This window comes from Octopus sinensis, unplaced genomic scaffold, assembly GCF_006345805.1.
Source record: "Octopus sinensis unplaced genomic scaffold, ASM634580v1 Contig18749, whole genome shotgun sequence".
Taxonomy (NCBI): Eukaryota; Metazoa; Mollusca; class Cephalopoda; order Octopoda; family Octopodidae; genus Octopus; species Octopus sinensis.
Genome location: NW_021835996.1, coordinates 449,143 through 519,584, shown reverse-complemented (window position 1 = coordinate 519,584; position 70,442 = coordinate 449,143). Strand labels below are relative to the sequence as shown.

The 70,442-nt window shown below is 34.7% G+C and overlaps 3 protein-coding genes across 3 annotated transcripts; 2 read left to right on the top strand and 1 right to left on the bottom strand.

Moving 5' to 3' along the window:
* Positions 1–32,783: 32,783 nt before the first annotated feature.
* Positions 32,784–33,916, bottom strand: LOC115231692 (T-complex protein 1 subunit zeta-2-like). Its single transcript, XM_029801662.1, has 2 exons — positions 33,590–33,916; positions 32,784–33,212 (listed from the first exon to the last, which is right to left on the bottom strand). The coding sequence occupies exons 1-2, from the start codon at positions 33,914–33,916 to the stop codon at positions 32,784–32,786; spliced, it is 756 nt and encodes a 251-aa protein (XP_029657522.1).
* Positions 33,917–51,311: 17,395 nt separating this feature from the next.
* LOC115231691 (coiled-coil domain-containing protein 25 homolog) lies at positions 51,312–55,026 on the top strand. Its single transcript, XM_029801661.1, has 3 exons — positions 51,312–51,370; positions 51,763–51,805; positions 54,595–55,026. The coding sequence occupies exons 1-3, from the start codon at positions 51,312–51,314 to the stop codon at positions 55,024–55,026; spliced, it is 534 nt and encodes a 177-aa protein (XP_029657521.1).
* An 863-nt stretch (positions 55,027–55,889) lies between these two features.
* Positions 55,890–57,312, top strand: LOC115231689 (1,4-alpha-glucan-branching enzyme-like). The gene is made up of 3 exons (XM_029801660.1): positions 55,890–56,143; positions 56,181–57,070; positions 57,101–57,312. The coding sequence occupies exons 1-3, from the start codon at positions 55,890–55,892 to the stop codon at positions 57,310–57,312; spliced, it is 1,356 nt and encodes a 451-aa protein (XP_029657520.1).
* Positions 57,313–70,442: the final 13,130 nt, after the last annotated feature.

The following is a 70,442-nucleotide window of genomic DNA, read 5'->3' as shown; positions in this document are numbered from 1 at the left end:
TGTTATGCAATTTAGATTATGTAATGAATACGTAAGATATTATGCAATATGAGAAGGTCCTAGATTTAGCATATTAGGATTATGTAATGAATGAGTAGAATATTGGGGTACTTGAGATTATGTCATGAATTTCGTAATATATTATGCAAATTAAGACATCCCGTGAAGTGAGTTTATGGAGGTACTTGAGATTATGTAATGAATTACGTAATATATTATTCAATTTGGGTAGGTCGCTAGATGTTAGGATATAGGGGTACTTGAGATTATGTAATAAATTACGTAATATATTATTCATTTTAGGGAAATCCCCAGATGTGATTAAATAGAGATACCTGAGATGATGTAATGAATTACGTGATATATTATGCATTATGGAGACGTCTCTAGATCTGAGAATATCGGGGTACTTGAGATTATGTAATAAATTGCGTAAAATATTATGCAATTTAGATTATGTAATGAATTACGTAAGATATTCTGCAATATGGAAGGTCCCTAGATTTTAGCAATTGGTGGGGTACTTGAGATTATGTAATGAATGGTAGAATATTGATGGAGGTACTTGAGATTATGTCATGAATTTCGTAATATATTATGCAAATTAAGACATCCGTGATGTGGAATTTATGGAGGTACTTGAGATTATGTAATGAATTACGTAATATATATTCAATTTGGGTAGGTCGCTAGATGTGAGTATATAGGGGTACTTGAGATTATATAATGAATTACCTAATATATTATGCAATTTTGGGACATCCCTAGATGTGATTATATGGACATACTTGAGATGATGTAATGAATTACGTAATATATATGCAATTTAAGGACATCCCTAAATGTAATTAAATGGACATAGTTGAGATGATGTAATGAATTACGTAATATATTATGCATTATTGAGAGGTCTCTAGATGTAAGGATATGGGGGTACTTGAGATTATGTAATAAATTACATAATATATTATGCAATTTTGGGACATCCCTAGATGTGATTATATGGACATACTTGAGATGATGTAATGAATTACGTTATATATTATGCAATATGGAGAGGTATCTAGATGGAGCATATGGGGCTATTTGAGATATGTAATAAATACGTAATATATTATGCAATTTGGGGAGGTCGCTAGATGTAAGCATATGGAGTTACATGAAGATTATGTAATGAATTACCTAATATAATATGCCATTTGATGAGGTCCATATATGTGAGGAAATGAAAGTACTTGAGATTATGTAATAAATTACGTAAAATGTTATGCAATTAGATTATGTAATGAATTACGTAAAGATATGCAATATGAGAAGGTCCCTAGATTTAGCATATTAGGATGAGTAATTAATGAGTAGAATACTGGGTACTTGAGATTATGTCATGAATTTCGTAATATATTATGCAATTAAGACATTCCGTGAAGTGAGTTTATGGAGGGGGTACTTGAGATGATGTAATGAATTACGTAATATATTATGCAATATGAGAGGTATCTATATGTGAGCATATGGGGGGTACTTGAGAATTGTAATAAATTACGTAATATATTATGCAATTTTGGGGAGGGTCGTAGATGTAAGCATATGGAGGTACTTGAGATTATGTAATGAATTACGTAATATATTATGCAATATGGAGGAGGTATCTAGATGTGATGAGCATATGGAGCTATTTGAGATTATGTAAAAATACGTAATATATATGCAATTTGGGGAGGTCGCTAGATGTAAGCATATGGAGTTACATGAGATTATGTAATGAATTACCTATATAATATGCAATTTGATGATGAGGTCCATATATGTGAGGAAATGAAGGTACTTGAGATTATGTAATAAATTACGTAAAATGTATGCAATTAGATTATGTAATGAATTACGTAAGATATTATGCAATATGAGAAGGTCCCTAGATTTTAGCATATTAGGATTATGTAATGAATGAGTAGAATATTGGGGTACTTGAGATATGTCATGAATTTCGTAATATATTATGCAAATTAAGACATCCCGTGAAGTGAGTTTATGGAGGTACTTGAGATTATGTAATGAATTACGTAATATATTATTCAATTGGGTAGGTCGCTAGATGTTAGGATATAGGGGTACTTGAGATTATGTAATAAATTACGTAATATATTATTCATTTTAGGGAAATCCCCAGATGTGATTAAATAGAGATACCTGAGATGATGTAATGAATTACGTGATATATTATGCATTATGGAGACGTCTCTAGATCTGAGAATATCGGGGTACTTGAGATTATGTAATAAATTGCGTAAAATATTATGCAATTTAGATTATGTAATGAATTACGTAAGATATTCTGCAATATGGAAGGTCCCTAGATTTTAGCATATTGGGGTACTTGAGATTATGTAATGAATGAGTAGAATATTGAGGTACTTGAGATTATGTCATGAATTTCGTAATATATTATGCAAATTAAGACATCCCGTGATGTGAATTTATGGAGGTACTTGAGATTATGTAATGAATTACGTAATATATTATTCAATTTGGGTAGGTCGCTAGATGTGAGTATATAGGGGTACTTGAGATTATATAATGAATTACCTAATATATTATGCAATTTTGGGACATCCCTAGATGTGATTATATGGACATACTTGAGATGATGTAATGAATTACGTAATATATTATGCAATTTAAGGACATCCCTAAATGTAATTAAATGGACATAGTTGAGATGATGTAATGAATTACGTAATATATTATGCATTATTGAGAGGTCTCTAGATGTAAGGATATGGGGGTACTTGAGATTATGTAATAAATTACATAATATATTATGCAATTTTGGGACATCCCTAGATGTGATTATATGGACATACTTGAGATGATGTAATGAATTACGTAATATATTATGCAATATGGAGAGGTATCTAGATGTGAGCATATGGGGCTATTTGAGATTATGTAATAAATTACGTAATATATTATGCAATTTGGGGAGGTCGCTAGATGTAAGCATATGGAGTTACATGAGATTATGTAATGAATTACCTAATATAATATGCAATTTGATGAGGTCCATATATGTGAGGAAATGAAGGTACTTGAGATTATGTAATAAATTACGTAAAATGTTATGCAATTTAGATTATGTAATGAATTACGTAAGATATTATGCAATATGAGAAGGTCCCTAGATTTTAGCATATTAGGATTATGTAATGAATGAGTAGAATATTGGGGTACTTGAGATTATGTCATGAATTTCGTAATATATTATGCAAATTAAGACATCCCGTGAAGTGAGTTTATGGAGGTACTTGAGATGATGTAATGAATTACGTAATATATTATGCAATATGGAGAGGTATCTAGATGTGAGCATATGGGGGTACTTGAGATTATGTAATAAATTACGTAATATATTATGCAATTTATATTATGTAATGAATTACGTAAGATATTATGCAATATGAGAATGTCCTTAGATTTTAGCATATTGGGGTACTTGAGATTATGTAATGAATGAGTAGAATATTGAGGTACTTGAGATTATGTCATGAATTTCGTAATATATTATGCAAATTAAGACATCCCGTGATGTGAGTTTATGGAGGTACTTGATATTATGTAATGAATTACGAAATATATTATTCAATTTGGGTAGGTCGCTAGATGTGAGTATATAAAGGTACTTGAGATTATATAATGAATTACCTAATATATTATGCAATTTTGGGACATCCCTATATGTGATTATATGGACATACTTGAGATGATGTAATGAATTACGTGATATATTATGCATTGTGGAGACGTCTCTAGATCTGAGAATATCGGGGTACTTGAGATTATGTAATAAATTGCGTAAAATATTATGCAATTTAGATTATGTAATGTCATGAATTACGTAAGATATTCTGCAATATGGAAGGTCCCTAGATTTTAGCATATTGGGGTACTTGAGATTATGTAATGAATGAGTAGAATATTGAGGTACTTGAGATTATGTCATGAATTTCGTAATATATTATGCAAATTAAGACATCCCGTGATGTGAATTTATGGAGGTACTTGAGATTATGTAATGAATTACGTAATATATTATTCAATTTGGGTAGGTCGCTAGATGTGAGTATATAGGGGTACTTGAGATTATATAATGAATTACCTAATATATTATGCAATTTTGGGACATCCCTAGATGTGATTATATGGACATACTTGAGATGATGTAATGAATTACGTAAATATTATGCAATTAAGGACATCCCTAAATGTAATTAAATGGACATAGTTGAGATGATGTAATGAATTACGTAATATATTATGCATTATTGAGAGGTCTCTAGATGTAAGGATATGGGGGTACTTGAGATTATGTAATAAATTACATAATATAGATGCAATTTTGGGACATCCCTAGATGTGATTATATGGACATACTTGAGATGATGTAATGAATTACGTTATATATATGCAATATGGAGAGGTATCTAGATGTGAGCATATGGGGCTATTTGAGATTATGTAATAAATTACGTAATTATTATGCAATTTGGGGAGGTCGCTAGATGTAAGCATATGGAGTTACATGAGATTATGTAATGAATTACCTAATATAATATGCCATTTGATGAGGTCCATATATGTGAGGAAATGAAAGTACTTGAGATTATGTAATAAATTACGTAAAATGTTATGCAATTAGATTATGTAATGAATTACGTAAGATATTATGCAATATGAGAAGGTCCCTAGATTTTAGCATATTAGGATTATGTAATGAATGAGTAGAATATTGGGGTACTTGAGATTATGTCATGAATTTCGTAATATATTATGCAAATTAAGACATCCCGTGAAGTGAGTTTATGGAGGTACTTGAGATGATGTAATGAATTACGTAATATATTATGCAATATGGAGAGGTATCTATATGTGAGCATATGGGGGTACTTGAGATTATGTAATAAATTACGTAATATATTATGCAATTTGGGGAGGTCGCTAGATGTAAGCATATGGAGGTACTTGAGATTATGTAATGAATTACGTAATATATTATGCAATATGGAGAGGTATCTAGATGTGAGCATATGGAGCTATTTGAGATTATGTAATAAATTACGTAATATATTATGCAATTTGGGGAGGTCGCTAGATGTAAGCATATGGAGTTACATGAGATTATGTAATGAATTACCTAATATAATATGCAATTTGATGAGGTCCATATATGTGAGGAAATGAAGGTACTTGAGATTATGTAATAAATTACGTAAAATGTTATGCAATTTAGATTATGTAATGAATTACGTAAGATATTATGCAATATGAGAAGGTCCCTAGATTTTAGCATATTAGGATTATGTAATGAATGAGTAGAATATTGGGGTACTTGAGATTATGTCATGAATTTCGTAATATATTATGCAAATTAAGACATCCCGTGAAGTGAGTTTAGAGGTACTTGAGATGATGTAATGAATTACGTAATATATTATGCAATATGGAGAGGTATCTAGATGTGAGCATATGGGGGTGGTACTTGAGATTATGTAATAATTACGTAATATATTATGCAATTTGGGGAGGTCGCTAGATGTAAGCATATGGAGGTACTTGAGATATGTAATGAATTACGTAATATATTATGCAATAGGAGAGGTATCTAGATGTGAGCATATGGAGCTATTTGAGATTATGTATAAATTACGTAATATATTATGCAATTTGGGGAGGTCCATATATGGGAGGAAATAAAGGTACTTGAGATTATGTAATAAATTACGTAAAATGTTATGCAATTTATATTATGTAATGAATTACGTAAGATATTATGCAATATGGAGAGGTATCTATATGTGAGCATATGGAGCCATTTGAGATTATGTAATAAATTACGTAATATATTATGCAATTTGGGGAGGTCCATATATGGGAGGAAATAAAGGTACTTGAGATTATGTAATAAATTACGTAAAATGTTATGCAATTTATATTATGTAATGAATTACGTAAGATATTATGCAATATGAGAATTTCTTAGATTTAGCATATTGGGGTTACTTGAGCATATGTCATGAATTTCGTAATATATTATGGAAATTAAGACATCCCGTGATGTGAGTTTATGGAGGTACTTGAGATTATGTAATGAATTACGTAATATATTATTCAATTTGGGAGGTCGCTAGATGTGAGTATTTAAAGGTACTTGAGATTATATAATGAATTACGTAATATATTATGCAATTTAGGGACATCCTTATATGTGATTATATGTACATACTTGAGATTATGTTATAAATTACGTAATATATTATGCAATATGGAGAGGTCTCTAGATGTGAGGATATGGGGGTACTTGAGATTATGTAATAAATTAGGTAATATATTATGCAATTTGGGGAGGTCGCTAGAAGTGATTATATGGACATACTTGAGATGATGTAATGAATTACGTAATATATTATGCAATATGGAGAGGTATCTAGATGTGAGCATATGGGGGTACTTGAGATTATGTAATAAATTAGGTAATATATTATGCAATTTGGGGAGGTCGCTAGATGTAACCATATGGAGGTACTTGAGATTATGTAATAAATTACGTTATATATTATTCAATTTGGGATGTCGCAAGATTAAAGGTACTTGAGATTATAAAATGAAATACCTAATATATTATGCAATTTAAGGACATCCCTAAATGTGATTAAATGGACATAGTTGAGATGATGTAATGAATTACGTAATATATTATGCATTATTGAAAGGTCTCTAGATGTAAGGATATGGGGTACTTGAGATTATGTAATAAATTACATAATATATTATGCAATTGGGACAACCCTAGATGTGATTATATGGACATACTTGAGATGATGTAATGAATTACGTAATATATTATGCATATGGAGAGGTATCTAGATGTGAGCATATGGGGCTATTTGAGATTATGTAATAAATTACGTAATATATTATGCAATTTGGGGAGGTCGCTAGATGTAAGCATATGGAGTTACATGAGATTATGTAATGAATTACCTAATATAATATGCAATTTGATGAGGTCCCTATATGTGAGGAAATGAAGGTACTGAGATTATGTAATAATTACGTAAAATGTTATGCAATTTAGATTATGTAATGAATTACGTAAGATATTATGCAATATGAGAAGGTCCCTAGATTTTAGCATATTAGGATTATGTAATGAATGAGTAGAATATTGGGGTGGGACTTGAGATTATGTCATGAATTTCGTAAATATATTATGCAAATTAAGACATTCCCGTGATAGGAGGTTTATGGAGCATGGGGGTACTTGAGATGATGTAATAAATTACGTAATATATTATGCAATATGGAGAGGGTATTTAGATGTGAGCAATATGGGGTAATTGAGATTAGGTAATAAATTACGTAATATATTATGCAATTTGGGGAGGTCCATATATGGGAGGAAATAAAGGTACTTGAGATTATGTAATAAATTACGTAAAATGTTATGCAATTTATATTATGTAATGAATTACGTAAGATATTATGCAATATGAGAATGTCCTTAGATTTTAGCATATTGGGGTACTTGAGATTATGTAATGAATGAGTAGAATATTGAGGTACTTGAGATTATGTCATGAATTTCGTAATATATTATGCAAATTAAGACATCCCGTGATGTGAGTTTATGGAGGTACTTGAGATTATGTAATGAATTACGGAATATATTATTCAATTGGGTAGGTCGCTAGATGTGAGTATATAAAGGTACTTGAGATTATATAATGAATTACCTAATATATTATGCAATTTTGGGAGGTCGCTAGATGTAAGCATATGGAGGTACTTGAGATTATGTAATGAATTACGTAATATATTATGCAATATGGAGAGGTATCTAGATGTGAGCATATGGAGCTATTTGAGATTATGTAATAAATTACGTAATATATTATGCAATTTGGGGAGGTCCATATATGGGAGGAAATAAAGGTACTTGAGATTATGTAATAAATTACGTAAAATGTTATGCAATTTATATTATGTAATGAATTACGTAAGATATTATGCAATATGAGAATGTCCTTAGATTTTAGCATATTGGGGTACTTGAGATTATGTAATGAATGAGTAGAATATTGAGGTACTTGAGATTATGTCATGAATTTCGTAATATATTATGCAAATTAAGACATCCCGTGATGTGAGTTTATGGAGGTACTTGATATTATGTAATGAATTACGAAATATATTATTCAATTTGGGTAGGTCGCTAGATGTGAGTATATAAAGGTACTTGAGATTATATAATGAATTACCTAATATATTATGCAATTTTGGGACATCCCTAGATGTGATTATATGGACATACTTGAGATGATGTAATGAATTACGTAATATATTATGCAATATGGAGAGGTATCTAGATGTGAGCATATGGGGGTACTTGAGATTATGTAATAAATTGCGTAAAATATTATGCAATTTAGATTATGTAATGTCATGAATTACGTAAGATATTCTGCAATATGGAAGGTCCCTAGATTTTAGCATATTGGGGTACTTGAGATTATGTAATGAATGAGTAGAATATTGAGGTACTTGAGATTATGTCATGAATTTCGTAATATATTATGCAAATTAAGACATCCCGTGATGTGAATTTATGGAGGTACTTGAGATTATGTTATGAATTACGTAATATATTATTCAATTGGGTAGGTCGCTAGATGTGAGTATATAGGGGTACTTGAGATTATATAATGAATTACCTAATATATTATGCAATTTTGGACATCCCTAGATGTGATTATATGGACATACTTGAGATGATGTAATGAATTACGTAATATATTATGCAATTTAAGGACATCCCTAAATGTAATTAAATGGACATAGTTGAGATGATGTAATGAATTACGTAATATATTATGCATTATTGAGAGGTCTCTAGAGAGGTCTCTAGAGTAAGGATATGGGGGTACTTGAGATTATGTAATAAATTACATAATATATTATGCAATTTTGGGACATCCCTAGATGTGATTATATGGACATACTTGAGATGATGTAATGAATTACGTTATATATTATGCAATATGGAGAGGTATCTAGATGTGAGCATATGGGGCTATTTGAGATTATGTAATAAATTACGTAATATATTATGCAATTTGGGGAGGTCGCTAGATGTAAGCATATGGAGTTACATGAGATTATGTAATGAATTACCTAATATAATATGCCATTTGATGAGGTCCATATATGTGAGGAAATGAAAGTACTTGAGATTATGTAATAAATTACGTAAAATGTTATGCAATTTAGATTATGTAATGAATTACGTAAGATATTATGCAATATGAGAAGGTCCCTAGATTTTAGCATATTAGGATTATGTAATGAATGAGTAGAATACTGGGGTACTTGAGATTATGTCATGAATTTCGTAATATATTATGCAAATTAAGACATCCCGTGAAGTGAGTTTATGGAGGTACTTGAGATGATGTAATGAATTACGTAATATATTATGCAATATGGAGAGGTATCTATATGTGAGCATATGGGGGTACTTGAGATTATGTAATAAATTACGTAATATATTATGCAATTTGGGGAGGTCGCTAGATGTAAGCATATGGAGGTACTTGAGATTATGTAATGAATTACGTAATATATTATGCAATATGGAGAGGTATCTAGATGTGAGCATATGGAGCTATTTGAGATTATGTAATAAATTACGTAATATATTATGCAATTTGGGGAGGTCGCTAGATGTAAGCATATGGAGTTACATGAGATTATGTAATGAATTACCTAATATAATATGCAATTGATGAGGTCCATATATGTGAGGAAATGAAGGTACTTGAGATTATGTAATAAATTACGTAAAATGTTATGCAATTTAGATTATGTAATGAATTACGTAAGATATTATGCAATATGAGAAGGTCCCTAGATTTTAGCATATTAGGATTATGTAATGAATGAGTAGAATATTGGGGTACTTGAGATTATGTCATGAATTTCGTAATATATTATGCAAATTAAGACATCCCGTGAAGTGAGTTTATGGAGGTACTTGAGATGATGTAATGAATTACGTAATATATTATGCAATATGGAGAGGTATCTAGATGTGAGCATATGGGGGTACTTGAGATTATGTAATAAATTACGTAATATATTATGCAATTTGGGGAGGTCGCTAGATGTAAGCATATGGAGGTACTTGAGATTATGTAATGAATTACGTAATATATTATGCAATATGGAGAGGTATCTAGATGTGAGCATATGGAGCTATTTGAGATTATGTAATAAATTACGTAATATATTATGCAATTTGGGGAGGTCCATATATGGGAGGAAATAAAGGTACTTGAGATTATGTAATAAATTACGTAAAATGTTATGCAATTTATATTATGTAATGAATTACGTAAGATATTATGCAATATGGAGAGGTATCTATATGTGAGCATATGGAGCCATTTGAGATTTGTAATAAATTACGTAATATTAATGCAATTTGGGGAGGTCCATATATGGGAGGAAATAAGGTACTTGAGATTATGTAATAAATTACGTAAAATGTTAGGCAATTTATATTATGTAATGAATTACGTAAGATATTATGCAATATGAGAATTTCCTTAGATTTTAGCATATTGGGGTACTTGAGCATATGTCATGAATTCGTAATATATTATGGAAATTAAGACATCCCGTGATGTGAGTTTATGGAGGTACTTGAGATTATGTAATGAATTACGTAAATATTATTCAATTTGGGAGGTCGCTAGATGTGAGTATTTAAGGTACTTGAGATTATATAATGAATTACGTAATATATTATGCAATTTAGGGACATCCTTATATGTGATTATATGTACTACTTGAGATTATGTTATAAATTACGTAATATATTATGCAATATGGAGAGGTCTCTAGATGTGAGGATATGGGGGTACTTGAGATTATGTAATAAATTAGGTAATATATTATGCAATTTGGGGAGGTCGCTAGAAGTGATTATATGGACATACTTGAGATGATGTAATGAATTACGTAATATATTATGCAATATGGAGAGGTATCTAGATGTGAGCATATGGGGGTACTTGAGATTATGTAATAAATTAGGTAATATATTATGCAATTTGGGGAGGTCGCTAGATGTAACCATATGGAGGTACTTGAGATTATGTAATAAATTACGTTATATATTATTCAATTTGGGAGGTCGCAAGATTAAAGGTACTTGAGATTATAAAATGAAATACCTAATATATTATGCAATTTAAGGACATCCCTAAATGTGATTAAATGGACATAGTTGAGATGATGTAATGAATTACGTAATATATTATGCATTATGAAAGGTCTCTATGTGTAAGGATATGGGGGTACTTGAGATTATGTAATAAATTACATAATATATTATGCAATTTTGGGACAACCTAGATGTGATTATATGGACATACTTGAGATGTGTAATGAATTACGTAATATATTATGCATATGGAGAGGTATCTAGATGTGAGCATATGGGGCTATTTGAGATATGTAATAAATTACGTAATATATTATGCAATTGGGGGAGGTCGCTAGATGTAAGCATATGGAGTTACATGAGATTATGTAATGAATTACTAATATAATATGCAATTTGATGAGGTCCATATATGTGAGGAAATGAAGGTACTTGAGATTATGTAATAAATTACGTAAAATGTTATGCAATTTAGATTATGTAATGAATTACGTAAGATATTATGCAATATGAGAAGGTCCCTAGATTTTAGCATATTAGGATTATGTAATGAATGAGTAGAATATTGGGGGGTACTTGAGATTATGTCATGAATTCGTAATATATTATGCAAATTAAGACATCCGTGAAGTGAGTTTATGGGGGTACTTGAGATTATGTAATAAATTGCGTGATACATTATGCAATTTGGGGAGGTTTCTAGATTTGAGGATATGGGGTACTTGAGATTATGTATGAAATTGCGTAATATATTATGCAATTTGGGGAGGTCCTTGATATGAAGATATGGGGTACTTGAGATTATGTAATAAATTACGTAATATATTATGCAATTTGGAGAGGTATCTAGATGTGAGCATATGGAGCTATTGAGATTATGTAATAAATTACGTAATATATTATGCAATTTGGGGAGGTCCATATATGGGAGGAAATAAAGGTACTTGAGATTATGTAATAAATTACGTAAAATGTTATGCAATTTATATTATGTAATGAATTACGTAAGATATTATGCAATATGAGAATGTCCTTAGATTTTAGCATATTGGGGTACTTGAGATTATGTAATGAATGAGTAGAATATTGAGGTACTTGAGATTATGTCATGAATTTCGTAATATATTATGCAAATTAAGACATCCCGTGATGTGAGTTTATGGAGGTACTTGAGATTATGTAATGAATTACGAAATATATTATTCAATTTGGGTAGGTCGCTAGATGTGAGTATATAAAGGTACTTGAGATTATATAATGAATTACCTAATATATTATGCAATTTTGGGAGGTCGCTAGATGTAAGCATATGGAGGTACTTGAGATTATGTAATGAATTACGTAATATATTATGCAATATGGAGAGGTATCTAGATGTGAGCATATGGAGCTATTTGAGATTATGTAATAAATTACGTATATATTATGCAATTTGGGGAGGTCCATATATGGGAGGAAATAAAGGTACTTGAGATTATGTAATAAATTACGTTAAAATGTTATGCAATTTATATTATGTAATGAATTACGTAAGATATTATGCAATATGAGAATGTCCTTAGATTTTAGCATATTGGGGGTACTTGAGATTATGTAATGAATGAGTAGAATATTGAGGTACTTGAGATTATGTCATGAATTTCGTAATATATTATGCAAATTAAGACATCCCGTGATGTGAGTTTATGGAGGTACTTGATATTATGTAATGAATTACGAAATATATTATTCAATTTGGGTAGGTCGCTAGATGTGAGTATATAAAGGTACTTGAGATTATATAATGAATTACCTAATATATTATGCAATTTGGGACATCCCTATATGTGATTATATGGACATACTTGAGATGATGTAATGAATTACGTGATATATTATGCATTGTGGAGACGTCTCTAGATCTGAGAATATCGGGGTACTTGAGATTATGTAATAAATTGCGTAAAATATTATGCAATTAGATTATGTAATGTCATGAATTACGTAAGATATTCTGCAATATGGAAGGTCCCTAGATTTTAGCATATTGGGGTACTGAGATTATGTAATGAATGAGTAGATAGAATATTGAGGTACTTGAGATTATGTCATGAATTTCGTAATATATTATGCAAATTAAGACATCCCGTGATGTGAATTTATGGAGGTACTTGAGATTATGTAATGAATACGTAATATATTATTCAATTGGGTAGGTCGCTAGATGTGAGTATATAGGGGTATTGAGATTATATAATGAATTACCTAATATATTATGCAATTTTGGGACATCCCTAGATGTGATTATATGGACATACTTGAGATGATGTAATGAATTACGTAATATATTATGCAATTTAAGGACATCCCTAAATGTAATTAAATGGACATAGTTGAGATGATGTAATGAATTACGTAATATATTATGCATTATTGAGAGGTCTCTAGATGTAAGGATATGGGGGTACTTGAGATTATGTAATAAATTACATAATATATTATGCAATTTTGGGACATCCCTAGATGTGATTATATGGACATACTTGAGATGATGTAATGAATTACGTTATATATTATGCAATATGGAGAGGTATCTAGATGTGAGCATATGGGGCTATTTGAGATTATGTAATAAATTACGTAATATATTATGCAATTTGGGGAGGTCGCTAGATGTAAGCATATGGAGTTACATGAGATTATGTAATGAATTACCTAATATAATATGCCATTTGATGAGGTCCATATATGTGAGGAAATGAAAGTACTTGAGATTATGTAATAAATTACGTAAATGTTATGCAATTTAGATTATGTAATGAATTACGTAAGATATTATGCAATATGAGAAGGTCCCTAGATTTAGCATATTAGGATTATGTAATGAATGAGTAGAATACTGGGGTACTTGAGATTATGTCATGAATTTCGTAATATATTATGCAAATTAAGACATCCCGTGAAGTGAGTTTATGAGGTACTTGAGATGATGTAATGAATTACGTAATATATTATGCAATATGGAGAGGTATCTATATGTGAGCATATGGGGGTACTTGAGATTATGTAATAAATTACGTAATATATTATGCAATTTGGGGAGGTCGCTAGATGTAAGCATATGGAGGTACTTGAGATTATGTAATGAATTACGTAATATATTATGCAATATGGAGAGGTATCTAGATGTGAGCATATGGAGCTATTTGAGATTATGTAATAAATTACGTAATATATTATGCAATTTGGGGAGGTCGCTAGATGTAAGCATATGGAGTTACATGAGATTATGTAATGAATTACCTAATATAATATGCAATTTGATGAGGTCCATATATGTGAGGAAATGAAGGTACTTGAGATTATGTAATAAATTACGTAAAATGTTATGCAATTAGATGTAATGAATACGTAAGATATTATGCAATATGAGAAGGTCCCTAGATTTAGCATATTAGGATTATGTAATGAATGAGTAGAATATTGGGGTACTTGAGATTAGTCAATTTCGTAATATATTATGCAATTAAGACATCCCGTGAAGTGAGTTTATGGAGGTACTTGAGATGATGTAATGAATTACGTAATATATTATGCAATATGGAGAGGTATCTAGATGTGAGCATATGGGGGTACTTGAGATTATGTAATAAATTACGTAATATATTATGCAATTTGGGGAGGTCGCTAGATGTAAGCATATGGAGGTACTTGAGATTATGTAATGAATTACGTAATATATTATGCAATATGGAGAGGTATCTAGATGTGAGCATATGGAGCTATTTGAGATTATGTAATAAATTACGTAATATATTATGCAATTTGGGGAGGTCATAATATGGGAGGAAATAAGGTACTTGAGATATGTAATAAATTACGTAAAATGTTATGCAATTTATATTATGTAATGAATTACGTAAGATATTATGCAATATGGAGAGGTATCTATATGTGAGCATATGGAGCCATTTGAGATTATGTAATAAATTACGTAATATATTATGCAATTTGGGGAGGTCCATATATGGGAGGAAATAAAGGTACTTGAGATTATGTAATAAATTACGTAAAATGTTATGCAATTTATATTATGTAATGAATTACGTAAGATATTATGCAATATGAGAATTTCCTTAGATTTTAGCATATTGGGGTACTTGAGCATATGTCATGAATTTCGTAATATATTATGGAAATTAAGACATCCCGTGATGTGAGTTTATGGAGGTACTTGAGATTATGTAATGAATTACGTAATATATTATTCAATTTGGGGAGGTCGCTAGATGTGAGTATTTAAAGGTACTTGAGATTATATAATGAATTACGTAATATATTATGCAATTTAGGGACATCCTTATATGTGATTATATGTACATACTTGAGATTATGTTATAAATTACGTAATATATTATGCAATATGGAGAGGTCTCTAGATGTGAGGATATGGGGGTACTTGAGATTATGTAATAAATTAGGTAATATATTATGCAATTTGGGGAGGTCGCTAGAAGTGATTATATGGACATACTTGAGATGATGTAATGAATTACGTAATATATTATGCAAATGGAGAGGTATCTAGATGTGAGCATATGGGGTACTTGAGATTATGTAATAAATTAGGTAATATATTATGCAATTTGGGGAGGTCGCTAGATGTAACCTATGGAGGTACTGAGATTATGTAATAAATTACGTTATATATTATTCAATTTGGGAGGTCGCAAGATTAAAGGTACTTGAGATTATAAAATGAAATACCTAATATATTATGCAATTTAAGGACATCCCTAAATGTGATTAAATGGACATAGTTGAGATGATGTTGTAATGAATTACGTAATATATTATGCATTATTGAAAGGTCTCTAGATGTAAGGATATGGGGTACTTGAGATTATGTAATAAATTACATAATATATTATGCAATTTTGGGACAACCCTAGATGTGATTATATGGACATACTTGAGATGATGTAATGAATTACGTAATATATTATGCATATGGAGAGGTATCTAGATGTGAGCATATGGGGCTATTGAGATTATGTAATAAATTACGTAAATATTATGCAATTTGGGGAGGTCGCTAGGGTAAGCATATGGAGTTACATGAGATTATGATGAATTACCTAATATAATATGCAATTTGATGAGGTCCATATATGTGAGGAAATGAAGGTACTTGAGATTATGTAATAAATTACGTAAAATGTTATGCAATTTAGATTATGTAATGAATTACGTAAGATATTATGCAATATGAGAAGGTCCCTAGATTTTAGCATATTAGGATTATGTAATGAATGAGTAGAATATTGGGGTACTTGAGATTATGTCATGAATTTCGTAATATATTATGCAAATTAAGACATCCCGTGAAGTGAGTTTATGGAGGTACTTGAGATGATGTAATGAATTACGTAATATATTATGCAATATGGAGAGGTATCTAGATTGAGCATATGGGGGTACTTGAGATTATGTAATAAATTACGTAATATATTATGCAATTTTGGGAGGTCGCTAGATGTAAGCCATATGGAGAGTACTTGAGATTATGTAATGAATTACGTAATATATTATGCAATATGGAGAGGTATCTAGATGTGAGCATATGGAGCTATTTGAGATTATGTAATAAATTACGTAATATATTATGCAATTTGGGGAGAGTCCATATATGGGAGGAAATAAAGGTATGAGATATATGTATAAATTACGTCGTAAATGTATGCAATTTATATTATGTATGAATTACGTAAGATAATTATGCCATATGAGAATGTCCTTAGATTTTAGCATATTGGGGTACTTGAGATTATGTAAGGAATGAGTAGAATATTGAGGTACTTGAGATTTATGTCATGAATTTCGTAAATATTATGCAAATTAGACATCCCTGATGTGAGTTTATGGAGGTACTTTGAGATTATGTAAATGAATTACGAATATATTATTCAATTTGGGTAGGTCGCTAGATGTGAGTTATAAAGGTACTTGAGATATATAATGAATATACCTAATATATATGCAATTGGGACTCCCTAGATGTGATATATGGACATACTTGAGATTATGTAATGAATTACGTGATATATTATGCATTGTGGAGACGTCTCTAGAATCTGAGAATATCGGGGTACTTGAGATTATGTAATGGGCAATGAGTTAGAATATTGGGTACTTGAGATTATGGTCATGAATTCGTAATATATTATGCAAATTAAGACAGCCCCGTGATGTGAATTTATGGAGGTACTTGAGATGATGTAAATGAATTACGTAATATATTATGCATATTGAAGAGGTCTCTAGATGTAAGGATATGGGGTGGTACTTGAGATTATGTAATAAAATTACTAAATATTATGCAATTTTGGGACATCCTAGATGTGATTTATGGACATACTTGAGATTATGTAATAAATTACGTAATATATTATTGCAATTTGGGGAGGTCGCTAGATGTAAGCATATGGAGGTACTTGAGATTATGTAATGAATTACGTAATATATTATGCATATGGAGAGGTATCTAGATGTGAGCATATGGAGCTATTTGAGATTATGTAATAAATTACGTAATATATTATGCAATTTGGGGAGGTCCATATAGGTGAGGGGAAATAAAGGTACTTGAGATTATGTAATAAATTACGTAAAATGTTATGCAATTTAATTATGTAATGAAGTACGTAAGATATTATGCAATATGAGAATGTCCTTAGATTAGCATATTGGGGTACTGAGATTATGTCATGAATTTCGTAATATATTATGCAAATTAAGACATCCGTGATGTGAGTTATCGAAGGTACTTGAGATTATGTAATGAATTACGTAATATATTATTCAATTTGGGGAGCGGTCGCTAGATGTGAGTATTTAAAGGTACTTGAGATTATATAATGAATTACGTAATATATTATGCAATTAAGGGACATCCTTATAGTGTGATTATATGTACATACTTGAGATTATGTTATAAATTACGTAATATATTATGCAATATGGAGAGTCTCTAGATGTGAGGATATGGGGGTACTTGAGATTATGTAATAATTAGGTATATATTATGCAATTTGGGAGGTCGCTAGAAGTGATTATATGGACATACTTGAGATGATGTTATAATTAATTACGTAATATATTATGCAATATGGAGAGTAGCAGGTATCTAGATTGAGCATATGGGGGTACTTGAGATTATGTAATAAATTAGGTAAATATATTATTGCATTTGGGGAGGTCGCTAGATGTAAACCATATGGAGAGGTACTTGAGATTATGTAATAAATTACGTATATATTATTCAATTGGGAGGAGATCGTAGATTAAGGTACTTGAGATTATAAATGAAATACCTAAATATTATGCAATTTTAAGGACATCCCTAAATGTGATTAAATGGACATAGTTGAGATGATGTAATGAATTACGTAATATATTATGCATTATTGAAAGGTCTCTAGATGTAAGGATATGGGGGTACTTGAGATTATGTAATAAATTACATAATATATTATGCAATTTTGGGACAATCCTAGATGTGATTTATGGACATACTTGAGATGATGTAATGAATTACGTAATATATTATGCAATATGGAGAGGTATCTAGATGTGAGCATATGGGGCTATTTGAGATTATAATAATTAATTACGTAATATATTATTCAATTGGGAGGTCGCAAGATAAAGTACTTGAGATTATAAATGAAATACCTAATATATTATGCAATTAAGGACATCCCAAATGTGATTAAATGGACATAGTTGAGATGATGTAATGAATTACGTAATATATTATGCATTATTGAAAGGTCTCTAGATGTAAGGATATGGGGGTACTTGAGATTATGTAATAAATTACATAATATATTATGCAATTTTGGGACAACCCTAGATGTGATTATATGGACATACTTGAGATGATGTAATGAATTACGTATATATTATGCAATATGGAGAGTATCTAGATGTGAGCATATGGGGCTATTTGAGATTATGTAATAAATTACGTAATATATTATGCAATTTGGGGAGGTCGCTAGATGTAAGCATATGGAGTTACATGAGATTATGTAATGAATTACCTAATATAATATGGCAATTTGATGAGGTCCATATATGTGAGGAAATGAAGGTACTTGAGATTATGTAATAAATTACGTAAAATGTTATGCAATTTAGATTATGTAATGAATTACGTAAGATATTATGCAATATGAGAAGGTCCCTAGATTTTAGCATATTAGGATTATGTAATAGATGAGTAGAATATTGGGGTACTTGAGATTATGTCATGAATTCGTAATATATTATGCAAATTAAGACATCCCGAGAAGTGAGTTTATGGAGGTACTTGAGATGATGTAATGAATTACGTAATATATTATGCAATATGGAGAGGTATCTAGATGTGAGCATATGGGGGTACTTGAGATTATGTAATAAATTACGTAATATTATGCAATTTGGGGAGGTCGCTAGATGTAAGCATATGGAGGTACTTGAGATTATGTAATGAATTACGTAATATATTATGCAATATGGAGAGGTTATCTAGATGTGAGCATATGGAGCTATTTGAGATTATGTAATAAATTACGTAATATATTATGCAATTTGGGGAGGTCCATATATGGGAGGAAATAAGGTACTTGAGATTATGTAATAAATTACGTAAAATGTTATGCATTTATTATTTATAATGAATTACGTAAGATATTATGCAATATGAGAATGTCCTTAGATTTAGCATATTGGGGTACTTGAGATTATGTAATGAATGAGTAGAATATTGAGGTACTTGAGATTATGTCATGAATTTCGTAATATATTATGCAAATTAAGACATCCCGTGATGTGAGTTTATGGAGGTACTTGAGATTATGTAATGAATTACGAAATATATTATTCAATTTGGGTAGGTCGCTAGATGTGAGTATATAAAGGTACTTGAGATTATATAATGAATTACCTAATATATTATGCAATTTTGGGACATCCCTAGATGTGATTATATGGACATACTTGAGATGATGTAATGAATTACGTAATATATTATGCATTATGGAGAGGTCTCTAGATGTAAGGATATGGGGGTACTTGAGATTATGTAATAAATTACATAATATATTATGCAATTAGATAATTATGAATGTCATGATTACGTAAGATATTCTGCAATATGGAAGGTCCTAGATTTTAGCATATTGGGGTACTTTAGATTATGTAATGATTATGGTAGAATATTGAGGTACTTGAGATTATGTCATGAATTTCGTAATATATTATGCAAATTAAGACATCCCGTGATGTGAATTTATGGAGGTACTTGAGATGATGTAATGAATTACGTAATATATTATGCATTATTGAGAGGTCTCTAGATGTAAGGATATGGGGGTACTTGAGATTATGTAATAAATTACATAATATATTATGCAATTTTGGGACATCCCTAGATGTGATTATATGGACATACTTGAGATTATGTAATAAATTACGTAATATATTATGCAATTTGGGGAGGTCGCTAGATGTAAGCATATGGAGGTACTTGAGATTATGTAATGAATTACGTAATATATTATGCAATATGGAGAGGTATCTAGATGTGAGCATATGGAGCTATTTGAGATTATGTAATAAATTACGTAATATATTATGCAATTTGGGGAGGTCCATATATGGGAGGAAATAAAGGTACTTGAGATTATGTAATAAATTACGTAAAATGTTATGCAATTTATATTATGTAATGAATTACGTAAGATATTATGCAATATGAGAATGTCCTTAGATTTTAGCATATTGGGGTACTTGAGATTATGTCATGAATTTCGTAATATATTATGCAAATTAAGACATCCCGTGATGTGAGTTTATGGAGGTACTTGAGATTATGTAATGAATTACGTAATATATTATTCAATTTGGGGAGGTCGCTAGATGTGAGTATTTAAAGGTACTTGAGATTATATAATGAATTACGTAATATATTATGCAATTTAGGGACATCCTTATATGTGATTATATGTACATACTTGAGATTATGTTATAAATTACGTAATATATTATGCAATATGGAGAGGTCTCTAGATGTGAGGATATGGGGGTACTTGAGATTATGTAATAAATTAGGTAATATATTATGCAATTTGGGGAGGTCGCTAGAAGTGATTATATGGACATACTTGAGATGATGTAATGAATTACGTAATATATTATGCAATATGGAGAGGTATCTAGATGTGAGCATATGGGGGTACTTGAGATTATGTAATAAATTAGGTAATATATTATGCAATTTGGGGAGGTCGCTAGATGTAACCATATGGAGGTACTTGAGATTATGTAATAAATTACGTTATATATTATTCAATTTGGGAGGTCGCTAGATTAAAGGTACTTGAGATTATAAAATGAAATACCTAATATATTATGCAATTTAAGGACATCCCTAAATGTGATTAAATGGACATAGTTGAGATGATGTAATGAATTACGTAATATATTATGCATTATTGAAAGGTCTCTAGATGTAAGGATATGGGGGTACTTGAGATTATGTAATAAATTACATAATATATTATGCAATTTTGGGACAACCCTAGATGTGATTATATGGACATACTTGAGATGATGTAATGAATTACGTAATATATTATGCATATGGAGAGGTATCTAGATGTGAGCATATGGGGCTATTTGAGATTATGTAATAAATTACGTAATATATTATGCAATTTGGGGAGGTCGCTAGATGTAAGCATATGGAGTTACATGAGATTATGTAATGAATTACCTAATATAATATGCAATTTGATGAGGTCCATATATGTGAGGAAATGAAGGTACTTGAGATTATGTAATAAATTACGTAAAATGTTATGCAATTTAGATTATGTAATGAATTACGTAAGATATTATGCAATATGAGAAGGTCCCTAGATTTTAGCATATTAGGATTATGTAATGAATGAGTAGAATATTGGGGTACTTGAGATTATGTCATGAATTTCGTAATATATTATGCAAATTAAGACATCCCGTGAAGTGAGTTTATGGAGGTACTTGAGATTATGTAATGAATTACGTAATATATTATTCAATTTGGGTAGGTCGCTAGATGTTAGGATATAGGGGTACTTGAGATTATGTAATAAATTACGTAATATATTATTCATTTTAGGGAAATCCCCAGATGTGATAATGGAGAGTACCTGAGATGATGTAATGAATTACGTGATATATTATGCATTGTGGAGACGTCTTAGATGTGAGAATATCGGGGTACTTGAGATTATGTAATAAATTGCGTAAAATATTATGCAATTTATATTATGTAATGAATTACGTAAGATATTATGCAATATGGAAGGTCCCTAGATTTTAATATGGGGTACTTGAGATTATGTAATGAATGAGTAGAATATTGAGGGTACTTGAGATTATGTCATGAATTTCGTAAATATTATGCAAATTAAGACATCCCGTGATGTGAGTTTATGGAGGTACTTGAGATTATGTAATGAATTACGTAATATATTATTCAATTTGGTAGGTCGCTAGATGTGAGTATATAAAGGTACTTGAGATTATATAATGAATTACCTAATATATTATGCAATTTTGGGACATCCCTAGATGTGATTATATGGACATACTTGAGATGATGTAATGAATTACGTAATATATTATGCATATGGAGAGGTATCTAGATGTGAGCATATGGGGGTACTTGAGATTATGTAATAAATTACGTAATATATTATGCAATTTGGGGAGGTCGCTAGATGTAACCATATGGAGGTACTTGAGATTATGTAATGAATTACGTAATATATTATTCAATTTGGGAGGTCGCTAGATTAAAGGTACTTGAGATTATAAAATGAAATACCTAATACAGAGGTTTCCAAATGGGGAGGCGCGCCTCCCTAGGGAGGCGTTGACTCGTGTCAAGGGAGGCGCGAAAAGTATTCAGAAACATTTTTTAGAAAATTATATCTATGTAAAAAACGTGACTATATTCCGATAATAAGAGTTATTAATTTAAAAAATTATATTTTTTCAAAAATTTATTTAATTTATTAGACAATAAATAATTTTAACACATGAATAAATTCTTGAGTGGTTGCAAAAGAAAATTCACGAATAATAAAGATTTTGACGATGGTTCAAAGAATCAAAATGATTGGAATATAATCAATACCACTCCAAAGACAAGAAAATACTTTCCATCTTACTTATTGTTAGGATTCACACGTATATTTGTTGATTCTATGGAAAAACCCCTCTGTTTGCTTTGCCTCAAAACACTTGCAGCAGATGAAAATGATATTTGAAGATGCAAAGTTGTTCAGGGATTGATGACTTATTGTCAAATTTGCCTATTTATTGAATTTTTTGAGTATATTGAATAAATCAATGCAGGGACCACACACTACATTATTCTCTCAAAAGGACAAAATAAAAGCATTTATGAAAAATTGGTATTATGGAAATCAAATATACAAAAAAATATCTATGACATGTTTCCACTTTTAAACACCTTTTGCGCCATAGTGAACATTGAAGCAACAAAGACATATTTGCTGAACATTTGGATTGTTTGTTGAAGCATTTTGCTCACTATTTTAAAGATCTCGACTGTAAAATGTTCGAATGGATACAGAATCCATTTATTGATGAAGAAGATAATCAATTTGCATTGACAACTTTTGAAAAGAAAAATTGATAGAATTGTCATGCGATACATTATGAAACAAAAATTTGAGAGAGAACCGCTAATTTCTTTTTGGTTGAATGTAAGAACGGTATATGAAATTTTGTCGAATAAAGCAATGAAAGTTTTGTTGCCATTTGCTACTTCATATTTATGCGAAACTGGATTTTCTGCACTAGCTGCAATTAAATCTAAATATCGAACTCGTTTAGTAGTGACTAATGAGCTAAGAGTAGCACTCTCTGCGATGACACCAAGATTTGAAAAACTTTGCGCCAAGATGGAAAAAAAATTATCTCATTAACTTTTTGTTTTAAAAAATTGTTTTTGATAAAAATTGTTTTTGATAAATAATAATTGTATTATATTATGGAATATAAAGGGAGGCGCAAGATTGTACTTTTTCTCTAAGGGAGGCGCGTAAAAAAAAGCTTGGAAACCTCTGACCTAATATATTATGCAATTTAAGGACATCCCTAAATGTGATTAAATGGACATAGTTGAGATGATGTAATGAATTACGTAATATATTATGCATTATTGAGAGGTCTCTAGATGTAAGGATATGGGGGAACTTGAGATTATGTAATAAATTACATAATATATTATGCAATTTTGGGACATCCCTAGATGTGATTATATGGACATACTTGAGATGATGTAGTGAATTACGTAATATATTATGCAATATGGAGAGGTATCTAGATGTCAGCATATGAGGGTACTTGAGATTATGTAATAAATTACGTAATATATTATGCAATTTGGGGAGGTCGCTAGATGTAAGCATATGGAGGTACTTGAGATTAGGTAATGAATTACGTAATATATTATTCAATTTTGGAGGTCGCTAGATGTAACCATATGGAGGTACTTGAGATTATGTAGTAAATTACGTAATATATTATTCAATTTGGGAGTTCGCTAGATTAAAGGTACTTGAGATTATAAAATAAAATACCTAATATATTATGCAATTTAAGGACATCCCTAAATGTGATTAAATGGACATACTTGAGATGATGTAATGAATTACGTAATATATTATGCAATATGGAGAGGTCTCTAGATGTGAGGATATGGAGGTACTTGATATTATGTAGTGAATTACTTGAGATTATGTAATAAATAAGTAAACCGCGAGTTATCAGTTAGCCATACGTTGAGCCGATCAAAGATAGCTTGGAGCCATTCAAAGGCCTTCTGGATGTCCTGGTCCTGTGAGGCCAATACGATGTCATCCTCATATGAAAGGACAATATCATTATTCTCGAGGTAAGGCGGACATCTTCAGGAAAAGGGCCGGGAATATTGGGGATCCTTGGGATACTCTGTTTGGTAGAAGTCGTGACGTGGACTTTAGTCCTCTGAGGCACATCCTTCCCCTTCGTCCACTTAGATTCATAGTTTGAGTTTCGGCGAAATATCTTCCTTGATAGGAGCCTTCTCGATTCAGAGTCGAAGCCTTTGTGTAAGTCTATGGAGCGAAGCACGGTCTTTTAGTGCCTCGGTTTGTTTGCAAAACAAAGAAGAATCAATTCCGTCAATGCCTGTTAATATGAAGACATGGCCTTTGCCATCTTGAACCCATGTTGAAACGGTTTTTCGAGTAAAAAACTCTTCTATTTTTCTAAGAACTATCCTTTCCAGGATTTTTGAAATGGAGCATAACAGGTTAACAGGCCTAAAAGATGCCGGGTCGTCTCTTGATTTTCCAAGTTTCAGTATCGGCCTTATCAGAGCCTATTTTCATAGTGACGAAATTACATTACGTTTGTTCGAGTAGTTGAAGATAGCCGTTAGAAATGTGACTCCTTCGACACCGAGATTTTTTTAATAGAATAACCGAAATTTTGTCCGGGCCGTGAGAATACGAAGTTTTTGTGGAGTGCGAAATATCCACCACCTCTTTTAAAGTACGGCTATTTCTTTAGACTTCTGTTTGAGAAAAGTGAATCCGATTTCCTGTGCTCCTTGTGCGCTGTTTTCACGTAGAATTTGATGTGGTTGTTCACGTCTTTTTGATCATATTCTTCAGCCGATTCGGTGGCGTCGCCCTTGGCCACGTGCCGAATACGGTTCACGGCTGTGAGAATCTGATTCCATACTTACTAAGAAAATTAAAAACTCGCTCGATTTATAAAAATAATTTATTTAAAAAGAAAATATCTTTTTTACAAGAACAGGCCAGCACAAATCTCCTCTACAAACTGGGCAATTGCCTAGAAGAGGAATTACTTGTTTGGAATTTATTAGTTGTTTGGCAAGACATAACATGTGAAACTGAGATGAGCAATGATTGCACGCTATTCCACACAAAAGATTGATGGAATGCTGACATGTGCTACATTTATTCCAAATCTCACAAGAGTTTTCAGTAGGAATGCAAATTGGACCATAAAGAATTGGCATATGTAGGGGAGGAGATATAGGAATTGACATTTCGTGGTTCAGCCATTGAATTGAAAGTGCTAGAAAACTCCACGGAGGAGTCTTCAAAATACTGTTTACCACTCGGACATAAAATAAAAAAGGAGACTCGTTGTGAATTTTGCGCATGTGAATTGTCCGAGACAGATCGGGGTGTTGCCAAGCCCACTCAAACTACTGTTCGTTAATTAAAAACTACTCGTAAAGCTGAAATCTCGTTAGGGAAACCGTGAATAGTCAGTGCCATATCCCTGTTTCCATTATTATAGATTCATTACCACGGTCCTTTCCCAGAAGTCTTGTGGGCTCCTCCCGACTGTTCTCCCCTATTATGCTGCATAAGACGACGTATGGGGTCTACGGTGAATCCGATATACACTTTTCCTTTGTGTTTTTGATTTTGCGAAATAAGCAAATAGCAACAGTAAAACTGAGACGTCATATTTAGTTTTTTCAAATAAAATTTTATTTTAATATTATTTTAAATTAAGATTTTATTAATTCTCGAGGTACGTGCATGTTTGGATTGAGCTCTGTGAATCGCTAGCTGAGGGCCAACCTACGAATCAATTAAAAAGAAAAGCCGGTGAGAACGTAGATGAAGTGCCCAAGAATTTGCCTTATCTCAGAACCCTGCTCCCCAAGTAGGCTATGATGCCCTGCTCATCTTGCAGGCCGTAATCGATCAAGTCACCAATGCTGATAAGATACAATGGACAACAGAAGTTGTACTCTCCGGCAAGCAAAGATTTGAAGGATTTCTCGCGATGAATCGCCTCATATAACACGGACGTTCAATTAAAAGTTCCAGGCTACAAAGTCAATATTGAACGTGAAGAGGAGTAGAGTGAAGGAGGACTCATTTCTGTCTGGTCATAACCCAGAAAATATATCTTCCAAAACTGAAATTTCTCTCTTTACAAATTGCTTAATTGAGTGTAATTCACAAATCGGGCAAGCAAATTTAATTCCACGTGATTTGCAGGCTTCAACCAGCAAAGTTCTTTATCAGCTTTTTAATAAAGAAATTTAACTTGCATAAATTCATCGATTGGGGAATTTATAATAGCAAATCGACCGGCTATTCTCAATGACATTGCTGACATCCTTTATGCTGGCTAGCGAGCATATGACCCACTGACCCACGGCGTCAGTAAAAGAGTCAGTGGATCTGAATTATGAACGCGAAGGTTGATAAACATAGGAAGGAACTCGAGTTGGTCACACCACTAACTAACAATTACAAAACGAGTAAATCATTCAGCGACGAATTGAGGGACACTTTGTGCCAATATGGATACCGGACGGCCAAAAAAGGAGACTTGTTTAGAGTTGTCACCTACATCGAATATAAGGCAAAAATTGTGGAAAAAAGCTGGTGACCCATAAACAAGGAAGAAATTCCTGAGAGACAATATGTGTTTTGAACTTAACCGATAGCAGTTCTACAGGAACTTCAATGAAAAAAAGAAAAATACGCAGTTTATGTTTGACCAGAGTCAGTGTTTCTCATTCTAGGAGAGTGTTTGGGTAAAACAAGAGCCCGTGTGAGACTCGATTTTATTGTATAATCTGGTAACTGGTGATGACGACACAACTGCTGATTTTGGAAAAGACACCATTATTAAGATCTATATAAAATTGTTACTAAATGTGCGAACAAAAATTGACGGACTACATTTAAGCATACAATTTGATCAGCGACAATAAATTGTGGACGAGAAGAATATGCCAAGGAGCTAAAGAGCAGGCATTGCTCAACCAATGTATCCATCAACAAAATGGGGATATTATGGACAACTTGTTATTTATGGACGACCTAAAAGTGTTTGCTCTGAAGGAAGACACTGTAATGAGGATGATGCCGAGGTTGATCAATTCTTTCAAGTTGCCGGATTGGAGCAAAATGCTGAAAAGTCTGCAACTAATCTTGAAGGGTTGAATGGCAAAGCCATGGTGCATGACGGGATTGTTTGTTTTTACGAGAGCAGGCGTCAGTAAAAGAGTGAGTGGAAAGTATTAATTTGCAACTCCGGATCTTGGAGTATTGGAAAACAAGGATAGCAGCGTTCTGAAAATGATACGATGACCTCAATCTCGGATGCTTTCAAGGAGAGAGTTAATAGCCTTGCAGATTCGAAACTGAATTCTGAAATTTTTTTCAAGTCTGTCAGTGAGCATCCACTATCGTTGTGTAACTACTACATCGGGCTTATTGATATTGAACCATGCAAATTTGAAAATATTGACAAGAATGTGCACAAGGTCTTGAAACGCCACCAAATACACATGAAACCTGGGAACAAACATAGACTATCTTCCAAGAGACCGACTTGAGGATTGATCTCTGTTGAGCATAAAAGCGAGCGAATGCTTCTTGAATTTCTCCGGGACATTGATATGAAGGCGTCTTATTGTTTGAGGAGAGAAGGAATCCTTAACGCTGTCAGATCAAAGAAAACATACATGGCCACTATCAAGGAATTCGTATGTAGAAAGTATTAATTTGCAACTCCGGAAACCTTCAAATTGAAGGTTTTAAAGGGTTTGCAAGGAAATTACTTAATTGAGTAGATACGAAGAAAGCCCCTTTACTTGATTTTGTTTAATTTGTATATGATTATTTGGACGTGGATCTGAGTGAATCGTCCTGATGGTTATCTCAATGGAACACCTCTTCAAAGTTAGAGGGAATTTTGTGTTTTGTTCAACAAAATACGGGTGGACACGACGATCAAGACGGATAGTAAAGTCAATAATAATAAATCGGACATTTGTGTCTACGACAAAGTTCGGAACATCATTACGCTCATTTGACATTTGGATTACTTTTCAACAATATGTAAGTCCATATTTCGTAATTAATCGTTCAAATATGTCTAGATTGTTAAGGTCAATATGAAGAACTGATGGCGATCCTGTTTCCCCTCACTATTGCTTGGGACACGTTCTGGAGGAGCCATCTCGTCTCCAGAGGATTGTGTGTTCTCAAGGTCTTGAGACGTATAATACACTTGAGGAAGCACAACGACTCCTTCCCAATCTATCCCAGTGTTTCGACAGCAACCGGCCGGAAAACGTAACGATCGGTTAGCCTATCATATTTCTTCTTCTTGGTGTCCTCTGCTTTATCCGCAGGTTTTGTAAAACAATATTTCAAAATATTTCATATGTAAGTCGAGAAATTACATAAATACAAAATCTTGGCAAGCAAATTGAAGTTAATTCAAAATGAAAGGGTGATCGTCGTGTCACTGGTTCTCACATGTGATGGAGTAGGATCTAAATTTTGCAAACATCATCAAAACTCTCTAAAATGCGACAATTCAACTTGTGCCTATGTCCAGACCATCGTGATTAACAGACATAAAATAGCATGCAGCTACCGCGGTGAATCACAGCTAAGCGACTGAAAGGAGGGAGTAGCCACGACAAGACATCGATGGAACCTATCTAGGACATGGACGCTTTATCCCGGCCCATGAGTCTGGCAGAAAGAGGCGGATTGGAGGCGAAAAGGAGGATGATGGAACCAATATTATCTGGATAAGATATCTCTCTACTTTAATTAATTTTACTGGATTTAGTCATTACATAAAAATTTGTTTTTTTAAATTGATAATACATTTTTTAATGATACGATACATTTTCATGTATGACAACTAAATCGAGTATAATGATGGATTATTATGAACAAATAATTAATGGACTAAAAGAAGAAATAAGAGAACTTAGATGCGAAAATTCAGGTTAGCAAAGTAAAGATGCAAATAAGTAGCACTCAAGTGCCAGCTTGTATCAACCAAAGGCTATACAACGAGGAAAATTGTGGGCGATAAACGTTCGTTTAGTTAATAATTGTTCGTTTTTTATATTGTTAGACCAAGAAACTCCGTACCAAAACAGAATACTAAAGCCAAAGAAAAGGGAGTATGCATGTTTTTTTAAATAAAGGAACATTAAGGATATATTTCTTAATAATAATGGAATGTTGCCAAAAGCAGTTTCTGGGTATTTTCTTTTGTTATAATAGTATCAATGCTTATAAATCAACTACCCTTCCTCCTCTCAGCAGATTTGGCCGGCGCACATTCGAAATAAAAGGACGTCGTCATTTGTTATTCTGATATTTTGATTTTATCAACTATAGATTTATTATTTGAGGCTATATTGAATATTCTTACAATAAATTTATTCGCTAGACAACAAGAATGACAATATTTTGAATAGATACATTAGAAACAATTAATTGTGGTCTTACTATTATCAAAATATAAGTTAACTAGATTGAGGCATATTTAGTTAAATAACTTTTCCTTCTTTTGTATTTTGACTAAAGACTTAATCATCTATTCATTGTTGTCACAGCGCCATACGTCACAGATCGCCTCTTCGCACTAGAATTCCCATCTCCAGTTTTTACTTTGTTATTATTGAAGAATTAACGTGCATTTTAACGTTTTGTAATTGACTGAACTGGTATAATTTTTTCACTTTGTTGATTACATAATTTCTAATAGGGATGCAAGTAAATTTACGTAACAACATCGTTGTATTTTCTGACTTAATCGCTATTAAGCATTTTCTCACGTTAGATTGCCAAATGAATCACAGTTTTTTTGCTGCTTGTTCAGTGATTTTCATAATGATCCCTTTATATTCGCTAATAGACAATATAGTATTTCAGTTCTGGGAAAAAGATTTTCTTTCTCAAAGCCAATCCTTTGAGGTTTGTACACCTATATTCAAATCTTTCAGCAATATGAATAGTCGTGAAATACGTTGCATTCGACCATCTTGATAACCAACCAGTCAGAGCAGCTTTTGACATTCTTTATTGATACATTGATTAATGAGAGCCCGTTGTTTTTGATAAAGTCCGTAATTTGTGAGGAATTGAATCGGGGTGATGTGCTTCTGGTTGTTAAGGTCTTTTGGCAGGTGGTTGGATGGTCAAGAAACCCTTTCCGTCTTTCTTAATAAGGTGGTCAAGCGGAGTTGGGATAATGTTGTCCAAGTTGGAAATTTTCGTAATGCTAGCCGCGGTCAGCATAGTGTAGTCACAATTGTAAGGCAGTTAGACCATGAGAGATTAATTCCCCATGCGGCGCAGGCATAGCCAATTGTTGGCTCGATGAATTGTTTGTAGAGAGTGCCGAGAGCCGAGAACGGTGTCTTTAGTCCGCCAAAAATCGATTTGATTAGTCCAATTTTTCCCTGACTGGATCCGATGGCCTTTTCTAAATGGGCAGTAAAACACATGTGGGTGTCAAAAGTGACCCCCAGAATTTTAGGGTTCTTCGTGAATGGGATCTTTTCGTTTTCCAGAAAAAGATCAACGGAACGGCTTCAAAGTCTCTTGTCCGACGTAAATACGGTAGTGGACGATTTTTCGGGGGAGATGTTCATCCTGTTTTGATATAGCCAAGTTCGAATTTGTAATAAGAGATCTTGTGTTCTTTTGGAAGCTTTCGAGAGGTCTTGATCACGTGATCCAATGAGTAGGTCGTCAGCGTAGGCGAAAATGAATGAGTCTTCCATTTCAGGCTTAGAAATGTCGGATAGGTATAAATTGAATAGAGCAGGAGAGAGGGGGATCCTTGGGGAACTCCATTTGGAAGTAATCTTGAGATTGATTTGATTCCATTCAGGTATACACGCCCTCTCCTTCTGCTGTGGAAATTCGAATGCCAGAGTTTTATGTTCGAGTCGATCGATAGGCCGAATATTTTTTGAAGATCGAGTGAGCATACAATTGATTTGAGATGAGGTCTAGTTGCAAAAACTTCCATTATAAACTGGGTTAATGTGGAAAGATGTGTCTCCGATTTAATTAAAGCATTTTGTATTCTTTCTGAATTATTTCTTCATCTTATTAATCAGCTAAATTTAAATTACTTGTATAGTTTCGCAAAAAGTACATCCATAAGAACTGTCTTACTAAAAACGCGGAAAATTTACATTTTGCAAAAAAATGGACGTCCAAGTCTCAGTACAGGTGAGTTTGAACGATTGTTTCAAAGATAAAAATGTGAAGAACCCTGTACCAGGAGAAGAACGGGCCATGCAAGGAAAATAAAGTAGCATCGTAATGAGGAAATTCTTTTTTACAGCACTAGTGAGTCTTTAAAGTTAAAGTCTTTCGACTACTTGTATAAACAACTTTATTAGTATTGCAAGCTCAAAGACTGCAGTTGAGATGAGGTAGCTATAGATTTATTTTAATAGTTTGAGGAAGGTCTCTCTAATTCCCATATAAATTATTTAATTTAACAACTAATGAAGTAAAGAGAATAGACCATGTGCAATTGAGAAATAACCGTAATAACAAATCCGAAAACAAAATGTCAGTTAGTTGGTCAATCCTGACTTTACTGATGATATCCCCGCACGCATGATCTCATCCACTTGAAGCAAGTTAGAGGCCATAACACATCTGAGGAAAAATAAAATTAGATACGCAGAAGATATCGAATGTGCCTTAACACAAGTATTATCGAACACTCCTTCACGAACAGGATCCATCACTCCACCGGTAGCCAGGTCTAGTCCCACGTAAGAGAGAGTCGAGTCCTTTAAGGCTGCCAGCGATTGGTGGGGGTCATGTCCAGCATTAGAGGCCAATGTCTTTGGTATCACATCCAATGCCTTAGCAAAAACCTCAACTCCTGTAAATAAATAATATTGGACAACCGCACTTCTCCATTCCAATAACATTTGCTCTGGATAAAAGATGAGACCCACGTACTTCAAAAGCAGCAGCACCAGGAACAAGAGAATCTACACATAATATAAGATTATAAACTATCATCAAAAGTATTTTTGACAGCACGTAGTCCATCCCGCACAGCATCCTTTAGCTGGTTGAGTGTGTGCTTATTTTGTCCTTTAAGGAGTATAGTGACAGAACGAGGATTATTGCAGTCTTCGAGGAATGTAAACTTATCTTCTCCCAAACTCGTTTCATAAACATTTCCTGCAAAACCGAGACAATCTTTGGACAGCTGGTCGAACGAATTAACAGTAAATCCTCCACATGCAAGGGGAATTCTCTCCATATTCCTCCTCTTCGCCCGTCTCAGAGCAATAATTCCATGTCTTGCTAACGCATCCAATGAGATTGGGTCAATACCCTGCTAATTAATATTCAAACACACCTTCTGGTTAATAAGGACAAATCCATTTCCCTCATTGCAAAGACTCTTCTTTAGTTCAATCACTTTTTTAACATTTTCATCGCAGAACTGCCTCTCGCCAATCACTAATTTATCCCTCTGCTCTGAGGTTTGATAAAAGAAACCAGAATTGACCTCGCTAACAATATGAGCAATCAAGAACCTTTTTTCGTACTCCATCGAGACATTACAGCTAAGAATATAAGCATTGGTAGCTCTCTTAGGCATATCAGGATGTCTAGCGCCATGGTCAAGGACAATTCCGTGGACCAGATTACTGTCACAATCGGTTTGATGCATCATTTCCATAATCTCGATCATGTGCAAGTCGATCTCAGTAGTCTTAATTGCCAGCACTGAATCAACAATGTTCTATCAATGAATCATAAATATTAACTTCTGCCAGGCTCATATCGCCGTACAATTTGGTCATCAATGCTGTCTTGGCCACTTTCACCAGTAACGTTCGGTCAATATCTTTCCTCACTGCAAACCTCTCTAAATCCTCTAATAGCATATCTCTCGCCAATCTGAATCCATCTGTAATCAACTGAGGGTGAACACCCTACAGTTACTATCTCGTGACAACCTCTCTTATAAAGATTCCTGCTTGTTGTACTAATTCGCAGATAAGCAATACAGTAGAGGTTGTTCCATCACCCAAAATATCATCTTGCGCGGTCACGGCTCGACCAATCAACGAACAGATCGGATTACTTATTTGCTAAACATGTTTTAAAGCTCATTGTTACCATTTCGTGCATTAGACACTTTCCATCCTTCGTAATTTTTATATCCCCAGCTCCTGACACAAGCCTAGGAATATTTTCCAATAATTACATTTTTATAGTTCCATGAGGCCCCAAATTTGTTTTTAGTAGCTCCTTTAGTCCATTAGCGGCTTCTGTTATTATCGAGAGTGCTTGAGAAGCACGCGCTACCTCTGCTTTGGGATTTATTAACTTGACAGAAGACATTCTATTTAAAACCACCTAACTCTCGAATTGAAACGCGTTTTTCCTAAGTAATTATACTTTCTGATTTATAATATTAATAATTATTTATTCATTCTCTATTAAATCATAATTATAAAATACTCGAATTCATATCAAGTCGTCACAGTCTATGCCTCGAATCTCTTGTCTAGTTTCTCTCACTTTACACAATAAATATATTCTCCCAATAAGATCCTACTTGGAATTTTTTACTCCCCAAATTTTTTTAGACTTGGAATTCAAAAAAAGGAATCTACTGATATGTGGTGATTCAAATGCAAACTTCTTTTCTGACTCAGAGGAAATGCCTTAATGATATCAAAGCAAGGTATCGACGATAAGTCGATTCCATAACCAATTACAATTTTTAAAACTGTATAGCTTTCAAAAAATAGGTCGATATTCATGTGAAACTTGTTAAAATAATTTACTGGATGGCAATTGCTTACACTCAATTATCCATTATTCAAGAAAGTTGATACCAGTGCGATCTTGTATTTTTCGCGCCCTAAAATCTAATTCAGTTTCGAGAAGGTCCCTCACAAAGAAAATTTTTGATTTGAACATTCACTCCAATCAAAAGAGGTCTTTGGGAGAAGAAGAATTTTAATAAATTCAATTTGATTAACATTTTGTGTGATGGGAATTGGTCAATAATTAAAAGAATTTTTCTTTTTTCCTTTTTTAAGTAAAATTTGAAATGGGAAATGATTGCATGTTTTGACAAGTTACGGTTTTTTTTGAAAAGTTAGATTTAAGCAGGTCAATTTTAGTTTCTAAAAATCATCTCTAATAAGATTTAGCATTTCTATGCATTTTTCGTCTTCTAGCACCACAGAGAATAACAACTATCGAATTCTTTATTTATTAATCCTTTATTAACACACAACTGCATCACGAACAAAAAAATAGTGTTGGGCTTTTATGAAAACTTTATCCACCTTCTAAAAAAGGAATTGAAGTGAAATGTCAGCAGATGTAAAGAGTGTTGACTCGGCGTCAGTCATATTTAAGTTAGGATGACATCAACTTAAATTCTATCATATCTTGTAAAAACGGGAAAAGTTTAGATAATATTAAAGACCTGCCACAGACTGGGTTTAATAATTATTTACTCCGATTATGTCTATTAAATTGAATGTTCCTTTTTCCGGATGATTATTTACTTTGAAATCTACTGACAAACCTGAGAACCAACTTGGCCATGATACAAGAAACCAAACTATCTCCTAACGATCATACGCCCGCTTTCCCAGGCTACAGAGCTATCAGGCTGGACGGCAAAGCAAACGGAGGCGGTGGTGTGCTCACTCTAATCAGAAACAACTTGAAATACACAGATGTCTCCGCAGAACTGAGAAATCTTATCGAAGCTGACGAGGTATCCGAGATAATTGGGATCTCGCTTGGCACAACAAAGGAACGAATATGGCTGGTCAATATGTACGTTCCATCCTTCGGTTCTTGTCTGAAAAGCTATAGCCTCCCAACTCTCTCTAACCTGGCACCGTCAATGCGGTCATCTTATGCGGGGACCTGAATGCAAAACATCCCCTTTGGCTGTCAACTCAGTCGGCAGATACGAGAGGGAAACTTTTACTTTACCAATTGGACTCCTTAACAAACGATCCATCGAGGAACACAATGACTCCACTCAGAGTGACTGATAGGCCTACGTCACCTGATGAAATTTTACGTTTTTCTTCCCTCGAATCGACTACGGTGTCGAATTTGTCACGTTTCTAAAATCTATCTTAAACTATTCAATCAACCATATTGTGATTCCGTCATTATAAAAAAAGACACTAATAAGGCCGATACTGGAAGACCAAGAGTCGATCCGGCATCTTTCAGGCTGGTTTCTCTGTTATGTTCCATAACAAAAATCCAGGAAAAGATGGTTTTTGCAAGAATAGGAGAGTTTTTATCCGAAAGGCCTTTTCAACATAGGTTCAAGAAGGCAAAGGCCACGTCTTCATCATAACAGTCATTGACGGAATTGATTCCTTCTGGTTTTGCAAGCAAATCGAGGCACCAAAAGACCGTGCTTTGCTTTGTAGACATCCATAAAGTATTCAAATCTGTCTCGAAGAAGCTCCTATCAAGGAAGATATTCCAAACTGAATATCCGTCGAAACTCAAACTATGGATCACCAACCTCCTAAGTGTCGAAGGGGAAGGGTGTGCCTCGAAGGCCTGAAGTCCACATCTCGACTCCTGCCTAACAGTGTACTATAGTGATCTCCCTTACACAACATTGCTTTGTGACGCATGACAATTTTTTCTGCAACATCGGAATGTCGAATATTAAGATAACGCTACTTTAAACGAATATCTTCATATGCTTCAGTTAACTCGTCACAAAAGGAAAAGTTTTTTCTTTGGAAAGAACGGCAAACTTAGTGACTTCAATATCGATTTTTCGCAGAGCAAGCTTAGGGTTTGATATACCTTATCCGTAAGGACGCACTTTTCTTTTCGCTAAAATTATCTCCTTAGAACGGAGTTTAGAGGGTTATTCATGAGCTTCTTCCGAAATGTCAGGATTGGAAATGAGTTGGGTAAGCCTAAAGAGATCATACAAATCACTAAAGATGGGTCCACCGTTATCTGGCGCTTTTATTAACCTTTTAGTCATCATGCGGTTTTCTTAGAATTTCCATAAAGGGAACATGAACCATTTTTTCTAGCCAATTCAGCCTGTTCAAATCCTATCTTTTTTTTCTTCATTAAAAGGTAGTGATCAATGTCTGATAAAACAATTTTAAGTTTGGTTAGGCTTGATTTTATTTCAGCGCGAGTTACTAAGTTAAAATCTTGGAGAAGTTCGTGTCAAAGATCAGCTTTTTACTTTGATTAAGTTTTTGAGCTGGTTAATCAGGGTTTTCAAAGAAATAGTATCAGAGCTAAGTGCATCTTCAGAGAAATTTTTTATTCGCTGCTTAGTAAAAATATTAGAAAACTTTTTAATTAAAACTATCATTGCCCCATAGTAAACACTTCTTTTACCTCCAGGATACTCCCAAATGGCCTTATCATTTCCTTTATATCCGCTTCGATTTCTTCTTCTTTGGGGCCTTTGGGGCTTGATTGGCTCTGGAAAAAAGTCAGTCTAAATTTATGGTTTTTTTCTTAATTCAATAATACGACAAAAACTTTTTACTTTGCAAATTGTCTTCAAATCACGAATAAATTAAATCAGTCTAATGATGATTTGTCTATATAGACTGGGCATACAAATGGTTTAAATTTATATGAGCAGCTGATATTTACTGCTAAATGAAATCAACGAAAGGATTTTTGCGTGATACAGTTTTTAATGGAAATCTTGGTCATGTCAATATCCTTTTCAATTTGGAAATTATTTTAACCATTTTTGGAACAGAAAGCTACGTACCAAACTTGCAGGCGGGTAATTAAACATAAGTTTGATTCCACTTCATTTTCATTCACAGTATTCAATTCTTGATTTTACTGCATCGGCTAGACCCCTAGCAAAAATGCGAAAAGTTATGCGCTTTCGAATCTTGCCGTAAACCGACTTTGGCAACATGTATGGCGCCGTCGACTTTTTTAAAGCTTTCAGGCAGTAGGAATTAAGCTTATCATGGGGATTGAGGTGACTGTAGCTTCCTTTTCCTGCCATGATAAATAACGAATAACAGGTCACTTAGTCGTCTATCCACTTGTACTTTTAGCCAAGGGGCGCAAAGGATACCAAAACCTCTGTAAAATTTCATCGATTGTTTCTCTTGAAGAATTTTATTATACACCACGCGCTGATAAAAAGATTCTAGAAACGTATGCAGAATATTTAATCCGTTTTTCTGAACGATTCTGAGTCGTGTTTCGCAAATGATTGTTCAAAGTCTTGAGCAGGAGCTTTTAGAAGAAATTGAATTGACTATATAGTTTTATCAAAAGAAATTTTACCTTGAGATGCAACGGCATCAAATGACCGAAGAAGGGTTCAACCAGTTTAAAATTGATCATGAAATAATGGTTGTATAAGAATTTATATTAAACGAGTGAAAAGTAAGATAAGGTAATCAGTCGCTTTTTGGAGTTTTCAAAAAAGGGGTTCCCTATGTTGCAACAAATGACATCCACTGTTAGAGCAAGGTGATTGGCAAGATCATAAAATCCTCATGAATGTGCAATCATCGGTTCAATCTCTTGTTTAAGGGTTTTATCAATCCAGAACGGATTTTCTAAATACGTTGTCTCAAGATTTGAGACCTACTATAAAAATTCATTACAAAATCTCAAGTACCCTATATCCTCACATCTAGGGAATGCCTCAAATTCCATAATATTTTACGCAATTCATTAAAAAATCTCAAGTATGCACATATCTTCACGTCTAGCGACCGCCCAAAATTACATAATATATTACGTAATTCATTAAAAAATTTCAAGTACCCCCATCCTAACATTTATAGAACCCCTTAAATTGCATAATATATCACGCAATCTATTACAAAATCTAAAGTACCCTATATCCTCACATCTAGGGACTGCCTCAAATTCCATAATATTTTACGCAATTCATTACAAAATCTAAGGACCCTCCATATCATTACAGGGACCTCCCAAATTGTGCGACCTCCTTTACACCCTTCCCATCATCTCAAGCTAGGGATTCGGGATTCTTCGTCTTAATTTCCATAATTTTTTATTGATTTATCATTTTGTTCTGTTGAAATGTTAAATTTAAAAAGCGCTCCAAAATCCGAAAGTGCTTCAAAATCCGACCGTACCTCACCCCTTGGTCTGGACTATTTTGGTGTTGGACTGAACTACGTCATATGATTCCTTATTTTGAGATTATGGATGGGCTTAGAGGATTCAAACAAGTTAATCAAAAATTTATGGGATCATATTTTCTTGCCTATTTCACGAAACTTCTGGCTGTAATGGGAACGCTGGAAACGAATTTAAACCGTTTATTACAAAAAACAAATAAATAATTTAAAAAAGGTCACGTAATATTAATACGTCCCTTAATCTGTCATAGTCATTGGAATATTTCATAAACTTGAAACGAACTGGACAAAACCAGGACTGACATTTATCAGTGCAATTGTTGTGTCCAGAACACCCAAGACAAGTCTAATCAAATTAATCAAAAATGGCACAAACCAGCTGAATCATATCTTTCTGTAATTGCAAATCTCCAAATCTCAATAAAACTCGATTATTCAATATCCCTGGTCTCGACCTACACTCACTGCAAAAACAAGAAGCCAAATCCAAAGCATGACACCCCAGACATCTCTTATATTGAAAATAATCAAACAACGTGCCCTAAAAATATATTCTTTAAACAACCTTCCTAGATGATTCCCGCGAAAAGGACTGTTTTTGTACTTGTAACACCCTAAAATGTAATTCCGGAACAACCAGTCCACAACATTAATCCCTATCGTGCTAAAAACTCGATTTAAGGGAGGAATGAGTGCTCGGTGTAGATAATACTCGACATTTATTTTTAAATCCTTCCTGGAGACTAGTTCGAGAGGGTGTCGAACTAGATTGATAAGTTTCTCATGTCTCGATCCGCTTACAACCACGTAGGGAACACGTGCCCCCCGGAGTGGAGTACTCATTGCATCGATGCTTTCCATACGTCTTGAAATCTCGACAGTAGGAACTCTGGTGGTATAATTCTCAAACCCTCGGAATATTTTGGAATAAATAAAGTCTGAAAAATCACATCTTCCCTCCAAAATTTTGAGTACTTGCTTTTTAAAATATACTTCGATCTCCTCAATAACCTTTGAAGAAAATAACAAGGTCAATTCAGTCTTTAATATCTATTTTGTAGTTTTTATTAATGTACTTACTTTGGAAACCAATCCACAAGAATCCCTTCTTACGGTCTCTATCCCTTTGGCATCAAAGAATCCCTCCCTGTCAGTCATAGTCCTATGCAACCCAGCATATCTCTTCTTCGCCAATAGAATAGAAGGTAAATAAACCTCATTAAAATATATAATTAAACTTTTTCAAATCTGAGTTTAACAGGGAATGGATTGTTCTTGGTGACCGCCACAGCAATCTCATCTCCAATTTGTAATGCCTCCTCGAATGACCGACCTTCCAAGAGCACGAATAGACTATCAGTATCCCCATAGACCACTTTTGCATCAAAACTAGATTCCACAAATGCTATGGCTCTCTCCAATGTATCTCTTCCCATACTGACAATGCTATCACTGACCTTAAAATCAAAATACTCAACACAACCTCGACACACGGCATTCTCCCCGTCCATCCGGCTGCTGTATATCCATATATTACATTTGCAATCAACTTGAGACACAACTGTCTAGCATTCAACCTATCAAACTCTCTCTGCCAAGAATATAACAAATAATAAAAAACCGAGCTTGGATCTACTTTTTTAGCTGCTTTTTTAAACATAACTCGACTACTGAGGAGTTGTTCTAATAATCTAATAATAGTTTAATATTGATATTACTCTGCAAGTATACTTTTCCTCACAGACTGACTCACGAAGGCCGTTCCACTGGGCGACACTGTAATAGTCTCCAACACATCAGATATCTCAGAAACACAATGACTCAACAACCCACACCCAAACGTGAAAGGTTTCCCAGAAATAATATCTTCAACTTTACCAAGACAGGTTGAATAACAGTAGTTGTAAGCAATCATAATAGAAGGGTACAATGACTGAAAATCAAGTACCACAATCGGGTCTTTGTAAAAAGCAGGAATCGGCTCAAGGACAAGAGGAATATGTTGTGGCTTAGCAGAATTAGCCCTTTGTTGACTATTGGGAGACATGCAAATAAATTTCCGTGTCTTTGCTACCCTCAGTAACATTGACTCCACTCGATACTGTGATCCTCGAGAGAAAACGTGGTAAAACTCAATTCCATATATTCTAGCAAATTCCACCGCTTTATTAAGTACATTCAATTTCTCAATAATCTCAAACAAATATTTACATCTTTTTTGAAAATATTCAATCACAGAAACTCTTAAAATTTAATTTTAATGAATTAATATATATTAATATATATTCAATTCAATAAATATATATTCAATTTAATTATTGGCGAAGAAGAGACATTACAAATAAATTTATACTTAGTAAACACTTTAGTGGTTTACCTGTCTCTTGATGCAGAACAATAAAGCGAAAATAATGTTTTTTGTGAATAAGCCGGTACATTTATTTTTAAAACCTTCCTTGCTACCTCTTCAAAGGAATAGTTAATAAGTGTAACCTAAACTAGTAACTCAGCTAACTAACCTCATGTTTGATAATACGCCACAAATTTAGTAAAATTCTACCACTAATAGCCTCTCCTGATAGTTCATTGCAGTTTGAGTACTCATTTCCTTGATTTTTTAACTGAAGTTCTCGAATTCTACCAATTCGACCTGCTAAATAAATCCCCAATATCTGTCCCCTCTGAATTAAATATCCCCAGGACGATTTTTCAGTTTCAAACCCAATTAATAAATCAGGGTCGTGTCTAATTAACATATAACCACCACCAACATCAACCGAATTATATATTCAATCACCTTTTCTATCAAATCAACTTCGGAATACACGACAACCGGACATATTTCCAATCCAAATCGACTTTTTTCCACCAAACGTTCATCCTGGAGGACAAAAGTTTCCCAGATCAAGACCAACGATCGAGTTTGGAGACAGCAAACGACAAATCTTATCGAATCCTGACAAGGATCGGGACAAAGTCCATTCCTACTATCACAAAATACTTCCAAGTTTAAAATACTGAAGGGAGAATCCTATTTTAGATTTATGAGTAAATACTGCAACTGATGGTATTACGTCATCGTCGTTTATATGATTAACCACTCCTCTTGTATTATCAATTGCACTGAAAAACGAGTTTATATTAGAATCTTCGAGATGAGTGAAGCTTAGAGACTTTTCGGGTACAAAACGAATCTTAGGGAGTTGTAAACATGCATTATAGATACCATTTGACATTTTCTGAGAGAACTGAGTTGCTTGTGACCCGACAATCTATTATATTGGGATATAATTACTTGTAGCTATTTTTTAGGTTGTATATGTTGGGAATATAGACAGTATTTGTTGATATGCAATCTTTTTTATAGAATTTTTGTGTTTCTGACAAATCGGCCAACGAATAGTTGAATTCCTGAGATAGTTCAACCTCTCTGATTATTTCTTCGTCATAATTATTAGGCTGAATTTCGTTGCACATATCTGAAATCTTTGCTGCCTGCAAAAAGTCGGAGGATGTTACTGAGTGTAATTAATGAGATTAAACAGCTATAATTCTGGGAAAATAGATCTCGTGAAGCCGATTGGTTTTCTAAGACAAAATCCCTCAATTTTGTAACAAAGTGATCATCAGCCCTCGCATGAGACCTTTCTGAAATAGTTTATTCTAATTAATTACCAGATTGTTCTGGCATTGAAGAGTTGAGAAGATCTTGATCAGGAAAATCGTTCTTTAAACGAAAACACATTTTGTCGAGTGCGGATTCGTGATCTAACAACAATATAAAATGTTCTTAATATAAAAAAATCAAAAATAATCATTACATGTATCATTTTTAATGATATCGCGACAATTCACGTCAATTTCAATATCACATGTTGTCAAATTATTATCTACATTGCCTGTTTTACTATTTTTGTGATTTTTGTAATTTTAACAAACTTTATACGAAATTTATGACAAAAACAGTCAACCAACTGACAGGAATGTCGAGAAATGTTTCCTAAAATAACAAAATCCAATCTAAACCGATTCTACCAGAAAAAGAACTGAATTCAAATGAAGCCATTCCACTTATGTTAAGATCAATGCAGACCTATTGATTATGAGGAGTATGTCACCTGAAGATGGAAGGGGATATGTGACTCAAAGGGCTGCATTGGTGTTCCTAAAACATTCCCTTCCAACAATTCTCTAGCTGCTCTAATATCAATAAATATACATAGTACATTGGAATTGATGCGGGAGATAAAAAAGATATTTTTAAAAATTTACAACTTTTTGAATGATAACCATAAATTGAACTATATATATTTAATTATTATATACTAAGCGTCCTCTATGTCGATCTTGTGAACGAACCTCCTTGGTTGTCCAGTACTAAGACATTTATCAATCTCTAATTTCAGTTTGTTTAAAAAATCGGCTTTTGTGCAGTCTTCGTTGGGGGCGCGGACATAAAAATACGGAAATAGCCCATGCAGGTGACAGCACACACTACTTCCTATTAATTGATTGTTTATTTGTAGAGAACCACATAATGTGTGGCCGAAAAGACGACAAACTGGCACCAGAAAGGATTTTTGTAGGTCCTTTGCTGTGTGTTTTATTTGTGCATGTTCGATTTTGAAAAGCGTAATTGACATTGATATTACTCAATTGCAACACAACTAACGTGTATTTTAAGAAATAAAATATTAACTTATAAATTTTAGAACAGGTTTTATATATTAAAGAATATAAAATACCTCAAGTTCTGAGGTAAATAGTATCAAAAAGACAACTTTGATCTTTATTTCACGTTTTTGCCGTAGTACAAAATTTGGTACTTGTGCATCTTATGCATTACGAAATAAGGCTCTAAAAACACCGCTTGTTCTTTTTGTGGTGAGGTGTTTTTCTTGTGGTGAGGTGAGTGAGCGAAATATAATGAAAGAAGAAGACTCCAAGACGATGGAAACTCTTCGGATAGTTGGGAGGGATCCCTCTATCTGTTATGGGTGTAATAAGATCAACACCAGGAAATGTGGCGTTTACTGTTCAATGTGTAATAAATTCTGGCATATTAGCTGCGCGCACCTTACCAAAGCCGCAGTGAAATTACTCCGGCGCTGGAGCTGCCACTGTTGTATGGCTTTACTCGGAATCGCGGCTTCGCAGCATCAGTCTCCTTCGCTTCATGAACCCAAATCAGAACACTATTTTCAAAATTTCCAACTTACGGAAATCTAAGAAGATACCATTACGTATCCCTAAACAGGCTCGGATCTCAGCGGCAAACTGCTTGTGCGATCTTATCACTGATGCGCTAAGCTCCGGGGGGGACCATTCTTGGATCCGTCTCCTCTCTTTTGCACCTTGTGTGTTTGGACAAGCAATTGATGGTTCAGTACAAAAGAAGAGTCTCTCGGCTGCCATTAAGTCGAACTCTGCGAGATTGGATGTCTCATGGATTGATTTCGATTGTGAAGCGACCAATTACCAAACGTGCATCACGGAAAAATCCCCCCAGTGGTTCAAAACCCAAGTTAGTCGTAAACTCATGGATGGCGACATCCGTGCGGCAGTTCGGGTCCTTTCGTCCGCTGATTCACTTGCTGAATCTACTGCCGAGACTTTGGAACACCTCAAAAACAAACATCCGATGCCCCCAGATGACTTACGGGAGTTTCCCACACGAGACAATGCAATTATACTGTCAATTTCTGATGATGAAATTTTGGAAGGGATTAAATCTTTCAGACCGAGTAGCAGTGGGGGATTTGATGGTCTCCGGCCGAGTCATATAAAGGACATGATTTCCCGATTGACTATGGAGACTGGAATCCGCCTGATCAAGTGTATTACCGAGCTTGTCGAACGGATTGTCAATGCTGAGATTTCAGGCTTTGCAAGGGATCTACTTTTCTGTTCACATCTTATTGCTTTCCGAAAGAACGATGGAGGAGTCCGCCCCATTGCAGTCGGTAATGTCTTCCGGAGGCTCGCATGCAAATTGCAGCCCGAAGAGTCTGTCCCCGTGTTGCCGCTGAATTATCTCCAGTCCAACTGGGAGTTGGTGTTTCCAACGATGTGAAGCTGCTGTCCACGCGACAAGAGCTTTTTTTTCACCTGACACAAGACATTCCCCAAATTCCTTTGCGGTGAAGCTGGATATCTCAAACGCGTTCAACAGTCTGAGAAGGGACTGTATGCTGGAATCGTGCTCGCAGCGTACCCCAGAAATCATGAGTGTGGCTCACCTTGCTTACGGGTCCGAAAGTTCGCTTGTCTTTGACAAACACATTGTCCGTTCACGGACTGGAGTCCAACAAGGTGACCCTCTTGGGCCCTTACTATTCGCTCTGTTAATCGACGAGGTGGCTCGTAATGTAAAGACACCTCTCAACCTTTGGTACCTTGACGATGCCACTATTGGTGGCCCTGTTGATGTCGTCTTGGATGAGTTATATAAATTGTTTCCTGCCCTGGGCAAAATGGGGCTGATAATCAACACCAAAAAACTGAGATCATAAATATCTCAGTCCCAATTCAAGACTTTGGCTTAGTAATGGAAAAGATTTCAGAAATCTTGCCAGACACAAACAAACACCCTCAACGATGTTTATTTTCTTGGTGTCCTTTCGGAGAGTCCGAAGTGCAAAACCACCTCAGAGCTAAGAGTGTCGAAATGTCCCGTTTTACTGAACGCCTCTCTCTACTTGACTCCCACACGGCCTTTTTCTTCCTCAAAAATTGCATCCACGTGCCCAAACTGTTATATTTATTGAGATGCTCGCCCTGCTTTATACAAGATGAAATATTGCATTCTATCGATGATACGTTAAGATTGTGTGCCGAGTGGATCCTAAATGTCCGTTTCGATAATGATGGGTGGACCCAGTGTAAACTACCTCTTAATTCTGGCGGAGCTGGCCTAAGATCCGCCCTGGACCTTGCCCTCCCAGCTTTCCTGTCCTCTCACTCATCCTGCCGAAGGCTATCCTTGGAGATTCTACATAAATCCCCCGAATCTTCTTTGGACAGGCCTTTTGAAGATGGATGTATGCTGTGGAAGGAATCAGGATTAAAATTCCCGATCCAAACATCACTCCAACAGAGCTGGGACAAATTACGCTGCGAATTCACCGCAGACAACCTGGCAATGAGGCTCGACCAGCACCGCCTCGCCTGCTTACGCTCTGCAGCTGTGCCACACAGTGGGTCATGGCTGAATGCTATGCCAATTGCTGGCCTCGGAACATTATTAGAGGATGACTGCATGCGTATCGGTACTGCACTGAGACTCGGACTTGACATCTGCGAACAACATCGTTGTAGATGTGGAAAAATGGTTGACGTCAAAGGTGTACACCCACTCTCTTGCAAACGAAGTGCTGGCCGAGCTCCTCGGCACTCCGCTATTAACAATGTTATCTTAAGAGCTCTTGAGTCGGCGGCCTTCCCCTCGATCCTAGAGCCAGTGGGCTTAGATCGTGGAGATGGGAAAAGACCCGATGGAATGACCACTTTTCCCTACTCCTGTGGAAAATCGTTGGTTTGGGATTCAACGTGTGTTGACACCCATTCCAAAACTAATATGATCTCTTCTGCTGTTTCTCCAGGTTCTGCAGCAGATGCTGCAGAGCAAAGAAAAATTGCCAAATATGCAAATCTTGGACAACGGTACCGCTTCGTACCTATCGCTGTGGAGACTTCTGGGGTAACCGGCCCTCTTACGACTTCTTTCATCAGAGAAGTCGGAGGAAAAGTTGCTAGGCGACGTGGGGAGCCTCGAGAAGTGTCATGGTTATTCCAACAAATTGGAATAGCTGTCGTTCGCGGCAATGCACACTCCATCATGCGTGCAACCGCAAGTGCCTTTTAATCATTTCAATAATATTTTTATTTTTTTTTTTTAAAAAACAAAAAATTAAAGAATTATTTTCAATATGTTAATTAAGGTTGCTTAAGAGCAGAAAGGATTGCGTGGCTATTACCCCTGACAACGGTTGTTGAAAGGCGTTGAAACAGCCATTCGGTCTCCCTTCTATCTTTCGTCTGAACCGAGATCAGGGATCCAAGTTTCCTAATAAAAGAGATTGATTCCGGACCGAAGACTCCAGATGACTCCACAATAATCGGTTGCACTATGAACCTGTCCTTGAGCTCTGAATATTTTAATTTTTTAATTCAATAATTAAAAAAAAAAAAAATTTTACTTAGATAACAAATATTTTTACAAAAATCAAAATATCGTTAATGTTTCAAATTAATATACTTAATTTGATCAAACACGTTAAAAAAGTTATAATAAATAAATGATATTTTTTTGAATAATAGATCTAAAATTGAAAAAATGAACAAGTCAGATTTTGTAAATTTATACTATCGGGGACATTAACTGAATTGCCTTTATGTTATAAAAACCTAACTTGTTCGGATCACTTCTATATAGAATTGTAGTTTGATTTAAAAAAATATTTAAAAACGTGCTTTTAGCTAGTCTTTAAAGTTTAAAAACAATCCCGACTTAGTAGGATTAAACTTTTCATATCTTTATGTAAGAAGGTTTTTTTAAAGTGTGACACGAATCGCTAGATGATAAGGCTGCTCTTTTATTAACTGGATGCCAAGTTAAACCTGCGTATCTCGATGTTTCCTGAGATTTGATTTTCCTGCCAATTGTATTCTCAATTAAACGTTCCACTGAAATCAAGCCAACTAAGTAAACCCACTTGGTACAAGGTAGGGACGATTATGGCTGGTCAATGTGTACATTCCACTTTCTGGCTCCTGCCCAAAAGCCATACCATCTCAAATTTCTCTAAACTGACATTTATCGATGAAGCCATCTTATGCGGGGACTTGAATGCGAAGCATTCCCTATGGCTGTCATCCAGTCGGCGGAAACGAGCGAGAAACTTTTACTTTCTCAATTGGAATCTTTAACAATTTTGAACAATCCATCTAGTAACACAAGGATTCTCCTCAGTGTGAGTGATAAGTATACGTCACCTGACGTAGCTCTATGCTCTTTATTTCTTTCATCGTCTACGGACTGGCCAGTCTGCTATGAAACGAGAAACGACCACAATCCGATCGTGGTGAGAATCAAAAGGAAAGTCATCACCAGGAAATTTCCTGTGGCATACGATTAGTATACGGCGAATTGGCCACGGTTCTAGGAAATCTTGAAATCCTGACTAAAGAATTGTCATCTGAACAACTTTACCCCCCTGGACAACGCCATCTGCTACTTCTCGAAGCAAGAGCAATGGCTCTACCCAAACGACAACCTCATGCTGCTAGTGGTCGTAGGAGGTCTGGATTGGCCAGAAAAAGCAGAACTCCAGATTGCCGGCAAATGTTGAATCGAAACCGAGGGGGTTTTATTTTTACGTCTACAAGGTCAAAAAATGTAACCAGTTGCCCATGCGTAACCCATTGCCCATGTCACATATTATAGTTTGGAAGAGGACGGAAGTCAATCCTAATACCTTAAGAATTAATTTACTAAGTTTAAAGAATAGTAAGTTCAACGAATTTATAGTAAGATGTGCTTAGATAAATGTGTTTAATATTTTAGTGTTGCACTTTCTCAGCTACGGTGCGCACTCCTGATAATTTTCTGACGATGGGCAAGAGTGATTGAAAGCATTAAGAATACAGTTTATTGTTATGTGTAAAGTAAACGGAAAACGCAGAACTCAAACTAAAAAAATACATAGGTACTAAAGATTTAATTAAGTCTTTTTCTATGTATTTGAAATAAATAATTCTTTTCAACTGAGTTCTGACAATTGAGGCCACCTGGTTCCATAAGATTGATCGAATTATTTAAGAACGTAAGACATTGTAAAACACCATCTGAAAAACCATTCCCAACAGAAATCATAGTGAATACATTTGTTTCTTGTTGGACATATACATTGCTACGTTCCTTATTTTTACTGAAATACCTAACAAGTGATGACGTACTTAAATAAATAATTTATTTTTCAAAGTTAATGAAATGTAATCAATTTTCAACATTTTAACGCCGTTCAGGGTAGATTTGTGACAGCCGTAGTTCAGATAATATTACTAAAATTGATGGATATAATTCGAATACCACAAGATTGAGCTTTTCGTTTCCATACTCATTTTTCTCCAACTCTAAAAATATTATTAACCTAAATTTCCTACGTCGGTGTTACGTTTTAGATTATTCTTTTTTATTTTGATTTCCATTTTATTTATTTCTCTAAAATAGATGGTTTTAATTAAGAGACTTGGGAATAAACTTATCCGGACACTTCGATTCACAAGGGGCAACACTTTTCGCTTCCGAGTTCATAACTCTCAACTCCTCGTCCAAACTCACGTGACATTTATGAGAAAATATGTGCAAGCAAAACTTGACGGTAAATCCAAAAACAGAATTTAAAATTGTTATCTGGTGTATTAAATCTAAACTATCCAGATTATATCTAAAAATAAAAATTATTAGTTTCACCTGAATACGAGAGGACCAAAAAGTATTCCAATTGATTCTACTGTCAACAAGTTGAGGTCTCCATACATAACTGCCTCGTTCAAGAACAAGCATATGTAATGTAGAAAATGATAGTTTGGCTTGGCGAGTAAATTATAATGAATTTTCCCTATTTTGGTGACCATGGCATCCTTGTTGGCGTATTCTTGAAATGTAGTGAAACCTCCAATTACTTTCGTACACTTTTAACAGCAAGCCCTGCAGTTCATAGGGTATCAAAGGAGAGGACAACTCTCTGATGAATGCTTTCATCAATGACGCAATCAAGGGGATTTCAAGTTTTTCCAGATCGTAATTTTTCCCAATATTAAACCTTTGTATTTCACTTTGAATATCCTCTCTCCGCCCCTCAATACGGAATAATCCGGGAAATTGAAAACCTAAATTAAAATGTTAATTTTTTATATTTAGACATAAATCGATTTTTAAGTACAACCTTTTGAGCGTAAAAGTGAACAAATTTCTACAAAAATGCCTGGGATTGAATAATTGTTTTTAGGTGTACAAATTGCCTCCAAAGAATCACCAAACATTGAGTTTAAAATTATAAGAATTAAATGAACAGATCTCTATAGAAACATTAATATAAAAATTTAATAGCATTTATTTTATTCAATAATAATGTTAATCATTATATATATTAAAAATTGAATTTTAGCAATAATAAAAATTTTACGGGTTTTTAATTTTAACAAGTCAAATTTTAAAATTGTACATAACAGAAAACTTGCTGGAGTACGAATAAAAAACTCAAAAAGAGATGGCTGAAAGGACTCAATGTCAATCTACGAATGCGTATGTACAATGTATTTGTGAAATCGAAACTGTTATACAATGGTGGACTTGGGTTCATACGAGTGCGGCAACGTTTTTGTATGCAGATGAGGTCTTAATCCTTGACACCTCAAAGAACGTGATGGCCTCAGAAATGAGGCTTTACACCTACATTGAGGTGATAAAGAAGTGGTGCGCTACAGACAGCACTTGTTAGCAATAGTCATCAAATCCGCATACTTGCAAATCAACTCGAAAAAGTCATCAAATCAGAGTTCGTCTCTTGGTCTATGCGTTCCACAGAAAAAAGCTTAGACTGTTATCGGTGTGCACTTGCCTGCCAAAATATCGGATGCTGGAATTTACAACAAATGCACGAGTAGGCCCCTAACCCTAGATATCACTGACGCCAGATAGAGACTGTTTGGCCATATTCTACATATGGATCTTGTTTGGCTATGGAGAATTGGGTGTTCTATCGAAAATAGTAAGGACATTATGTTTCCATAGAAAAAAATCTTTTTGCATCAATTAATAGTTATTTAGTTTCCATTTCTGTAATTTGCAGTAATTTGTTACATCAACCTCTTAGGGCCCCCCATATTGTCAATTCATTTACATTTTCATTGTATTTTCAAAATAAGAATTCTGCGATAATGGCCAAATGTGTTTTCTTTGAATTAATGATTCGCAGAATTTCTGCTGTTCTTAGGCAGTAATTTGCTTTACTTTTAAAATCAGCATAAAATTGGAAGAGGATGCTATCCGTTTATTACTAAATGACGCCAGGCCTCCTCCGAATTAATTTCTGAAGATAATGTCTTTCTTTGTTTGTCGGGTTTAAATGGATATGACTGTCCATAAGAATTCGACAAACTCTCAGTAATCAATATCATCAGTCCAATGTATTAGTTATAATAAGAGAGTGAGTGTTTGTTTATAGCCTTGAAAAGTTGAACAAATAATAAACAAATTAAATTAAAAATTCATATTTTTAAATATTAAAAAAAAATATTAATTAATAAATAGTGTTTATTGTGAAATGCCTAGGTGGTATATTCAATATTTTATATGATCATTTAAATCCTTATTTACCTTACTTTGTAGATTCTACTGTGATTACTGTGATGTCTATTTAACTCATGATTCTGTATTCGTCATATCTCTTAATACTATAGCCTTCCGTTCGAAAGACCCATAACGGAGGAAGGAAGCACAGGGAAAATGTCCGGAATTACTTCCAGAATCTCCGCCAAGAAAGAGTTCAGCAAATGGTGGACAATACTAGTATTCTTTGACGTTCAACCATTTTAGCTGCAATGCATTTACTCATTGCTAACCCACTTCTCCAATTTAATCCAATGGGGGAATTGAAAGCCTCTGATTGGTTGACGGGAGCTCCTCCCATCAATTTAAGTCAACCTCCTCCGATGGTGAACAATATGGGAGGATTCATGAACAGACCTCCTCCTGGAATGCCTCCTTTTATGAATCAGCCTCCGGGTTCATGATTTTCTGATTATTATATAGTTCGTCCTGGTTTTCCAATGCCTCCTTCGTATGCCTATGGCGTTCGTCCCATGAATCAGCTCCCTCCTCATTAATCGGGACTTGTAACTCATTTTAGTAAGTTTAAATGTCTGATTTCCATTTATCCTTTTAAAAATTCAAGTAACTTTAACACCAAGCACAAATAGCTCCCGAACATGAATGATTGATCGTTTAGATAGAGAAAATAAGCCTTTTCCAGACAGTCCGTGAGTTTTCTTCGACTGGGGCAGATGATGACCTTGCCCTAACACAGAAATGTACAAGAAAAAGCACATTGCAGTTTGTATTGCAGGTTAAAACAAACCCAATTGAGCAAGCTTAAAATATTAGTTTTATTAAAAAAACTTTGACTTTCTACTATAGTCAGTCTGCACAGATTACCTCCCCCTGACATTCTTAAGGGAAATAAGCTGATATTCTTTATTAGGTCCAAGTCGGCAAGTCAGAAAACACATTTTGAATTTTAAGACCGGCTTTTTAGTGCCACTGGCCTGCTTTAAACATTCATTCACAACAATGCTTTCTCGAGATACTGAAATAACTCACAAGGGCTACTTTTTGGTGAAATAAATTGTTTGGTTACTTGAGAATTCTTTCGAAATCAGTATTGCTAAAGAACAAAACCATATGTGAAGTTACGCAGGACATGAAGATTGACTGTCTCACTCATTTTCATAGACCTGGAAGCAGCCTTAAGAAATTCTTAGGAACTAATAACCGATGCGATAAAGATAATCTACGGTGACATAATAAAAAAATATGATTCATATATAAATAAAGACAAGTCTGGTTAAACGATAAAATCTGAAAATTCACCCCAAAAGCTTCCTTCTTTGTTTTTTTTTAAAAACTATTTGATAATAACTACAAGTTAATTAATTAAAAGCTTCATGGGCGGGAAGCCGACGCGATCGAGAAAGAGTTAGAGCGTACTATCGCAAGGGATATCCGCTCGAAAAACCATCTCGATTCGCGGGCGTCGCCTGTGATAGCAGACATGCGGGACCCGATCTCCTGAACGAAGCTGATTGCCTTACTGCCCAAGGAACCGGAAATCTCAACCGCGAATGGAAGGAATTGGAACTTCTCCGTAAGTGAGGAGTACTTCCGCATCTTTTTGCATTCCGCAATTGTGACAATAGATCCACCTTCCTTCTTGGGACGAAAAAGATATTTACAGCATGGAGAGCATTTTGAATTTCTTCTAAACAAATTAAATCACATGGCCGTATCAGCCAGAATAATAATCAAGTCCATGTCACTTAGAAATTGGTACGAGACTTAGTAAAGAAACCGTAAGTTTTCCGAGAGAAACAAATACAGCTATTTAGAAAGACTTTAATAGTTTCCGAAATGTTTTAATTTAATAAATTAAGCAAAAAAGCGATTAAAATTCAAAAATAATTATAGTCACCAACGAATGCATTACCGTCTTCTAGACCGTTTCTTAGGAGATTTAGCATTGCGGACAATATTTTTCAGAAATGTTTTATTAATTTTGTGTCTGTTTGCCACCCTATAAAATGTTATTTATAAATGGGTCACCAATATGCAGCTCCATATTTTTCTACGTTCTCCTTTCGACTTTGAGTTTCACGCATAATTTCTTCAATAGCCAATCTTACGATAAATCTAATATAAATCATACTTTGTTAATTCTTCCTCACTAACGACATTCTCACCCATTATAATAAATCCAAAGACACACAACAGAACCTTTTATTAATTTATTCTATTTTAAAAATCAAAAAGTGAATTATCCTTAAAAGATACTTCATCAAAAAGGGTGCTTTGTGATGTAGTTTTGTTTTTATTTCTTATACTACAAGGAACTTCTAGCGAATAGAGCCAATTAAGTCTAGTGCTAGTGTACCTGGCGAGTGGAGGTTGGAATTATCTGCTAAAAAACTGTATCTCGTTTTTTAATTCAGGCTATCGATCAGAAAGTTGAATTATTAGTATATTTTATAGTAAAGAAATGCCTCTTTTCATAAATTTATTTACTTCTCAAGACAAAACCAGTTCAGGAATCAATTCATTTTCTAAAAAACTAGTAACATTTCTATCACAATTAAGCATTTAAATAAAAAGAATTGGAAGTTTGTACAAACGTGATTTTCGAATTATTTTTAATATGGCTGCTAACTAATATGGTCCTATCATTTGTTTCATGTGGTAATATTTAAGAATATTGATAATATAGTGGATAATATTACATATATGATATATATGGGGGAAAATAAGCATGAAAGTATATATTCTTAATTATCAGATGACCAACTGATTAGAAATGGATGGATTGAAGATATATGGTTCCATGTGGCAGACTTATCTTCTGCACATGTTTATTTACGTCTCAAAAATGTAATACTAATCATCCAATTCTAGACTATTGAATTCTTAGAGGACATTCCTCTTCCTCTCGTCCAAGATTGCTCCCAATTGGCTAAAGTAAACAGTATTCGAGGGAGCAAGTTGACGTCTACATCTGTAGTGTACACCAAGTGGTCTAATCTACTGAAAACCTCAAAAATGGAGGCGGGAGAAGTTGCCTACCACGACCCATCGATGCTGTGCCACATCGATGTTTCACGTGATAACCAGACCATCAGAAGACTCTATAAAAGTCGAAAGTCTGTTAAAATGACGGAAATGATAAAATGGAGTGAAGAAAAGAACGAGGAGAGACATAAACTTGCTCGTGCTGCCGAGCTGAGGAGGAGAGAAGAGGAGAAGGTCAAGATTCGAGAGGCGAGACTGAGAAGTGACATTGAGTTGCTGGGAAGCTGTTTTATTTCTATAGATCGTACAAGTCCGTGATGGTCGAGGATATGATGCTTACGAATAATGTCTATTTGAGTGCTGATGACTTTTATAGGAGGTTTCCAACGATTCAGATGAATTTATGTGATTTATACTATTTTTTGACTTTTTCCTTCTCTAGTATAACCCTAACCACAAGCCAAAGTCACGTAGGCCACGACATTTCTATCAACCACTTTTTGAATCTATCTTTTAAATAATTTGTTTATGGGAAATTGCAAATTTATCACTATAATTTAAAATACATATAAATAAACATTTATAATAAATGTTTGATATTGAATTTTTATGGACTTGCCAGACCTGTTGCCTCCTCAGATTGAGAATCTCTTTGAAATTGATGGATATCTCAGGAAATACAAAGAAGTAATAAGACGGAGGTATTAAACGAAGGCACACCTTTAGATACATTTGCTATATCGAGCTATTCAGGAATCTAAAGAAGCATCCCGGCGGATTGAACAGATTTACTCTGTCATATAAAGACTATGGAATCAACGTTCGAGAAAATGGCACACTGGAGGCTCGAATTTGGGCACCTGGTGCAAGCGAAGTATACTTGCACGGAGACTTCAGTTACGTGTCGATTACCAGTGAAATAGATAATTGGAACAGACGTTCTCATCCATTTACCAAAAAAGGTGTTGGACATTTCCACCTTAAAATCACTGGCGACGAAAACTTGACAAAACACCTTTCCAACATCAAAGTTATCTTGGGCAGTAATTTTATAGTTGGGACTGGTCTCCTCTGATGGAACGTATTTTGATAGGATTGACCCATGGGCGCGATATGTCGCCTGCAAACCTAATGAAGTGATCTACCAAAACCTCATTTGGAACCCACCCTCTCCGTACGTCATGAAGCACTCACACCCACCTCGACCAAACTCCTTACGTATCTACGAATGCCACATTGGGATCGCTTCTCCTGAGAAACATGTGTCGACGTACAATCATTTCAGGATTGATGTGCTTCCTCGAATCAAGAATCTGGGTTTTTACTCTTTTGGTATCCAATTAGGTTTCAACGCCATTCAGATTATGGCCGTTATGGAGCATGCCTATTATGCCAGTTTTGGGTATCAAATCACTAGCTTTTTTGCCTCTTCAAGGTTGGGTTCTTTCTTATTTGTCTTTTAACTGCTTCAGTCGATTTGGAACTCCCGACGAGCTGAGGGAATTGGTCGACTGTGCTCACGAAATGGGAATACAAGTTTACTTAGACCTCGTTCACAGTCACGCATCGCGGAATGTCGCCGACGGAATCAATCTTTTTGATGGAACTGAAACTTGTTTTTTCAACAGAGGGCCCCGTGGATATCACGGATTATGGGACAGTCGGTTGTTCGATTATCAAAAGTGTTTTTTACTATTAATTGCCAGTTTGGAAGTACTTCGGTTTCTTTTGTCGAATCTGCGGTTTTGGGTGGAAGAATTTCGGTTCGACGGATTCCGTTTTGACGGGATAACCTCAATGCTGTACCATTCCCACGGAATAGGCCACGGATTCAGTGGTCACTATGACGAGTACTTTGGAGATAACTGCGATCTTCAGTCAATTCTGTACCTGATGATGGCCAACTCTATTCTCCACAAGTTATATCCTGACTTTATAGTCACGATTGCTGAGGTTTTCCTATTTTTCTGTATTTGTCAGGACGTTTCTGGGATGCCAACGTTGTGTCGTCCTGTCGAAGAGGGAGGAATTGGGTTTGACTACAGACTGGCGATGGCTATTCCGGACATGTGGATAAGGATGCTGAAGGAAATCCGCGATGAGGACTGGAGCATGGGACATTTCTTTCATACTCTCACAAATCGACGTTTTGGGGAAAAGTGCATATCTTATGCAGAGTGCCACGACCAAGCCATTGTGGGTGATAAATCGATTGCTTTCTGGCTGATGGATAAGGAAATGTATTTCAACATGTCCACAAACCAGTCTCCCTCGATTATCATTGACCGTGGAATGGCTCTTCATAAACTAATTCGTCTTATTACTCACGCTGTGGGCGGAGAGGGATATCTCAATTTTATTGGTATGACAATAGTAGTCACTAATGTTTCAGGAAATGAGTTTGGTCACCCAGAGTGGCTAGATTTCCCTCGTTTTGGAAATAATAACAGCTTTCACTATGCAAGAAGACAGTTCAATTTGGTGGACAGCGAGTATTTGCGGTACCGATTCTTAAATGCATTTGAACGTGATAAAAATGCTGTTGACGAGAATTTTCAGTTATTAGCTTCCGGGCCTGTTGGATCGTCTTGGTTATTGTTTTAGGCCTATGTGAGTCGCCATCACGAGGATGACAAGATTTTTGTCTGTAATCGTGCTGGATTGGTGTTTATATTTAATTTCCATCCGCATCAGAGTTACACCGATTACAAGATCGGAGTCCCTCATGCCGGAAGGTATTTCATTACATTATTTAAAGCTATCGAATCATTCTCAGCTCCGACGACTCTAAATACGGAGGATATGGAAGAGTGGACATATCATTGCCCATTTTCACTAGTAATGAAATTTTTGATAGTCAGCCCAACTGTGTTTTTGTATGCTCATGATTGATTGGAAAATTAGGTCTATATTCCTTCAAGAGTAGCCCTTGTTCTCTGTTGTGACAATTAATTTATTAATCTTGTTGCTCTTAATATCTGATTTCTATTCATGATGAATATAGTTAGTCTTAATGAGAGGATTGATTGGCCCAAGGGTTGTTGGGGTTGCCTAGACTTTGCTGAGTCATTCTTGTCATGCACATTGCCAATTAACACAACTAAAACTTTTTTAATGCTGAATGAATGAAGTTAATGTTTGCAAAAAATTTCATATCCGAAATTACAAGAAAGGATAGAATCCCAAAGTTCCTATATCATTATATTATTAGGTTGCAACTAGTTTTTGCAATTTTAACGTTATTAAGGCGTCGATGTCCGATTCATATCTAATCTCGAATTTGTCCATTGCTTTTGTACCGAAGAAAGCCTACTAATGCATCTGAAGCTAAAAGAATAAAGCGATAAGTACGGACAAAATACATCGAAGGAAATGCATATCTTCGGAACTAGGAAGCTTTCCATACAGCCCTTTAACACTTTCCGCACTCAAATTAAAATCAGAATATAAAATTATCAATCGAAGATCCTGCAGCCCCATCTGAACAAGCTGAGCGAAAAAAATATGAGAAGTATGCTAGAGTCGAGAATAACAAAGTTTTTGTTCTCTAGGTAATCGAGACTTTCTACCTGAAATATGCTCAGGCGGTTCCTCGATAGTTCTCTCAAGTGCTCAAGATCGTCTGCTGATTTCAGTCTTTTTCCAATCAAAGTTAGGTCCTGGTGCAGAAGAGTTGGTAGAGTGATTCGTGGTCTTCCTCGAAAGTTTGTTCCCGGGTTTGGGGCGTAGTGGTGTTCCATTGCGAGATTTGCAGGAGTATTCCTGTCCATTCTTAGGATGTGACCGAATAAGCCCCATCTATTGCTTCTTATTTCTTCGTCCAACGGGTGTGCATTGTACCTTGAGTAGAGATGTTTGTTTGAAATTCGTTTTGACCAAAAGATTCCTAGGATGTATTTCAGCTGCATTCTGTGGAAGGAATTGAGATTTTCCATTTCCTGCACTGTGAGTGTCCAAGAGGAGGAGTTGTACAGTAGGACTGGTTTTACGAACATATTGTAAAGTTTGATTTTTAAAGACGCAAAAATTTGTTTGCCTCTCAACCATATGTTGTTTAATCTCTTGAGCGCGAAAGTTGCAAGTGATTTTCTTCGTATCATGTCTTCTGTATCTCCTAAGAGAGTGCCAAGTTTCTTTGTATGCCTCCATTTTTCCTCGTGTTGTTCGTCACATCGCCTCACTATATTGTATTCTGTTTTCTCAGTGTTAATTTTTAGGAATGATTTTTCAAAAGTGTTTGCCAATTTGTCCATAGCACCTTCTATTTGGCGCTCTGTTGCCGTGAAATCTATGTCATCTGCAAAGGTGACTTCTGTAATATGTCTGGGGATATTATTCCTGACATTTCGTAGGGTCGCCTCCAGATATACGATGAATAAGACCGGGGATAAGGCGTCTCCTTGGAGGGTGCCCTTGTTTGTTTCAAATACTCGGTGAAATAATGTTCTTGTTTGGTGAAATTAATTTAAATAAATAAAGTCATAAATCATTATTTCGACGCTAAAATAATTAATTTTATATAAAATAACTTCGCGTTTTTCAATCTGTTGTGAGGCTTTTTATGGGAAAATTAGACGCGTCTATATTTTGTCTAATGGATGCAAAGTACTTTAGAGTACTTACAGCGGTAATTAAACAATATAAATATTAACTATAGATTGAAATGGGAATGAAAAATCACGAAATCGTGCCGACTGAACTTGTGGCCACACTTGCTGGCCTGTTAGGCGGAGGATGTTACAAAATCATAAAAGAATTGTCCAAAAACAAACTATTAGCTTTCGAAAATGGCAGAAGAATGCGTTAATTTTGTCAACATAACAAATTGTAGCCGAAGGATGCCGACTGACTTCCAAGGGCTACGACTTTTTAGCTTTGCGTGCCCTGTGCAGTGCTGGTCACATCTCCTCGTTTGGGGTCGGTGTGGGCGTAGGAAAAGAATCAGGTTTTTAGACAAAAATAAAGTTTAGATGTATACACGGTCTCCAACTCAGATGGCAAGGTCATGGCCATTAAGTTCCACAGGTTCTGTCCTTTCTGGATTTTTAGACTTGGAAGGACTTCTTTCAGACAAGTCAAGAATACGCGAGAATATCACCAACATCGGGGATCAATGTCCTGGCTATATTTGTCACGTCTGTCGGCCTCAGCTGAATATAAATTTCAAAAAGAATTGTTCGAAGCTGGATTTCCCGTCCCCGAACCCTTTGCTCATAATAGGCACGCAGTTCTTATGGAATATGTCAGTAATGCTACTCTCTTGTTGGTATTTTTTAAAATAGCATATTTGATTTGAAAAGAGGCGATACTTAATGCACACGACATAAACTGCTGTTTTATTTATGCGCTTTTTAGTTACTTTATTTATATTTTTTAGAAACGACTGCATGTCCTTGAATAACGTTGAAGATATATTTGACGCATGTATTGGTCTGCCTGTAATGTTGGCTGAACATGGGCTTATTCATTGCGATTTGAACGAGTTCAACCTTCTTCTGGACGATTCCGACAAAGTTTGGTTAATAGATTTCCCTCAAATGGTCTCTCGTGATCATGCAGAAGCTAAAATGTTGTATTTTATGAAAAAATCATTTTAGATTTTTTGAACGTGATTTGATTTCTCTTAAAAAGTTCTTTTCGCGGAAATTTCAACTCGAGATGGCAAACGACCCAGTTTTATCTGAAATTGAGTAATGTATAGCTTTAGTATTGTAGGAGAATAAGCGATTGTGATATCAAATTGAAGGCCCCAGGTTTTCGTCAGTGCCTGGTTGCTCAAGAAAAGACCGAGACTAGAAAAAATATGAAATTAATTTGTCCTTCGGACGTTGAGTCGGTTGTGTCGACCAGCACTATACCGAGTGTCCATCCAGATCCAGATTATGTTAAGAAACGTGTGAAATCTGAAAAAGCCATGGCAGACAAGAAAAATGAAATAAAACGAGCCATTAAACGTGGGGAGGCCTCCTACACAAACAGGCAGAGGCGATATAATAATTTTTTGACCAGTGATTGGTACATTTCGTGATTTTTTAATACTTTTCTTATTTTTTTACGTTCAAATCTATTCATTTAACGAAAATTATTAAACATTTATTATTTTTTTAATTTAATCATTTGGGAGGAGAAAATCATTTATTATTATTATAAAGCACTTTCGGAAAAGTCATAAGTTAATTAAGCTTTCCTTGTGCCACCATTGAAATTCTCCCGGTCATGCGTCTCCAGGCTCTCCGGTCAGTTGCGATCGTCCTGAGTGAGTCGAGATCATCGCCATTTTTCAGTTTTTTATTAATTCCAGCTAGATCTTCATTTAGCGTGGTAGCCAGAGTGACCCTGGGTCTTCCACGGAAGTCTCCTTTGGAATGGGCAAAGTAGTTTTCCATCGCGATATTCGGCGGAGTGAGGCTGTCAAGTCTTAATATGTGTCCAAAGAGTCGCCATCTGGACTCCAGGATGTCCATAGAGATCGGTCTCGAATTGCATCTTTTGTATAGGGTGGAATTTGCTATTTTCCTTGAGAATTGCATGTTTATCACTCTTCTCAGTTGGTTCCGATGAAATCGGTCCAAATTGTTCATATCGGTCTTACTGATTCCCCACGTCGATCCATTGTACATTAGGACTGGGACAACAAATGTGTTGTATATTTTAAGTTTTGTCTTTGAATTTAGCTTCTTTAGGCGCCAGATGTTCATAAACTTATTGTATGTGGCAATTGATAGTATTTTTCTGTACATAATGTCTTCAGAGTCCCCTAAGAGAGATCCGACTTTTTTTTGTCTTCTCCAGGGCTCATCATGAGTTCGTTCAGATCGAATAAATTTCGTATGTTCAGTTTTATTGTGGTTGATTGTTAGAAACCATTTGGAAAAAATATCTGGTAATGTTTCGATAATAAATCGAAGGGTTTCAGCATCATCAGATACGAAGTCGACATCATCAGCATATATTATTTCGTTGTATTTAGTGTTGTCCACAAGAGGCCGAAAGTCTCTGAGTGCTGCCTCTAGGTAGACGATAAAGAGAACTGGGGACAGCGAATCGCCTTGTGGTATGCCCCGTGATGTGTAGAAATAGTTTGACACATTTTTACCAAGTTTGGTTGCTAATTGAGTGTTCTGAAGAAGCATTAGGATTATTCTGATGTCGTCATGATTTAAGAAGGTCATAAGTATTTCCACAAGTTTAGTTCTGTGAACAGAGTCGAATGCTCTGGACATATCGATGCCGAGTATTTCAGTGCAATGTTTATATTTTTGGCATGTGGCAGCTGTCCATCTGTGAGTCCAGATCACATCAGCAGTGGACCTGCCAGTGGAAATCATTTTGGAATTAACTTAATCCATCAGCAGACTGGATGGGATAGCTTTTTCAGCACACAACGACCAAACATGATTCTTTGCATTAAAAAAGTAAATTCTCTAGGATCCTTGGAGCGTAATAAACAGAGGTGGCCAAGTTTATTTAGACAACTGAGAATTGTGTAGATTTTAGTGCCTTTAAGCTTATATGCCGTCGAATCTTATTATTATAGCACTTCCCGTGGGAACATACACAGAATAAGTCATATTCCCGTGCTACACGATACGACCATCGTTTTCTACCTTTCGCGATTTTGGGCCTGCCTGCAGAGTTTTTCTAAGTTCTTGTAGTTGTTTAGAGTTTTCTCCAGGCAAATTAGGTCATGTTGCAGAACAGCTGGCAGTGTTGTTCGGGGTCGTCCACCAAATTTTGGTCAAGCTTATATGCCGAATCTTTAAAAAATTTAATCATGGAAGACAGTTCTCAGAGCGATTTAATATCATAAATCTTTATTATTAAATGAAACTCTTTTTTAATTCACTTATTATTTAATGGGAGATTTTTTTAGAGTAGGAAATAACCAACACCTTTCTTTTATCCTCTCGTCACATGTCAGAGTAAACTTTTTTCCTTCACTTTTCATACTGTCTTAATACAAATGATTTGCTTCAATTGACAGACTACTGGTTGAATTATTTCCTCTTCTGTAATTTTGATAATTTCTTATTCTGTCACAAACGAAAATGGCTTGCAATCAACCCTCTTCATTTTCTACTTGCATTGGCAGTTTGGATTGACTCAAAAATAATTTTTTCCCTTCAAATCCGTATTTGAAACTGGATATCCCGCAATCGTCAATAGGTGCAGTTTATTTGTTTTAATTGACCCCTGATTTGCAAATCAGTATTTTCAAATTTAGAAGGCTCAATTTGGATCAATCCAATATAATACATACATAATGCATGTCTGCCATCACAGGCGACGCCCGCGAATCGAGATGGTTTTTCGAGCGGATATCCCTTGCGATAGTACGCTCTAATTCTTTCTCGATCGCGTCGGCTTCCCGCACTTGAAGCTTTTAATTAATTAACTTGTAGTTATTGGTTGGTTTTCATCAAAAAAAAAAAAATACATACATAGTAAGCTATAATTCTTTCTTGATCGCGTCAGCCTTTCGCTCGGCAAATTAAGCGGTTTATTATTATTTATTAACACGCACATCCCAAAACAGCTTTAGTAAAGTTATCTTGCTTGTGCCACTCTCTCCTAGATTCGTTTTGTTAATCCCTTCCAGTTCTTTCTGTTCCTGTATAATTTTTCCAGGAGCTCAAGGTCGTTTGCAGATGTCAACCCTTTTCCTGCTGGAATATTATGGAATACACTCGTAAAAAATAAAAGCACCGGCTAATCACACGATTGGGACAATTGCCGAAACCTTCAAATAAATCCAAGACCTTCAAATAGATCACCTCTCTTATTTACAAGAGAATCTATATATTAAATGCATGAACACCTACAACCAAGCGAAAGCGCTTTATCCAATATTTCAATTTTAAAAAAGAGGAAGCGCTTTATCCATTTGATGGAGACCCGAGAAAGCTATCACCAGAAATAATTTTTTTTGAAGTTAAAAAGGGTGTTTCCAGACTAAACAACTCAAAAAGCACTAGGGCCAGACAATGTTAATGCAGAACTTCCGAGCGGCTAGCCGCATTCATCGCGGCATTTGCAAACAAACTCGAGTTCTGCTTAATCTGGTCCTCCAGAGGGGCCGGTCCGAGGCGTTTGTTACCGTGGAACCAAAAATCTGTGGACCCTTTGTTGGAACTCATCGATTCTCCTCCGGTTGGACCAAGATAACATCGGTCCCCATAATCCGCAGGCGTAGAAATAAACGGTTCAAAGTATTGACGATAAATATTCGCCAATACCGGGTGGGAACGGTTTTCCCATACTGGAACCTTCCAACCACGTTCCTTTAATACTAAATGTGTAATATATACCCTTGCAGATAGGAGCATCAATTCGACATTCTCGGTTAAAACTAGACCTGGTTGCTCTGTTTCCACGGAACATTACATTCATTTGATGCCTCTTAGGACACTGTTTTTCTTGAGGAATGATTCCAACGGATTGTAGAAAGCTAAGTGCGTCTTCCTCATACAGCGGTAGTTCATAATCTTTAAGTTTTGAAAGAGCGCGACTCATAGTAGTAATCACTAGGTTGCAGCAATATTTATTAAATTATTTAAATCACATGGTACTTATAACCACTTTTATGAATTAAATATAAAAATTTTCATTAATTTAATTCAACAGAAAAAAGTGACATGTGGCTAACCTAAGAATACCTTTTATTCTTTTAATAAATAAACAAATAATTTTTCACATATTAGTATCCGATTCTTATTTAGAGAGCATATCAAATATCCTGGCAAGACTAAAAATATTAGAAAAACCTTTGTAGTGACTCAACCTCACTTTGTAGTGAGTCCACTCTCTTCATTCGTTCACGAATAGTAGCTTCAAAAGTAGTATTAGGCAAAAAGCAATCATTTCGGCCATATAGACTCGTCCAAATTTTCTTGCAAATTTAAACGCGGAAATACCAATTCTTCAAGATTAAATCCTTGAATAGTTAGCTCATGTGAGTCAAAAAAAGGATTGCTGTATTTTTCATAGTTTGTTTTGATATAAGGCCTGTCAGATTATTCCAGTCACTCATAACACCAAATAGGCTCCGTTCTATTATAGCAATTAATGGAATCCCTCTGATATTCCGACCGGCCAATAAACGTTCCAAAACGAGAAAAGCGTGAATGGCAGAAAAAAAGCAGAAGTAGATCTTCGTTGAATTCAAAACATGTGGGAAATTGTTGCATAATCTTTAGATTAAATTATAGAAAATACACCTGCCAAACACAGTCCAAAAATATGACAAAGATAACCGATTTAGTCTTGTTAGAAAAATCAAATCCTCCCCAAATCCATTCACGTACAATCAGTCTTTGAAAACCAAAAAAAGTCCGGAAATCCGAATCCACCAATAACATTACCAACGACGTGATCAACACGGAACGAGATGTACTGGACTTTCCATGGATGTGAATGGCCGTTACTAAATTATTTTAGCAGAGGCGATTTATGAGTAAAAAGTGTTTTAAAATGGAACTCTCATTCCGTAGGTAAAATTTTATAAAGGTAAAATAAAACCATCGTTTTGTAGTTTTGCGGTCAGTTTAAGCACCAAATCCATTACGAAGACAATAGTCAAAAGCCACCCTGACTCAACAATCCGAGAATAGAATTTGTGTCCGTCGGAAAAGGCTAAAAATTATTAAAAAAATATCCTACCTTTAACAACCTCGTCGAATTTGTTGGCAATTTTTGAAGCTTTTTCCATAGATACAATCAAAATCTTCCAAAAAGGACAGTATTCTTGTATTTCTCTCCCTCCTCCTGCCGAATATGATTTGACGTACTTTAAAACCTGCTTGTTCGTGATTTTTAATATCTATAAGAGATCTTAAATCAATGATGAAATTCTTGCTATTCGGAGAAAATGCGTTGAGAAACCGAACTTCGTCCATGTACTGCCTTTTGTTAGAGAAAGTGGGCTGGGAACTACGAATGAGCATTGCCTTCGAGTAAAGCTCAAAATGAACAAACCTTATTATTAGGATTAACATAAACACAGATTGGAAAACACCGATTTCCGCGATATTTTGAAATCGGGGAAATTAAGCAATCGTCAATGCTTTGGGGAACGACAACCAACTCAGGATAATAACTACAAATCTACTTTTATAACAAATTATAAAAATTCCTTATATTCTTTATTGATTCTGCTTATTCGTAACTTTCTGTTCAAATCAACCATCTTGGTTAGCTCTGACTTTAAATCGAGAATATTCCAAATGTCCTGATTTCCACAATCCTCCATACAAGTAAAAGCGAATTTGTTTTTCGCAGCAAAAATCACTTTAAAATTAAAAACTACTCTACTTGACTCTTCGACCATTTCCTGAAAGCGTTCGCAGGATATAGGTATTTGGAATGAAAAAATTTGAAGATCTTTAAGATAAAAATGAATAAGATAAAATCCAACACTATCGTATCTTTCCAATCGGTCAATGTTCTCATAAAATATCTTTAAATTAATCGAAAATAAAACATTAAAGTTGTCTTTTCCATTGATATCGGGAGATATGATCAAAAAATGAGATTTAAATGATATCCTGACACAAAAGGAGTCTCCCTTTCTCGGGATCAAAAGAATTTCATCGAACCATGATTTTTCTTCTGGCATTTTCTATTAAATTACCTGCGGTTTTATTAAGCAACAAAAACTAATAACGTCTATAATTTATTTAAAAATGAATATAAAATAAATAGTATAGTTAAAATTTATATTATAATAAATTCATTGGTTAAATCTTATTGCCTATTATCGAACACTGAATCATTGGTTATGTCGATTTGGGTCACATCTTCGTAGCGGCATTCGGATGATATGCTATGCTTAGCAACAAAAAAACCTGCCTTTTCCGCTCATTGTACTTTTTTTCCGAGGTTTTCTCTTGGCAGCAATTGAGCAGCACAAACCTCCTGCTTCCCGGAATTTCTTGCCCTTTGCAGACACATTGAGAAGAATCCTGGCCCTTTCAGACAATTAAGACTTTTCCAACAAAAAATCAATAGAATCTCTCTAAAATCCACTGAACTTGCCTCTTTTCTCTATGCCTATAACATCGATATTGTCTTCTTTCAAGAAACCAGACTATCTTTTCCGAAAAGCCGCCCAATATTCAGAAACTACTCAACCATTCGCATGAACCGGAATGTATCCCTAACTTACAAAAATTCCAGCGCCTCCAAAACGTTGGCCTCCGTACAGTCACGGGATGTCTCCCATCAACGCCAATCGACCACTTCCATTGGGAATCCAGGAGTTTTCCCGCCAGGAATCACCTAGAAATATGAGGATTACAATTTCTCAATTAGATTTTGGACAGTCCACATTCTCAACAACATGCACCAGATATGAAGTCGACAAAAACTAATAAAAACAATGGGATTAAAAGAAATCTTATATCTGCAGAAAACCTAGGAGATCTAAAAACAGGTACTAATGGAAACTCCCTGTGAAGCAGATAAAGGAACGTGTGGCACAAACGGAACCTTAGTAAATATAACGTTGTTTGGTTCTGTGAAAGTGCTTTTTATCAATAATATTTGATTGAATGTTTGCAGTCTCTATTTAGGAAAGTCGGTAGGAGGAAAACTACACAGATAGATTCAGTTCTAATCCACTGGAATGAATTCCATTCGAAGTAGTGAAGGAATTCATCTTTAATTTATCATTATAATCCTAAAATTCATTTTTAAGTCCGCTAAAAAAATTAGTAAAATTGAAATAATTCATTTTTATTAAGACCGAAACAGTATAATCTCCATTTGGGGCATCAATTTTGAAAAATTGCCCCAAAAATGAAGGAAACAAAAATCTATTTGGCTACAATTTTTAAATGCGGAGGACAAGCACATCAAAGAAAAACTTGGTCGGGAAAGATCGAATATTAAGAAGAGGATCAAGAAGTGCGTGTCCTATATGTCAAGGAATAAGGCTGAGACACGGATCAAGGCCATTGAAGCCTTGAAAGACAATGGAAGGTATTATGAGGCGATCAGATTATTACGAGGACGTAAACACAGACAACCACTAATCATAAATGACAAAAATGGAAGACGAATTGCAGATTCCGCAGAATTAGCACAACTAATCGCCGGACACTTCGAGAAACTGTTTAGATCCAACAGCAAAGGAATTGGTGGATATACCGGGCATCCGAGGAAATTGGAGTTGGAAATAACTCCTGCAGAAGTGCAAAGAGCATGTGCTAAGCTCAAAAACAATAAAAGCCGAGACCAGACGGACTAGGACCAGAGCTACTCAAATATGGAAGTGAAAAGCTAAATGTCCTGATTGCGGACCTCTTCGACGGAATGTTTAAAACGAACAACCATTTACCCCTTGGACGAAGGATACTGGTCCCTGTCCAAAAACCAAACAAAGCTAAGGGAAAAGTGGAGAATCTAAGGCCAGTAATTCTTATGAATAGCATACGGAAAGTTCTTGCAATCATTACGCTAGAAAGAATAAAACCTCGCACCGAACTATTTATATCCGCTTTTCACAGCGGATTTCGGGAAGGAAGATCGACTTCTGACATCGTGTGGACCCATAGATGGCATTGTTCCACCATTCAAAGGTTCAAAAATGCGACATACATTCTTGGCATTGATATGTCAAGACCTTTTGACTCGATTAATCGTCAGAAATTAATGGAAGTCTAATCTTCAATATCTCGTTCAGTAAGATGCTTATTTTCACTTAATTCCTTTACAATTTGATCTTTAACTCAAGACTAAGCTTACGAGCCATAACAAAAGAATACAAAAATTACACGAGTTAATTTTAATAGCAAATATGTATATGCCCCTCTTAGAGGTTCCTGTAATTTCTAAATTTGGAAATTACCGCATAAAAATTATATCCTTTTCAAACTACCCCAAAAATAGACGTTTCTTCAAAAATGGAGGTTCCCCAAGTCATAGGTCTGCCCCAAATGGAGGTTATACTGTACAATTATGGTTAGGGATTAATCGCCACAACTGTCGAATGTAAAAAGATTCACTTGTGGAGAAGTACCAATTCCTTCCATTCGCAGTTAGACGTCTGGTTCCATGGGTGGAAAAACAATCAGCTTTGTTTAGGAGGTCGGGTCTCAGAATTCGACACTCACAGGCACTGGCCACGAATCGAGATGGTTTAATTTAAAAAAGCAAACGACGATTATTTATTATCGTAATTAGAGAATAAAGAATTCAAGATTTAACAACATTTATTCTGAGTTTGCTTTGGAGTTTCAGAAAGAACACTTTCGGCGTATTCAGGATTTGGCCCTGACTTTGTTGACAGCTAAAATAATGACTTGGTTATACTCCAGAAATGATCCGATAAAATGCATTCGTCACATTAAAATTCTTCGCAGCCGATGTGGATATCCAGCTACACGTAATCTTTTCTTGGTCGCAGAAATCATTCAATTGTTTAGTTTCTATTTGTCCGATATCTATTAGGTCAGACTAAAAAAAGCACACGACACTAACTTTTGTTATGACCAATAAACTTGTCTTTGGTGTTGAGTCTGGGTGATACAACATCTCGTCCACTCTTTCTTTCCATGACCTGACCTTTTCAAGGGATTCAAACGAGATAGAATCTGTGCATATAATGTAGCCATCAGCATTTTTATAGAAGGATGTATTAGGTATATAGTAATTCGGATCGCCTTAACATAGTGAAAAAAGCAACCTAAAATTTCGATGGCACTAAAATTAATTTCACCAAATTCCGTATTCCGACAGTGGCATGTGATATAATCAAACTAGGACTTGTAAATTAAAAAGACGTTATAATTTTCTATCGAATCTTTGGATTTAATCATGAGCTTAAGTAAAGACGATTTTCCTGAATTTTTGCTTCCAACGACGAGAATACGATAAAATTTCGGCTAAAATTAATTTAGTAAAGAAAATACATGAGTCGTTTCCAGAGGAATTGGATCTGGGACTAAAATAATGTGAAAATAATTAAGTACTTGTTTGCATTGTCATTCCTTCGATATCTAAAATGACAAATTTTTAAATACCATATTTAGTAATAGGCGTAGACAGAATAGGATCAACGTCGTCTAAATTTAAAAATATTCCAGGAACTGCATTCATACTACAAGTGTCGTCAGATATATCTAAAAATATTATCGGGATAAAATACTACCGATTTCTACATAGTCTGGCATATTGTTTTTATCCAAATTAGCCGGTTGAAATGTTAACAAATTTTTCTGAAATAATGAGAACAATTTTAATTTACATTTCGATCATCCATCTTTTCTTCATCGTCTATTTCGTCACATGTTTCTATATGTTTTTCCATTTCAGAAATAGTAAACGCATCTTGTTTATTATCATGATCTTTAGATATCTCTTGATATGCGGGTTTTACTAAAATAAAATATCAATTAAAACATTTATCATCTCCTACGACATTGACATCCATCTTTTCTTTATCGTCTATTTCGTCACACGTTTCTATCTGTTTTTCCATTTCAGAAATAGTAGAACCATCATGTTTATTATCATTATCTTTAGATATCTCTTGGTATGCGCGTGTTACTAAAATAAAATCTCATTAAAACGTATATCATCTCCTAAAACATTGACATCCATCTTTTCCTCATCGTCTAATTCGTCACACGTTTCTATCTGTTTTTCCATTTCAGAAATAGTAAAAGCATCTTGTTTATTACCATGATCTTTAGATATCTCATGGTATGCGGGTTTTACTAAAATAAAATATCAAT

Bases quoted from the DNA above. Each gene is read 5' to 3' on its own strand.
- LOC115231692 (XM_029801662.1), bottom strand. From the start codon at position 33,916: ATGGAAATGATGCATCAAACCGATTGTGACAGTAATCTGGTCCACGGA. The intron at 33,213-33,589 runs GTGTGTTTGAAT...TATTATGTGTAG, and splicing joins TTGTCCTTATTAACCAGAAG to ATTCTCTTGTTCCTGGTGCT.
- LOC115231691 (XM_029801661.1), top strand. From the start codon at position 51,312: ATGGCCAAATGTGTTTTCTTTGAATTAATGATTCGCAGAATTTCTGCT. The intron at 51,371-51,762 runs GTAATTTGCTTT...CTTACTTTGTAG, and splicing joins ATTTCTGCTGTTCTTAGGCA to ATTCTACTGTGATTACTGTG. The intron at 51,806-54,594 runs GTATTCGTCATA...ATCCAATTCTAG, and splicing joins TCTATTTAACTCATGATTCT to ACTATTGAATTCTTAGAGGA.
- LOC115231689 (XM_029801660.1), top strand. From the start codon at position 55,890: ATGAAGCACTCACACCCACCTCGACCAAACTCCTTACGTATCTACGAA. The intron at 56,144-56,180 runs GTTGGGTTCTTT...TAACTGCTTCAG, and splicing joins AGCTTTTTTGCCTCTTCAAG to TCGATTTGGAACTCCCGACG. The intron at 57,071-57,100 runs GTATGACAATAG...CTAATGTTTCAG, and splicing joins GGGATATCTCAATTTTATTG to GAAATGAGTTTGGTCACCCA.